General features: G+C 38.2%; 1 long non-coding RNA gene across 1 annotated transcript; it reads left to right on the top strand.

Annotated features, from left to right (window-relative positions):
• The first annotated feature begins 39,938 nt into the window (after positions 1 to 39,938).
• On the top strand, positions 39,939 to 70,088 carry LOC142837379 (uncharacterized). Its single transcript, XR_012908259.1, has 6 exons — positions 39,939 to 40,125; positions 44,938 to 45,024; positions 50,955 to 51,068; positions 57,174 to 57,306; positions 68,609 to 68,816; positions 68,916 to 70,088. It is a non-coding gene; the product is annotated as an uncharacterized LOC142837379 (long non-coding RNA).
• The last annotated feature ends 2,001 nt before the right edge of the window (positions 70,089 to 72,089 follow it).

Genomic DNA, 72,089 nt, shown 5'->3' with positions numbered 1-72,089 from the left:
AATTGCTTCCAGCTGTCATGGGGAGACGTTCTTCCTAGGGGTTCCTGTGAAAGTAAATGATGGTTAAATTACAAGATCAATATTTGTTCTGGTAAAATTGCAAATAGTCTCTGAGTGTTTTGTAGAGATTTGGCCAGAATGTTGTAAAAGATGTGCACTATTTTCACTACCCAAGTTGGAACTGTCTTGTGCAGCTAGTACCAAAAAACAGGTCTTATAGTAGTGCTATCAGCATCATGAAGTCATTTTAACCAGGTGGAACCGATGTTGTGTGGCCCCATCTTCTTCCTGGAAACTTCAAAAATTCCTGCAGGAAAATTTATTGTTTCTTATGGGAAACTTAAGTATCATCTATATAGACATATACAGACATATATATTCAATGAAAGGTATTATAAATGCAGAAACAGATACGAGGAAAGGCAAAGAAAGTTTACAAATTATTATTATTATTATTATTATTTTGTCCCATATCATGGCTATTGACATGAGACAGAAACCCTGGGATTTCTCTTACAAACGGGCTTGGAATTGGAGAGGGACTGAGCCAGAGTTCAACTTCAAAACCAGCTCTATATATTTATAAATAAATGTACATCAAAACATATTTAAAATATGTTTAGAATAATTCCACTTATGGAACTATTTAGTTTTCCTGATGATCCTTATTGGGTTGTAAATAGTTTACCTCCATCAGTATTTAAACATCCAGGGTCCCTTGAATTTTTTTTTAAAAATGAGTGTATATATGCATATACATTTGTACCTCACACATATACATGTTTGTGTGTTCCAGAAATGAGATTCTTGTCTTGTGAGAAAAAACAAAGGACTTTCAAGCCCTGCTCTGAATATCTCCAATTTTCAAGCTGTATATAACAATGTCATGAGAATTAAAAAATAATGTGAGGTATTAATTTTAGAAAGAAATATTCAATTCTCTATATATATATATAAACTCAACAATTGCCTATTTGCTTTTAAGATTTTCTTTGTGGCTCCACACATGTCTGCATGCATTTGGCATTAACTGTGGTTTCAAAGAGCCAATTTATACTCATATTCTCTTCATTATTAACGTGTGAAAAATACATATTAAACTATTGACTACATTTCTTTCACAACAATCACAAAAATTCCCCTCCAATCAATACTCTATCCTTAGTATATGTGTTTACTCTCTACTTTATGACGTGTGTTCATGTAAATAATCTGTGTACATGGCTATGGAATTTAATACCAGCACCTTGACAGACTCTCAGGGCTATGTGGAAATCTGTCCTTTCCCTTTCATCATCTGATAAAATAACATAAACCACCCTTTTAAGGTTTAGCCTTTAAGAATCGTACACAGGATATTAGAATGTTATATCTAATACTGATGGAATTATGCACCCAAAATTATTGATGATAATTAGTTGATGATAAGTGTAAAAGTTTTCTGATATATGTATCATCGTCACCTAGTTGCATGCAGTGGTATATTAGCAATGTCAGAATGGCACAGTGTTTCTCAATGGTATTGAATTTGCCAATCAAAACAAGCAATCTCATACTTTGTAAGAACTCAAATTTCTTGATTCAATGATTCTTAGCCTGAGATAAAATGGTAATGATTGGTTTCCTGATTTTTAATACATGAATTCCAATTACAGGCAACAGTGGTTACTATTTCCTCTCTCGCAGTTTGATGATACAGCCATACAAGACACTGTGTAGACTGTAAACCATAAAGCAATAATAACAGGAGATATTAAGCAGAGAACCACAGATATTCCTTTTATGCCGCTAAATATTCTACTACTTTCCTATTTCTGAGTCTATCCTTTGTATTTCCCCAATCCCAGCCTTCTTGCTACAGAAGTCTAAATTCATAGATGTAATTCCCTACATTTGAGAATATTGTTTTTTTGTTTCAAGTTATTTTTTGTACTTTAAAAATAATACCAATAAAAATTCCCACACTTCCTCCCCTCCTCTTACTTCCCTCCCATTCACCCCAACACCCTCCCTCCAACCCACCTCTAGTCCTAAGAGAGGGCAAGGCACCCTGCCCTGTAGTAAGTCCAAGGTCCTCCCCACTTCATTCAGGGCAAGCAAAGTATTCATCCAAAGTGAATAGTATCCCAAAAATCTAGTACATGCAGTAATAACAAATTCCAGTTCCATTGTCAATGGCCCCTCAACCTGCCCCAACTGTAAACCACATTCAGAGGGAACAGTTTGATTCAATGCTCCTTCATTCCCAGTCCAGTTGGAGTTGGTAAGCTCCCATTAGCTCAGGCACACTGTCTCAGAGGGTGAACCCCTAATGGTTCTGACTTCTTTGCTCATATTCTCCCTTTCCAGCTCTTCAACTGGACCTTGGGAGCTCAGTCCAGCGCTCCAATGTGGGTCTCTGTCTCTATCTCTTCTGTTGCTGGATGAAGGTTCTCAGGTGATATTCAAGTTAGTCATCAGTCTGACTATGGGACAAGGCCAGTTCAGGCACCCTCTGCTCTACTGTCCAGGGTCCTAGCTGGGGTCATCCCCGTGGACTCCTGGGAATGCGTCTAGAGCCAAGCCTCTTGCCAACCTCAAAATGACTCCCTCATTAAGGTATCTCCTTCCCTGCATCCATATCTGTCCTTCCTACATCTCAACCATCCCACTCCCCCAACCTCTCACAAACCCTCCCCTTCTCCCATCTCCCTCCTCCTCTCCTTTTTCCTCTACTCCCAACCCCCATGCGCTCAACTTTGGCCAGGCTATCTTGTCTGCTTCCAATTTTCATGTGGATCTATACGTTTTTCTTTGGGTTCACCTTATTACTTAGCTTCTCTAGGATCATGAACTATAGGTTCAATGTCCTTTTTTATAACTAAAATACACTAATGAGTGAGTACATACCATATTCGTATATTTGGGTCTGGGTTACCTCACTCAGTATAGTGTTTTCTATTTCCATCCATTTCCATGCAAAATTCGATAAGTCATTGTTTTTTACCGCAGCGTAGTACTCTAATGTGTATATATTCCACACTTTCTTCATCCATTCTTCCATTGAAGGGCATCTAGGTTGTTTTCGGCTTCTGGCTATTACAAATAAGGCTGCTATGAACATAGCTGAACAAATGCTTTTGTAGTATGGATGGGCATCTTGTGGGTATATTCCCAAAAGTGGGATTGCTGGATCCTGAGGTAGGTTGACTCCCAGTTTTCTGAGAAACTGCCACACTAATTTCCAAAGTGGTTGCACAAGTTTGATTTCCAACCAGCATCGGATGAGTGTTCTGAGTGTGTTTCAAAATCTTCATAACTTGTAAGATACAAATATCAAATGAAAGCAAAGTGTACAGGAACTATTTCTATTATTTATTTTACCTAATTTTTGGATATGTTCGAAAGTATGTAATGCATTAAATGGAGTAGGAATGTCACCTTGAGCTATTCCACTTCTATCCCCTAGAGCTCATTAGTGAAACCCTCCTTCATGATCCCACACTGATAACATTGACTGATCCCACTGCACTCCGGTTATGCACACAACACTTTTGCCTTTGGAAATTTCTCCTTCATGTGCTTCCAGTCAGGTTGATATAGTTTGGCTATTCAAACGTGATAAGTCTTTGATATCCTAGTGCAGGGTGGCCGTGTAAAGGCCTACATGTTGTGTCATAAATCTGTCTATCAACATAGTCAATAACCTGCTGCTACTTTCTGTAACCATTTCGTGCAATCTCCTGCTAGAAATGCCTTAAAGCCTCTCCACTTTAAAGATCCCACCTGTTTTCCCTGCCGGTTTCTCTTCTTCAAAACTTGATCTCATGTTTAAGTCGTATAATTTGATAAGGAATGTGAGTATTATTTGGCAGTTCATCTTGAAAAATTGCTAGCACAGTGAGCAAATAGCATTGAATAAATTACCACATTAGTGATAGACATGTTTTTAACTTCAGTTATTTATCATAGATGTCTTCTACAAACTTCTTGACAGGCTTTTTATCCTCATTGTAAGCCATGAGCACAGATTCTACTTTTGGAGGAAATCAGACTCAGCACAGAATTTCCCTTCTGGCACCTTAGGTGCTCTATTTCTTTTTGTGGTGCATCCTGTTATCTTCCATAAAATACTCATATATTACCGTTATGAGGAAAAATTATCAATTAGGGTTTTATATAAAAAATACGAGGGGGATATTTGGTACTCAGGCAAGGGTATTGAGTCTGCTTGCTCTTCTATGTGGGTATGGACAGACTTCAAGAATAGCTGAGAGGAGCTTTCATTTGTTGGCCCAGCTAAACTCTCCAAGATGTGAGTTGTAGGGCAGAGATGGTAGTCCTGTATAGGTCACCTGCTCAAATCTGTGGGGAACAATTCAAATATCAGACAAACTAAGAGTAAGGTTTGCCACTCCCACACAGGTTTGCATTTGGTGATTGTTTCATTTCTGTTGCACCTGGTAGGAGGACTTCCTGGGAAAAAGTGACCTGTTAATTGTGTTACTTGCCATGGTGTGTAAGATCAGCCAACAGAATACAGTTGCATACAACTCACAGGTGTTGTAAAATATTACCTTAAGTTGTGTTACATTAATTTATGATATTGAATATTTAAAGACACAAAGATGTGTTGCATTCTTTATGTGGCATTTGTTGAATGTTATAAAGCAGTGTTACCTCAACAGCCAAAAATAACACGATTTCTCTAAAACAAGAGCTAAACAGACAAAGCCTAGGTTGGTAAGGAAAATTGGCAGGGTTGTCAGACAGAGATAATAAATAAGAATAGAAATCTAGGGAAGAGGAGAGAAGCCACTTATTCTCATGTAAAAATCACTATACATGTCTTTATTTGAGAGCTGTGTCATAGGAACCCAAAGCACGAAAAAAAAAAACCACTACACACTGGAATTTGAAACATAGTCATCAAGTTAAAATGATTTTTTGGTGTGCATTCATGATTCTAATGTAGGTGGAATGTTCAGCTTGTCTATGTCACAGGATATAGAACAGGAAGTGAAAGTGTCTATCCCCAGTGTGTATTGTGGCAGATAAACAAAGCTTTCAGCATGAAGAAAAAGAATAAGACATCTCCTTATGAGTTTAAAATTTGAGGTGGTCAGGTTTGTTACACAAAAGCATAAGCCCTAAGCAATAGTGATGTCCTAAAATTTTCAAACCCCTAAAAAAGCAGACAAAATATCTAATGTGATAATTTTGTATAATAAGACAGTCGGAAACATAAAAAGAGTGTTTGAGAATCTCCAGTGGCCATGTGAATACTATCACTTCAGACCTATTTATCACAGTGGAGCAAAGGAAAAACCCATAGCTGGTTGCCATAGGAAAATTATTCCCACAGTATATAGTCTTCCTAGCAGAAGATGCAGGACTCTGAGACTGAGACAGGGAAGATAAACCTTAGAGAAGAAATGGTTTAAGAGGCAGGAATATATTCCGTACACAGTAAACAGGAGCAGGTGGCTCAGAGCAGAAGTAGGATGTTTCTCAGCACTTTCCTGTCTGTGCTAAGTCTCCACTAGCTCTGCCTCCCGCGGGTGTCAGCAGCAGGCTTCCATCTCTGGAGCAGTTTACTGTCAGGCTATGGCTAGAGCAGCTCCCAGCTGAGCTGGACTCTAGCCAGGAGCCTGACTGCTAAAATGCCCAGCTGAGGAAATTTTTATTCGCTGTGTTTGCCTCTGATTGGAGGAGTGTGTGCCTTCTAAGTGAGAATTAATTAATTTAGAACCAATCAGAGGAAACGTCAGCATAGAAAACAGAAAAAAAAAGCCTGCAGTAACCTAGGTGATTTCCACCAGAGCTACTGTCCCTCCCTCCTCACTGTCTGATTGAACAGGAACAGGGAAAGTGAATGGGAAAGATAGGAAAATGATGTATTTATACCCTGAGCTCTAGCTACAATTAACAATGGTATGAGGAAGAAGACTAATGTAAGGAAAACTCCAATGGGTTTTGAAGGATGGCACCACTTGAGACAGACCCCAGGCAGTCCCTGCTGTGCTTGCTGATGCCCCTGGACAGCTTGCCCCTTTCTGAGCAAATACAAAAGAGGGGTGGATGGAGAGTGGAAAGGAGGTGGGATAAGGTCCTGGGAGGAGAGGAGGGAGGGAAGGCTACAGTCACCATGTAAAATAAATAAGTACATATTAATAAGAGAACAATAGTCTAATTCAGCCGGTAGTGTCAAGGACTAATCATATGTCTTGATGTTTGGGAACAGATATTCTCTATCCAGAGGAAACCCCTGATTTCTGTCAACATTTTCTGATTGTGACACCTTGCTGCCAAGTGCAACTTGTACTTCTGCTCTCTTTCACCCTCTTGCTGAGGACATTCTTGCTTATGTCATCAAAAGTGAATAAATTGGTCTTGTCCTAAAAGAAACTTTACACTTATTGACAACTGTGCATGATACTGCACATTTCTGAGGGAGAAGTAACTCTTGAACATCACTAGCAACATATGTTAGTGTCCTATCTTCTAGATACCCTGGTGCAATACAGAATTTTGAAACATAGTCATCAATTTAAAAGGGAACCCTGGCGAGGCGGTGTTGGCGCACGTCTTTAATCCCAGCACTCGGGAGGCAGAGGCAGGCAGATCTCTGTGAATTCGAGACCAGCCTGGTTTACAAGAGCTAGTTCCAGGACAGGCTCCAAAACTACAGAGAAAACCTGTCTCGAAAAACCAAAAAAAAAAAAAAAAGGGAACCCTGACTGCTCTTTGCTCTTTGGACTGGAGAGGGAGGGGGAAAGGAGTGGAGGGAGGGGGAGAAGGGTGGGAGGAGGGGGAGGGAAATGGGAGGTTGGGAGGAGGCAGAAACTTTTTTTTTCTCTTTTTCTCAACAATTTTTTTTTTTAAAAAGGATGTTTGGTGTGCATTAAAGACACTGCTCTTTACCCACAACAATCAAAATTTCAAAATGAATTGCCTATTAATATCTACATCATTCATGACATTTAATACAAACCAATAGTTAAAGTGTATAAGCGATTCTTAAGGAGCACCTGGAAAGAAAGCAAAGAGAGTGTGAAAGTTCACATAGAGAAGCCAAATGCTGTAGTGTGAGAGGGTATCGAAGTTTGTTAAAGGAGATGCTAGTCTAAACATTCACATGGTACCAGGTATCTATTGAATGAGATGTGAGCATCTGCAAGGACAATATATATCATTTTGATTTTCTGCCTTCCAGGTACATCAACAAGCACAGCAGGGCTGCCAGGCATCTGTCTCAAGTGGTGCCATCCTTAAAACTCATTAGTATTTTTCCTGATCCCATGGTGAATTGTAGCTAGAGCTCAGGGTATAAATTCATCTTTTTCCTATCTTTCCCTTTCACTTTCTTTGTTCTGTTGCATCAGACAGTGAGGAGGGAGGGACAGATGATTCAATAGCTTTGGTGGAAATCACCTAGGTTACTGCAGGCTTTTTTTTTTCCTGCTTTCTAGCTGAGGTTTGAGATCTCTCTGATTGGTTCTAAATTAATTAATTCTCACTTAGAATCAGCACTCTCCTCCAATCAGAGGCAAACACAGCAAATAAAGATTTCCTCAGCTGGGCATTTTAGCACTCAGGCTTCTGGCTAGAGTCCAGCTATCAGCTGGTAGCTGCTCTAGCCACAGCCTGACAGTAAACTGCTCCAGAGAAGGAAGCCTGCTGCTGACAATCTTGGGAGGCAGAGCCAGTGGAGACTTAGCACAGGCAGAAAAGTGCTCAGATACCTGCTACTTCTGCTCTGAGGCAACTGCTTCTGTTTACTGTGCACGGAATATATTCCTGCCTCTTGAGCAATTTCTCCTCTAAGGTTTATCTTCCCTGTCTCAGTCTGAGAGTCCTGAATCTTCTGCTGGGAGGACTGGGATACACTGTGGAAATAATTATCGAACAGCGAACAATATGGGCTGTTCCTTCACTCCACAGTGAAAAACTGCTCTGCAGTGACAGTATTCACATGACCTCTGAGGAGGGTATATGGTACAGAGGATGCAGAGTCTCTTAATTTGAATTATGTGGTAGGTGACAAATTCTAGCCTGCAATTTTCCACACTATGTCTGTGTCACTTCTCCACTGCTGGATCCTTCCATCCCCATTATGTGTGCAAAAACACTGCTGCCCACACCACAGACAGTAGTGTCTACATTTTCTATGAGGATGTGGGCAGAAGGGGAAAATGGTTATAAATATAACAAGAAATGTCAGTACAAAGGTAAAATACAGTTATTGTGTTCAAAGGTGACTTATAAGGTTCCACATTTAAAAGCTCATATACTTGAAGCAGCTCGGGGGCAGGTGCCTAATAATCTATGGGTAGTAACATATAGAATACATATGAATCACTCTGCCTGTGTTTCAAATTTTTAGGAGATCACTGTATCTTAGGGCTTATGCTTTCTGTATAACAAAACTGATCACCACAATTTTTAAACTCATAAAGGCATGTGCTATTTTTTTTTTTTTTTGATGATGACAGCTTTGTTTTTCTGCCACTTCACACACTGGGAATATACACTTTTGCTATAAGTTTTATATCCTGTGACATAATCAAACTCAACGTTCCATGAATAGTAGAATCTAGGTACATGTGAAAATTTGTTGACTCCTCACTTATTTGCTTATTTTCAGATGATGAATTTGAGAAAAATAATTTCAAAAGAATACTTATTCCTGAAACTTTTTTCTGTCACACAGAGACGTAAATTTGACGTTTTTGAAAGACACAAGAAATGAGTAAACGGACAAGTTTTTAGAGCATTCTTCACTAGCAACTAGTAGATAAATTTGGTCTGGATACAACTACTCAGTCACACAGGGACATAGGAACAAGGAAATTTTCAATCACTTCGGATATGAAATCACATTGCTTTGTTCTTAGAACCTGTACAGATTTTCCTTGTAGATTATTACTTGCCATAGTTAATAGGTATGCATAAGTTTGCATTCCCACCAGCAATGGATGAGTGTGCCCCTTACTCCACATCCTCTCCAGCAAAGGCTATCATTGGTGTTTTTGATTTTAGCCATTCTGACAGGTGTAAGATGGTATCTCAAAGTTGTTTTAATTTGCATTTCCCTGATCACCAAAGAGGATGAGCATGACCTTAAGTGTCTTTTGGCAATTTGAATTTCTTCTGTTGAGAATTCTCTGTTCAGTTCAGTGCCACATTTTTTTAATTGTGTTAATTAGCATTTAAAGTCTAGTTTCTTGAGTTCTCTATATATTTTGGAGATCAGACCTTTGTCTGTTGCAGGGTTGGTGAAGATCTTCTCCCAGTAAGTGGGCTGCCTTTTTGTCTTGGTGACAGTGTCCTTTGCTTTACAGAAACTTCTCAATTTCAGGAGGTCCCATTTTTTCAATGTTGTCCTTAATGTCTGTGCTGCTGGGGATATGCGTAGGAAGTGGTCTCCTGTGCCCATCTTTTGTAGAGTACTACCCACTTCTCTACTATCAGGTTCAGTGTGTTCAGCCTGATGTTGAGGTCTTTAATCCATTTGGACTTGATTTTTGTGCATGACTGTAGATATGAATCTATATTCATTCTTCTACAGGTTGACAACCAGTTCTGCCAGCACCATTTGTTGAAGATGCTATCTTTCTTCTATTGAATAGTTTTAGCTCCTTTATCAAATATCAGGTGTTCATAGGTTTGTGGGATAAAATCTGGGTCTTCTACTCTATTCCATTGATCGACTTCTTTGTTTTTATGCCAATACCAAGCTGTTTTCAATACTGAAGCTCTGTAATAGAGTTTGAAGTCAGGGATGGTAATGCCTCCAGAAATTCCTTTATTGTATAGGATTGTTTTGGCTATCCTGGGTTTTTTGTTTTTCCATATAAAGTTGATTATTGTCCTCTCAAGGTCTGTGAAGAATTTTGATGGGATTTTGATGGGGATTGCATTGAATCTATAAATTGCCCTTGGTAGAATTGCCATTTTTACTATGTTGATCCTCCCAATCCAAGAGCAAGGGGGATCGTTCCATTTTCTGGTATCCTCCTCAATTTCTTTCTTCAAGCACTTAAAGTTTTGTCAAATAGATACTCCACATCCTTGGTTAGAGTTACCCCAAGATATTTTATGCTACTTGTGGATATCGTGAAAGGTGATGCTTCTCTGATTTCCCTTTCTGCTTCCTTATCCTTTGTGTCTAAGAGGTCAACTGAGTTTTTGGAATTTATCTTGTATCCTGCCATGCTACTAAAGGTGTTTTTCAGCCATAGGAGTTCTTTGCTGAAGTTTTTGGGGTCGCTCATGTACACTATCATATCATCTGCAAATAATGAAAGCTTAACTTCTTCCTTTCCAATTTGAATCCCTTTGATCCCCTTATGTTGTCTTATTGCTATTGCTAGAATTTCAAGCACTATATTGAAAAGATATGGAGAGAGTGGACAGCCTTGTCGTGTTCCTGATTTTAGTGGGATGGCTTTGAGTTTCTCTCCATTTAATTTGATGTTAGCTATCGGCTTTCTATAAATAGCTTTTATTATAGTTAGGTATGACCCTTGTATCCCTAATCTCTCTAAGACTTTTATTATAAAGGGAATGCAAACTTGTGCAACCACTTTGGAAATCAGTGTGATGATTTCTCACGAAATTCGGGATCAACCTTCCCCAATTCCAGTAATATCACTCTTGGGAATATACCCAAGAGATGCCCTGTCATATGACAAAAGCATTTATTCAACTATGTTCATAGCAGTATTATTTGTAATAGCCAAAACCTGGAAATAACCTAGATGCCCTTCAATGGAAGAATGGATGAAGAAAGTGTGGAATATATACATATTAGGGTACTCCTCAGTGGCAAAAAAACAATGACTTCGCGAATTTTGCAGACAAATGGATGGAAATAGAAAACACTATTCAGAGTGAGGTATCCCAGACCCAAAAAGATGAACATGGGATGTACTCACTCATAATTGGTTTCTAGCCATAAATAAAGGACATTGAGCATATAATTTGTGATCCTAGAGAAGCTAAATAAGAAGGTGAACCCAAAGAAAACATATAGTCGTCCGCCTGGATATGGGAAGTAGACAAGATTGCAGAGCAAAACCTGGGAACTTGGGGGTGAGGTGGCATGGGGCTAAGGGGAAATGGGGTGAGAAACATGAGAAGGGGAGAATGGGGGGAGCTTGGGTGAATGGGATGGTTGGAATAAAGGAAGGGTGGACACAGGAGCAGAGAAATATATATATCCTAATTAAGGGAGCCATCTTAGGGTTGGCAAAAGACTTGACTCTAGAGGGGCTCACAGGTGTCCAGGGAGATGTCCCCAGCTAGTACCTTGAGCAACTGAGGAGAGGGAACATGAAATGACCCTATCCTATAGCCATACTGATGAATATCTTGCATATCACCTTAGAACTTTCATCTGGCGATGGATCGAGACAGAGACAGAAACCCAAATTGGAGTACCGGACTGAGCTCTTAAGATCCAAAGGAGGAGCAGAAGGAGGGAGAATATGAGCAAGGAAGTCAGGACCACGAAGGGTGCACCCACCCACTGTGACAGTGGAACTGATCTATTGGGAGCTCACCAAGGCCAGCGCGACTGGGACTGAATAAGCATGGGATGAAACCGGACTTTCTGAATGTGGCGGACAATGAAGGCTGATGAGAAGCCAAGGACAATGGCACTAGGTTTCAATCCTAATACATGAACTGGCTTTGTGGGAGCCTAGCCTGTTTGGATGCTCACCTTCCTGGTCTTGGTTAGAAGTGGGAGGACCTTGGACTTCCAGCAGGGCAGGGAATCTGGACTGCTCTTCATTCTCGAGAGGGATGGAGAATGGAGTGAGGGGAGGGAGAGAGGGGTAGGGGAGTAGGGGGAGGAGGCGATGTGTGCGAGGAGGGGGAGGGAAATGGGAAATAGGGAGGAGGCAGAATTTTTTTGCAACAACTAAAAAAATAAAATAAACAAAAAAATAGTTATGCATAATATCAATTTTTACTGTGTTTCTGTTTCTCCTAATATATTACCAACCTAGATTCCATGCTTTGGCTTAACTTTTGTTCTTTATCTGTAGTAATAGTTATTTTAACAACATTAATAAATCACTACTTTTAAAATGATGAATAATGTTTTTGTAGATACTCACATGTCTCTCAATGAATCCCTGATACCATGTGATTATTAAGACTAGCACTGCTTTTAACAAATTTTGATACCGTTTCCTGGTATAGCATTAGAATTCTCAATGTGAACCTTCACACACTTTTTGTCTGCTTTCTTTACAGGTGCTCCTTAAGGATAGCTTGAACACTCGAACCAATGGTTTTGTATTCAATATCATGAATGATGTAGCTCTTAAGAGGTAATTCATTTTGAAAGTCCAATTGTCGTGGACAAATAGCAGTGTCTTTTATGCATACCAAAAGTACTTTTAAACTGATGACTATGTTTCAAATTTCCATTTTCTAGTTTGATTTTATTCCTTTGGTTTCCTACCACCCAGCTCTCAAATAAAAACATGGAGACTGATCCTTACTGTGAATATATGTCTCCCCTCCTCTTCCCTTAGATTTCTCCTTCTCTGTATAATCTCTGTCCCCCAACCCTGTCAATTTTTCACAACAGTCTAGCTGTTGAATGTTCAGCTCTTTTTTTAAGACCAATCATTTATTTATTTTTTTTGGTTGGGGAAGTAACACTGATTTACAACATTAAACAAACTGAACATAAAAGAATGTAATACATATTTAAGTTATTCAATACTTCACAGCATAAATTAATGTAACACACCTTACTTAATATTCCACAACAATAGTGAGGTGTATGTAACTAGGTTCTGTTGACTGATCCCATACTTGGCACCGAGTAACACAAGTAACTGGTCTAAGTGTGAAGAGTTAGTAATAATCTCCATGGAAGATCTCCAAGCTGTTACAATGGGAATATGACAATAACTAAAGGTAAACCTGTATGACAGGGGAAAACTTTGCTCTCAGTTTGTCTGATAATTTGAATTTTCCCCACAGATATGAGCAGGTGACTTACACAAGACTATCATCTCAGCCGTACAACTCACATCTTGGAGAGTTTAGCTGGGCCAACTAATGACAGGTCCTCTCACCTATTCTTGAAGTCTGTCCATCCCCACTTAGAAGAGAAAGCAGGGTCACAATACTCTTGCCTGAGTACCAAACTTCTTCCTCCTCTTAATGGTATACAACTCTACTTTTATAAATTGTCCTCCCTGTGGTGATATATAAGTATTTCAGGGAAGGTAGAAGGGACCACAAGAGCAAGAATTGCACCTCAAGTGCTAGAAGGACAAGGTGACACAATCGTTGCTGAGTCTGATTTCCTCCAGAAGAAAGAGAATCTGTGCTCATGGCTTATGATGAGGCTAAAAGGCCTGGAAAGAAGTTTATAGAAGACATTTATGATAAATGACTGCAGTCCAAAACATGTCTATTAATAATGTGGTAATTTATCCAATGCTATTTTCCTCACTATACTTCTAATTTTTCATGATGAACTGCCAAATAATATCCACATTTCTTATCAAATTATATGACTTAAACATGAGATCAAGTTTTGAAGAAGAGAAATATTCAGAGAAAGCAGATGGTGTCTTCGAAGAGGAGAGGTTTTAAGAAATTTTTAGTGGGAGATTTCATGAAATTATGAAGGTGGCAGGAATTTCATCTACTATGGAGATAGACAGATCCTTATACAATGTATATGCATTTACAAGGTCACCCTGACCTAGGATAACAATGACTTATCACCTTTAGTAGCCAAACTTTATGAACCAGACTGGAAGTACCTGAAGGAGATGTTGCCAAGGGCACAAGTGGTAGGTGCATAACAGGAGTGCAGAGGGAGCATGATCAATCAATTTTCTCAGTGTGGGATCATGAAGGAGAGTTTCACTAACAAGCTCTAGGGGATAGAAATAGAATGGCTCAAGATTCCATTCCTAATCAATTCAATTCTTTACATGCATTCTAACATATCAAAAATGATAAGAATGTAAAATAAATAATAAAAATGTTTCTTGTATATTTTGCTTCGACTTGGAGTTAGCATCTTACTAGTTATGAAGTTCTGAAACATGTTAAGAACACAGAACAATAGGCTTTCAAAATGCTTCACCACATTTATTTTCTCTGCAATTCTACCTCAAATATTAATGTTGTGTAAGGAATTTTAACTATTGTTCTGCCAATCATCTAAATTTTTAAATACGTGTACTGTAATACTAAGCCTCCAGAACTATAGTTAATTATATACCAAAGACAGAGTTATTTTAAAAATTTCTGTGCACACACAGCTGATTTTCCTGAAAACATATGTCACAGAAAAGAGAGTAAGTAAATGTATAAAGGATGGACTAGTGATTGGAGAGAAATTCTAGTGATAGGAATGTAGTGAATTGATTCAATATTTTAATAATAACATATTACCACTAACAGAAGTTTTTACAGGTATGAATTGGCTCTGTGACACCAAAATTACCAAATGCATAATTTTCCAAAGGCATACAGACAAGTGTAGAAACACAGTATATCAGAGAAATGTGCAGTTACTCAGAATATGCATGTATCGAGAATATTTCTTTCTGAAAATAAGACCTCAGTTTTTTGCTTAACAAACATGACACTTGTTTATCAAATAGGGATGAGCAGTGCAGAGCCTGTAAGTAACATTTAAATAGAGCACATGCAACTCTTCTCAGGCAACTGAGTATGTACACACACATGCATACAAATATATATACATGCATGCAGAAAATATACATGTGCATACATACATACATAAAATATAAATAAATCCATACATTCATGCAAGCATACCTAAGTACATGCATACACACAAATATATATATATATATATGTTTACATTCATGGAAATATGTTTATATACATACAAACAATGCATGTATGCATACATATATACATACTTTAAAAAATAAATACAGCAGAAAATCTCGATTTCAGAATTTAATATTTATGCTTGGGTAATATGATAAAGCATTACAGCAACTAGAAGCATTGATGACTAGAACCAAAACCACCACACTCCTAGAAGAGACGAAGGCTTTTATGTAGATTTTTAGGTTGTTATTCTAGACAGAAAGTTAGAGGACTACCTCCATTTGCCAGAGGATGGTTTTTCTTTTTGATAAATGAAGCCAGAGCCCTGGGCAAACTACATTTTCCCTCACTCCCACTCTACATTAGACAGTTTCGGTTAGAAAATACATTCATGTGATACAAGAATGAATCAGCTGCTCTGATGGAGAGTTCCAAGAGCACAGCAGGATTTGTCTCCATGACTAAGATCGAGATCCTTATTGGTTCTTATTTCATGCTCAATGTGAGTGCCCACAATCTTTCAATCAGAGGCCAGGAGTGCTAATAAAGTGTCAGCAGGGTAGATTCTTACTAATCAGGCTCTGGTTATTGTCCAATTCTCTGTTGGACCTGGGTATAATCAAAGCCCCACTGTACTTTGATCCAGAAAAGGCACCCTGCTTCTGACCTGTGCAGCGGTCAGAAGTTGGAAAATTTCACAGGGGCAGCAATTATTATATTCCCCGGATTAGAGCAGCAAGCCACCAGCTCCTGACTCCTGTGCAGCAAGTAGCTTCCTGTTTCTGAAGTTAAACTATGTCTTTAAGATGTGCAATCCCTGTTTCAGGGTTGAAGAGCTGTATCTTTTGTAAAGAACATTATCCTTTTCAGATGTTCATGTCTTACAAACACTAGGGAGATCCACTGTACGATTGCTATGGCATGGTCAATATTCATTGTCAACTCCTAGGGTCTATAAAAATATCATGGGAATATTTTGCAGATGCCATTCTACATTTCCCCAGGCAAGAGTGACCAGAAATTATTTTACAGGAATGTACTTGTTACAAACCTTCTGTTGTTAGGGACACAGTTCAACTCTGCAATATTTGTTTGCTTTTCCCATGCAGTTTAGAATATAAATAAATCTACTACTTTGTTCCTCCTTCCTTGTAGGCACATTTCTTACCATATCATCAGCCAGTAATGAGCTTTATTGGAAATCAATTTCTTTTGGTTAGTGACAGACTAGTGTTACATTTTTCCCATTAAAGAAATTACACAGCAGATTTCTCTGTTAGTGCTTCTGGTGCTTTTGTACATTTTGATCCTGTGCATGACCTGTGTCTGCTACCTCAGCCTCGGAGGACCAATGATGTAGACTAAAGTTGAGGCAGGAAGACACTGGTGAGATGGATTCATCCACCTCCTCTAAATAAGACAGAATTTTTCTGTCTTCAATATACATCTGTGAGGATTTTAAAGACAGGTAATATAGCAACTCTGCCCAACAAAGTTTCTCATCCATGTTAAAAGAGCCTGCCTGCCCAACATTGTTTTATTTCCCATCCAGCATATAAAGAAAATACATTTTGGAGACAACTTTACACTGATCTATGGTTATATCACAAAGCCTTTGTTTATTTGTATTCCTCAATCTGAATGATAGACATAGTTTTCATTTAGACCTGTGACCATTGTAGTCTCAGACTCTTGGACACTTGATCAGTGTGTGGCATTTCTTCCATCTAAAGGAGTTAATCATATTATTCAAGTGTAGAAGATTATTCCTATTAATTCAGGCTTTACTGGCAACAAGGCTGAAAGTGGGGAATGCAAAAAATAACCTCTGAAATAGAAGAGTGGTAAATATTTCGGTGCATAAAAAAATACCTGTGGTTCTCTGCTAAATACCTCCTGTTATTTTTGCTTTATAATTTAGAGTCTGCACAGTGTCTTACAAGGCTATATTAGCAACAAGCTCTGCAGGAAATAATAACCACTGTTGTATGTTATTGGAATTCATGTATTAAATGTCAGGAAAACAATCATTACAATTTTATCTCAGGCTAGGAAGCATAGAAAAAAGAACTCTGAGTTCTTACAAAGTATAAGATTGCCAGTTTTAATTGGCTAATTCCATACCATTAGAAACTCATAAAAGGCATAACACAAAATGACCGCAGAAAGAAGCAACTGAGCAAAGATTCATAATCACCCACCTACAGACAGAAATTTCAGCTTTCAAGTATATAGTGTGGATGGAGAGAAAAATAGTTAAATAAAGGATCAGACCATACTGGCCACAGGTGTTTCGTTTCGATTTGTTGATATTTGAGTCCGAACCCAGGGGAATCAGAGTTTTTGTCTCACATCCAATTTCAATTTCTCAGCTTCAGCTTCAAAATAATTTCCGGTCAGGACAAGAATCAGCATCTCTGAAGGAGATGTCCATGATTACCTCAGTATTTGCCTTCTTTGCTGGAACTGAGATCACTCTCCTCATTGGTCCTTAATTCATGCATAATTTGAATGCCCAAATTCCTTCAATCAGAGCCCAGGAGTGCTTATAAAAGTGTCAGCAGAGCAGCTTCTTTCCAGTGGGGCTCTGGCTATAGTCCAGGTCTCAGTAGGACCTGGGTATAACCAGAGCCCCACTGATCAAGCACCCAGACTGGGCAGAATGCCCCTCACATATTCAGGAGTCGTAGCAGGTGAAATGCAGCAAGGCAGGAATTGCTTGTTCCCAGCTTTATATCCATATCACCTGATCCTGAGTCCTATGCAGAAGTAGGATCCTGCTTCTGAAGGTACGGCTTCTTTTATAACATGTGATTGTTTTCTAAATTTCACTATTCTCACATTAATATTAAACAGAAAATTTTTCTAGTATGGAATGACTAGGTAAAATTGAAATTAATACCAAATGCCTGCAGACATTTGTGGAACCACACATAAAGTCATATGTAGTAATATTTAATTTCTGAAAGTATACAAGTATTCTGAACACTTATTTCTAATAATGAGTGATTGAAATTATTGCATAATCAGTGGATACTGCTGGATACAGTATATAATAGAAGATGTTGAGAAGGGATGAGTGTAACATTTTGACTTACAAGAAAAACAAGTCATTTCAGGCTCACACATATATTCAATAATGGATGAAGTTTAAGTATTTAAATGTTGTATATGTGGAATCTGAAATGACACATCAGAAAATGACAGCAAAAGAAACGATTTGCAGTAAAGATTCATAATAACCCAACTTCTGGAAGAAATAGAGGCTTTCATGTAGATAGACAGACATGGGCCTTGTTAGATGGATATAGGATCATGCCCTGTTTGGGACTTTTATTTTTAAAATTAAAGTCAGTACCCAGGTAAAATTACATTTTCGCCTCACATCCATATGCACTTTTGCCCCTTCTGCTTCAGTACACCTTCACATGGGAGACCGGAATGAATCAGCATTTGTGAATGATATCTCTAGGTTACCGCAGAATTTGTATTCATTGCTGGAATTGAGATAACTCTCCTTATTGATTCTTTTTTCCTGGTCAATTTGAATCCACACACTCTTTAATGAGAGCTCAGAAGCACTAATAAAAGTGTCAGCAGTGTGGTTTTTTGCCTTACAGGCTCTGGCTATAGTCCAGATCTCAGATGGTCCTGGATATAACCAAAGCCCGACTGTACAATCGCCCAGACTAGGCAAACTGCTCATCACTTGCTCAGCAGGCAGGGATTTTATGATTCCCAGAATTATAGTTCAGTGTCATCTGCTCCTATCTCCACTGTAAGAGTTAGCAAGCTGCTTTCTTAAGCTACTGTTCCTCTCTTAAGATTTGAAACCCCCGTTTCAGTCTTAAAGTCTTGTATCACCTGTAAGAAAGAAATTCGAATTCAGATGTTAGTATCTGAATTACACTAGGAGAGCCAGGCTCCTTTCTGCCCCTGTGTGATGTATCGTGTGAATTTCTCTTGCATTGTCAGTGTTCAGCAGTAACCCTTAGATTCTATGAAAATATCAAGCAGTAACCTTGGCAGCTGCTGCTGTTCCTGTCACCGAAGTCATGGGTATACATAGAAATACATTACAAGAGAAATTTATTTGTTATGGTCCTGTTTTCACGTAAGGTCACAGGTTCTTCCTTATTTGCTGAGTGTTTTAATCATGAAACGGTTGTGGATTTTAAAATATATTCCATTGCTCTCGTTAGGTAATGATGCATTGTTTTCCTGTGTGTGTAGCATAACCAAACTCTTTATTTTAATCTTAGAAGAGAGTGTCTTATATGCCCATTGATTTCTTGCTTAGTTTTTCTTCTCTTTTGATTCTGTGTTTCAGTAGTATATTTAGATAAAGTTTCATTTTCTATTACTTTATAAATAATTGTTTGAATTTTATGTATGTGAGTGTTTTGATTTTAGGAATGTCTTTTAATACCTGCTGCTTTTTGTAACTAACTGGTCACAAAATGTTGTCAGATCTTGTCATTATTGTGAAGAACATCTAGTGCATTTTCGAATATGTCTTTTCTCACACATTAATTCTGGAGAGAATATATTCATCTTTTTGTTATTTCTGAAAGTTTCATTTTATTTATAAATTCTAATTCCTGACCCACCAGTCCTCCAACTAACACTACCCGCATCCCATTTCACACTATCCAATCATCTGAGAGGGTGAGACCGGCCATGGGAGAAAACAAAATTGTCACATTGCTTGAGGCAGGACCAGTAACTTCCCACTTAATCAAGGCTGAACAAGGTATTCCTCCATATGGAACTTGCTCTAAAGAGGCAGTTTGACCACTAAGGATAAATATTGTTTCCTCAGCTAGAGGCCTCACAAACTGCCCGAGTTTGTTCTTATTCAGGTTCCCAAACTTTCACACTGGATTCAGTGAGCTCAAACTTACTCAGGATTAACTAACCCCTCAATGCCAGTCATAGAAATAGGAGCAATATTATGAGCAAATAGTTAAAATCGTGTTGAGGAAAACCCACAGACATCAACAGAAACAGCAGCGTTTCCTTTTTAATACCAAAAGGTTTTGAAGGGAACTCTAATATATTAAATACCTTACGAAGTATTATAATTCAAGCATATAGTAATATCTTTGGGGTAAGCTGATAAAGGAAATTATCATAGAGTCAGCAAAAAGTTGCACTTCACAGCTAAGAGTCACAATCAGAAAAGGTTGACAGAAATCAAGGGTTTCCTCTAGATAGCGAGTCTCTACTCCCAAACATCAAGACACATGAATAGTCGCCGACTCTACTGGCTGAATTAGACTATTTTTTTAAATATGCACTTATTTATTTTACATGGTGATTGCAGCCTTCCCTCCCTCCTCTCCTCCCAGGACCTTATCCCACCTCCTCTCCACTCTCCATCCACCCTTCCTTTGTATTTGCTCAGAAAGGGGCAAGCTGTTCACTGGAACGCACAAGCACAGCAGGGACTGCCTGGGGTCTGGCTAAAGTGGTGCCACCCTTGTAGACTAATTGGTGTTTTCCTTACATTAGTCTTCTTCCTGCTTCCATTGTTCATTTTAGCTCAAGCTCAGGGGAAATAGGATTTTTTTTCCTATCTTTCCCTCTTACCGTCTTTGTTCCTAATGCATCAGACAGTGAGGAGGGAGGGACAGATGATTCAGTAGCTCTGGTGGAAATCACCTAGGTTACTGCAGTTTTTTTTTTCTTTCTTCCTCCAATCAGAGGCAAACACAGCAAATAAAAATTTCCTCGGCTGGGCATTTTAGCAGTCAGGCTCCTGGCTAGAGTCCAGCTATCAGCTGGGAGCTGCTCTAGCCATAGCCTGACAGTAAACTGCTCCAGAGAAGGAAGCCTGCTGCTGACATCTGTGGGAGGCAGAGCCGGTGGAGACTTAGCACAGACAGGAAAGTGCTGTGATACCTCCTACCTTTGCTCTCAGCCACCTGCCCCTGTTTACTGTGCACAGAATATTATTATTAGTATTAGATTCCATAACCATGCACACAAACTTATTTACCCGAACACAGCTGTCACAAAATACAGAGTAAGAATATATACTAAGGATAGAGTATTGATTTTAGAGAAATTCTTAAAATTCTTGTGAAGAAAATGTAGTGAATTGTTTAAGATGTCCTTTTTCACACATTAATACTGAATACAGGACAATTATGAGAAGAATGAGTATAAACTGACTGAGACCACAATTAACGCCAAATGCATGCAGACATGTGTGAAGCCACAAAGAAAACCTTAAAAGCAAATATCCAGTTGTTCAGTTTATATATGCATTATCAATATTTCTTTCTAAATTAATACCTCATATTTTTTTTAATTTTCATGACATTCTTGCATACAGTTTGGAAATTGAAAAATGTTCAGAGCACGGCTTGACAGTTCTTTGTTTTCACTCACAATACAAGCATCTCATTTAGGACACACAATCATATTTATGTGTGTGAGGTACAAATATATATACATATATAAATATACATATGCATATCAATAAAAATGTATATAGTTGTATAGACAGAGAGAGAATTTAAAAGTATATGAAGAGAGCTAACAGTCAAGCATATAATCATTTAAGTTGGGGAGGATTACTTGGCAAATCAGAAAATAAGAGCAACAAGTGTAATTGTCAGCCATGAAACACAAAAGAAGGCTCCAGTCTGTCAGGTAGGTGGCCAGGTACTGTGCCCCAGCAGCCAAATACAGGATGAAGCGCTATTTGCCAGAAGTTGTTCTTTTTCAATATATCAATTGGAGTCACAGCCCAGGGTAAGTGGCAATTTCTCCTCTCATTCATTTTCAATTTCACTTCTTCTGCTGCGGCACACACTTAGCTGAGAGTAAAAAAAAAAATTAATAAGCATCTTAGACAGAGATCTCCAAGGATACCGCAGCATTTGCCTTCATTTCTGAAACTGATATTGCTCTGTTCATTGGTCCTAATTTCCTGCTCATTTTGAATGCACATACTCCAACAATCAGAGCCCATGAGTGCTAATAGAAGTGTCAGCATTGTGGGTTCTTTCCCATCGAGCACTGGATGTAGTCCAGGTCTCATAGTAGGACCTGGTATAACCAAAGCCTGGCTGTACAATTGTCCAGACTAGACAGACAGCTCCTCAGTTTTGCAGGAGTCACAGCTGTGGAAAGAAGCAAAGGCAGGATTGTTTGAATCTCAGCATTAGAGCTCCAAATCACCTGATTCTGTGTCCTGTGCAGCAAGTAGGATTCTGGTTTGGAAGGTACTGCTTCTTTTTCAAGATGTGAATTTTTTCTTAATTTCTATAGTCTCACTTTATTATGAAACTTATTTATGAGCATGATGTGGCTATATAAAATCAAATTGTATATTGTGGAAAAACAAAACATATTTTATGGACAAACAAGAAATTTCTGAGAGTTTGGAAGTACTATGACTATTTTCTTTTAAAAGTAATGCATCAGATTATTGCTTAATCATCAGGACACTTTGCATCGAGTATGCAAACTGGGAACTTTCAGAGAATGGGAAAAATAACAGTTTTCTAATTACAAACAATCATGTCATTTCAGGCACTCTTATATCCTGGATGACTGGTAAAACGTAAGCATTTGATCATACGTGGGGACTCAGTAAAAGCATAACACAAAATGACCGCACAAAGAAGCAATTGGCAGCAAAGATTCATAATCACTCACCTACAGTCAGAAATTGCAGCTTTCAAGTACATAGCCTGGATGGAGACAATGGTAGTCAGATAAAGGATCAGACTTTACTGGCCACAGGTGTTTTGTTTTGTTTTCTTGATATTTGAGTCCAAACCCAGGGGAATCAGAGTTTTTTGCTTCACATCCAATTTCAAACTCTCAGCTTCAGCTGCAAAATAACTTCTGTTCAGGACAGGAATAAATCAGCAGCTCTGACAGAGATGGCCATGGTTACCACAGTATTTGCCTTCTTTGCTGGAACTGAGATCACTCTCCTCATTGGTCCTTAATTCATGCTCAATTTGAATGCACAAATTCCTTCAATCAGAGCCCAGCAGTGCTAATAAAAGTGTCAGCAGTGCAGCTTCTTCCCAGTGGGGCTCTGGCTATAGTCCAGGTCTCAGTAGGACCTGGGTATAACCAGAGCCCCACTGATCAAGCACCCAGACTGGGCAGAATGCTCCTCACATATTCAGAAGTCTTAGCATGTACCATGAAGCAAAGGCAGGGATTGCCTGATTCCTAGCAATATAGCTCCTTATCACCTGATCCTGAGTCCTATGCAGCAAGTAGGATCCTGCTTCCAAAGGTACTGCTTTTCTTTGTAGATGGGATATTTTTCTAAATTTCAATATTCTAACATTAACATTAAACAGAATATTTTAGTAGTTTGGTGTGGCTAGGTAAAACTGAAATGAATGCCAAATGCCTGAAGACATTTGTGCAATAACACATTAAATCATAAGAACTAATGTGTAATTTCTGAATGTATACAAGTATTAAGAATCTTTCTTCCTAAAATGAATGTGTCAAGTTATGCTTAATCAGTAGACACTGTTGGATACAATATACAAATTGGCGGTTTTCAAAGAAAGGATAAATGTAACTTTTTCACTTAAATCACAAATCATTTCAGGTTCTCACATATATTAGATAATTAATGAAGTTTAAGCATTTAAACATTGTGTGTGTGGAATCTGACATGACACATCAGAAAATGACAGCAGAAAGAAACAATGTTCATTAAAGATTCACTCTCCCTCACATAGATATTCATTTTTGCCCCTTCTGCTGCAGCACACATTCATGTGGGAGACAGGAATGAATGAGCATCTGTGAATGATATCTCTAGGTTACCACAGAATTTGTGTCTGTTGCTGGAATAGAGATCACTTTCCTTATTGGTTCCTTTTTCATGGTCAATGTTGAATGCATACACTCCTTCAATCAGAGCCCAGGAGCACTAATAAAAGCATCAGCAGTGCGTGTTCTTGCCAGTTAGGCTCTGGTTATATCCAGGTCCAACTGAGACCTGGACTATAGCCAAAGTCTGACTGTAAAATTGCCCAAGCTGGGCAGACTGCTCTTCACTTGCTCGGCTGGCAGAGTCTGTGAAAATCAGCAAATACAGGGATTTTATAATTCTCAGCATTATAGTTCAGAGTCATCTGCTCCTGTATCAGCTGTGGGAATTAGAAAGGGGCTTCTTAAACTACTGGTCCTCTATTAAAGTTTGAAATCCCTGTCTCAGTCTTGAGTGTTGAATCACCTGTAAGAAAGAAATTCGAATTCAGATGTTAGTATCTGATATACACTAGGAAAGCCAGACTTCTATATGTGCCCTGTGAGATATATTGTATGAATTGCTCCTGCATTGTTAGTGTTCATCAGCAACCCGTAGATTCTATGAAGATATTAAGCAGTAAGCTTTGCAGATGCTGCTTGTCCTATCACCGAAGTCATGGGTATACATTAAAATGCATTAGAGAAAATTTATATCTAATTGTCCTGTTTCCACTTAGGGTCACAGGTTCAAATCTACAATGTCAAATTTCATTTATTGTGTACCTTGCCTGTATGTATCTATCACAAATGTACAGCAGATATAATAGTTTCACGCCAAGGTATTCATCCAGGTCTCAGACAACAAATGATGAAAGTGGGGAATGCAAAGGATAGCATCAGAAAGAGAGGAACGTTGCAGAATGCTTAGTTATATAAAACCAACACCTCTGGGCTCTCTGTACAGTAATATCATCAGCATTTCTCTTTCCTTTCTGATTATCCTATGGGCATGTGTGAGAGACTTTTCTTGGTTGATAATTGATGTTTGAGGGCCATTCCAATATGGTAAGTGAATGATTTGTAGAGATGGTTAGGAGATGCATATGAATCCAAAGTATAGAGTATTACCATGCTCTCTTTTTGTCCCTGCCTCCAGATATATGCAGTATGCACTAAAAATGAATTTTCATAATAGTGGACTCTATCTTGTCATAAAGAATTCAATCTAAATTGATTCTCCTGCTACAAATAGTTGTAGGGCAGTGTTTCATCAAAAAAGCAGAAAATATACATCATATAGTGAAAGAAAAATATGTGTGCAAGAGTCATGTGCCAAAGACTTTGCTGAGATTGCTGTGTCTTTCTTTTGAAAATAGGATTAAATGAATTTGGAAGGTGTCTGTAAATTCAAGTGAAACTAGATGATAATGGAAAATGTGCATTTCTTTTTGATGAGGTGTGTTAAAAAAAATAACTCAATGTTCTGTTTCATCTTTCCATAGAAACTAACAAAACGGTCACGGTGGAGTAACCTAAATTGCTTCCTATGCACCTTCAAGAAGGTTGTAGGAACCAGTGACGTAGAAGCTGCTCAGGTTGAATGTTAATTTCTTTTTTGTAACTATGAAGTCATCATTAAATGGATGCTCAGTCAACATAAAAACAGCAAGAACTCATCCTATCATTAACATAGTTATAATGATTTTCTGATATGTGCTTTAATTCACTAACCACTAGATGGGGATCAAATCAATTTTTGCTTTAACAAAATATTTTTTGAAATATTTTATTTGTATACAAAATTAATATATCTGTCATTTTCTCTTCCATGTATTATAAGGTCCTTATAATTTGTCACCTGTCCATAGTAAAAACAGGATCCCTCGTGTAATTTCATCATCTAATACAGGTGGCATTAGCTTTATAACAAATGTGGAGTAGAAATGCGGAGAAAATTCATGTTTAATTGTTTATTATTTGCTGTATTTTGTTTTTATATCTGGAATAATAAAACTTTACAGGTAAAAATGTGCCTAAGAATTATTTTTTCTGATTACATTTTGCTTTAAATATATACTTCTTCTGAGTGTTTTTATCATGAAAGGGTTGTGGATTTTTAAAATATATTCTGTCCCTCTCTTTAGGTAATGACATATAGTTTTATGTGTGTGTAGCATAACCAAACTCTTTATTTTCATCTTAGGAGAAAGTATCTTATATGCCCATTGATTTCTTATTTAATTTTTCTCCTGTTTTTTACACTATATTTAGATAAAATTTCATTTTGTATTACTTTATAAATAATTGTTTGAATTTTATATATGCAAGTTCTTTGTTTTTAGGAATGTCTTTTAATACCTGCTGGTTTGTTTCACTTAATGGTCACAAAGTGTTGAGGGATCTTGTTATTATTGTGAAGAACATCCAGTGCATTTTGAAATATATCTTTTCTCACACATTAATACTTGAAAGAATATATTATGGGTAAAAATTGGCTCTGTGAAAGAAAAATTAATACCTAATGTACACAGATACGGTAGAGCCAGAAATGAAACCATACAAACAAGTATGTATTTGTTATATATATTTTTTAAATTTTTCTATAAAATTTGGGAATTTATTTATTTTTATTAAAAATTTCTTCTTACTCCCCACCTCTCTTTTCCCTACCACTCCCCCCACTATCCACGCCCCACTCACCTCCCCCTCCCTTTCCAGTCCAAAGAGCAGTCCAAGGTCCTCCCCCCTCCTTCCATGTCTAGGAAGGTGAGCATCCAAACCTGCTAGGCACACACAAAGCCAGTGCATGCAGTAGGGTCAAAAGTCAGTGCCATTGTCCTTGGCTTCTCAGCAGCCCTCATTGTCCACCATGTTTTGAAAGTCTGGTTTAATCCCATGCTAATTCAGTACCAGTCCAGCTGGCCTTGGTTGTCTCCTAATAGATCAGCCCCACCGTCTCAGTGGGTGGGTGCACCCCTCGCGGTCTTGACTTCCTTGCTCATGTTCTCCCTCCTTATGCTCCTCATTTGGACCTTGGGAGTTCAGTCCAGTGCTCCAATGTGGGTGTCTGTCTCTATCTCCATCCATCGCCAGATGAAGGTTCTATGGTGATATGCAAGATATTTATTAGTATGGATATAGGATCTGGCCATTTAGGCTCTCTCTCCTCATCTGCCCAAGGCCTTAATTGGGTACATCTCTCTGGACCCCTGGGAACTCCTCTAGAGTCAAGGCTCTTGGGAAACCTAAAATGGCTCCCTTAATTAAGATATATACTTCCCTGCTCCCATATCCATCCTTCCATTATCCCAACCATCCCATTCCCCCAAGTTCTCCCTATCCTCCCCTTCTCACTTTTCTCTCCCCATCTCCCCTTTCTCCCATCCCATCCCACCTTCCAGTTCTGAGATTTTTGCCCAGCAAACTTGTCTAATTCCAATATCCAAGGGGATAACTGTATGATTTTTCATTGGGTCCACCTTCTTATTTAGCTTCTGTAGGATCGCGAATTATAAGCTCAATGTCCTATATTTATGGCTAAAAACCAATTATGAGTGAGTACATCCCATGTTCATCTTTTTGGGTCTGGGTTACCTCACTCAGGATAGTGTTTTCTATTTCCATCCATTTGCATGCAAAATTCAAGAAGTCATTGTTTTTTACCGCTGAGTAGTACTCTTCTGTAAAATTAATGACACACCTTATGTTTTAATTTTCGTGACATAGGGAGATACAGTATGAAAATTAGTGATGGTCTGTGTGGAGCCTAATTTTAATTTTTCCACTTATAAAGAAACAGCTCATGTTAAGTACACACAAACAATCACACACATATTTGTGTGGATCCATATTTATATATGTATATGTACATACTTATACATTTCTATATTAATGTGTATACCTGTATAGACATAGAGAATATATATGTGTATGAGGAGATCTAACTGTCAAGAATTTATTCATTGCAGTTGGAAATGTTAACATGGTAAATCAGAAAATGAGAGCAACAAGCAGTAATTGGCAGCCCAGAATAACCAAAAGGCAGCTTTACCCTTTCAGGTAGATGGACAGGTCCTGTGCCCCACCAAACAAATACAGGTTTAATTTCTATTGCTAGAATTTTTTTTGTCTTTATCAATTTGAGTCCGAGCCCTGGAAAAATGACATTTTTTTCTCTCCTCTCTTTCAGTTTTACTTAATCTGCTGCAACACACCTAGGCGGAAGTAAAAAAAATGTCAATAAGCATCTAAGGCAGAGATCTCTGAGATTACCCCAGGATTTGGTTTTATTGCCCGAACAGAAACCACGGTCCTCATCAGTCCTTATTTTTTGCTCAATCTGAATGCACACAGTCTTTCAAACAGAGGCCAAGAGTGAAATAAATGTGTCAGCAGTGGGGCTTCTTACCAGTCAGGCTCTGGTTATAATCCAGGTCTCACAGTAGGACCATTATATACACAAGTCCAGACTATACAATAGCCAGACTCTCGAGGAGTCATGCTATACAGGAAAAAATCCCAGTATGATTAGAGAAGGTACTCATGTATCCTAAGCCTTATAAGACTGTCCCTTTTTATTTAATGAGATGATGGACTAAATGCATCAGATTTCTAAGGGCTGAATTATGAGAGAGGCTACCTATGTTACAGAAAATTGCCTGAATGCTCTGACATCAAAAATGACTTAATTGATCTCAATTATTAAAGAGAGAGAGAGCAGTGGGGAACTTCAGGTAGAATAAGGATTGTGGTGATGGAAAAGGAAATCTAATGTAGGGAGTGGAGTGGATTTTTATATGTACAAAATGTATGTATATTAATGTAAGCTAATTTAGATACATAAATAACTACTAATATCATGTAACAGACATTCACAGAGAATTTTTTAATCAATGCATATATTTTTAAGAATGTTTCCTCTGAAATAATCACCCCTCTAAAATTATTTTACGTTACTATGACACTGTGTGACATTTTGTGGCAATACTGTATTACAAATAAGGTATTTAGAACAAAGTTCTCTCATATTTATTCCTTTATTTTTTATCTATTTATCTGTTTGTTATTTTACTTATTAATTCTAATTCCTGACCCACCAGTCTTCCAACTCACCATTTGTGCTCCCCATCTCACACTATCGAATCATCTGAGAGGGTCAGGCCTCGCAAGGAAGACAACAAAGTTCTCACATTACAGGAGGCAGATCCAGTACCTTCGCACTATATCAAGGCTGAACAAACTATACCTCCATATGGAACTTGCTCCATAGACGCAGTTCATGCACTATGGATAAATATTGGTTCCTCAGCTAGTGGCCCCACAAACTGCCCAAGTCAGACAACTGTCACAAACATTCAGAAAGACTAGATTGTTCTTATTCAGGTTCCCAAACTTTCACTCTGTATTCAGTGAGCTCACAGTTACTCAGGTCTAACTAACTCCTCAAGGACAGTCATAGAGATAGCAGCGATATTATGAGCAAATAGTCAAAACCATGATGGGGAAAAACCACAGACATCCTCAGAAACAGCAGCGCTTCCTTTTTAATACCAAAAGGATTTGAAGGGCACTCCTATATATTAAATACCTTAAGGAGTATTATAATTCAAGCATATAATCATATCTTTGGGGTAAACTGATACAGGAAATTATCCTAGAGTCAGCAACAAGTTGCACTTGGCAGCCAAAAGTCACAATCAGAAAACGTTGACATAAATCAAGGGTTTTTTTTCTAGATAGCAAGTATCTATTCTCAAACATGAAGACACATGAATAGTTCTTGACAGTAAAGCATGAATTTGACTATTGTACTTTTTTGAATATGTACTTATTTATTTTACATGGTGACTTTAGCATCCTTTCCTTCCTCTGCTTCCAAGACCGTATCCCACCTGCTCTCTATTCTCCATCCACCACTCCTTTGTATTTGCTCACAAAGGTGCAAGCCTTCCATGGGCTTCAACTAGTACCAGGGCCTCCAGGTGCCTGTCTCAAGTGAAGCCATTCTTGTAAATTCATTGGAGTTTTCCTACATTCGTCTTCTTCCTGATCGCATTGTCAGTTTTACTGGTGCAGGAAGTAAATACGTCCTTTTCCTGTCTTTCCCTCTCACCCTCCCTTTTCCTGTTGCATCAGACAGTGAGGAGGGAGGGACAATGATTCAGTAACTCAGGAGGAAATCACCTAGGTTACTGCAGGCTTTTTTTTTCTTTCTTTGCAGACTTTTGAGAGTCTCTCCTCTGATTGGTTCTAATTATTTCTCAATTAGAGTGCATAAACTCCTCCAATCAGAGGCAAACACAGCGAATAAAAATTTCCTCAGCTGGGCATTTTAGCAGTCAGGCTCCTGGCTAGATTCCGGCTATCAGCTGGTAGCTGATCTAGCCACAGCCTGACAGTAAACTGCTCCAGAGATGGAAACCTGCTGCTGACACTAATGGGAGGCAGATCCAGTGGGGACATAGCACAGACAGGAAAGTGCTGAGATACCTACTACTTCTGCTCTGAGCCACCTGCTCCTGTTTCCTATGCACAGATTATATTCCTGTCTCTTAAGCCATTCACCCTCTAAGCTTTATCTTCCCTGTATCAGTCTCAGAGTCCTGCATCACCTGCTGGGAGGACTAAAATATACTGTGGATATAATTATCGAACAGCTAACAATATGGGCTGTTCCTTCACTCCACAGTGAAAAACTGCTCTGCAGTGACAGTATTCACATGGGCCCTGGAGATTCTCAGACACTATTTTCCCTGTTTCCCACTATATTTTTGCACAGAATTATCAGATTAAATATTTAACTGATGCCCATCCTTCTGCCTTTATGTGTTTCATTAATTCAACTTTATGAAGGCTAGAATCACAGTCACACTGATCCTGGCATGAACTGAAGCTTTCATTTCGCTCACCAGGATATTGGCACAGACAACTGTATATAGGACCACTACCTACTTGCCAGAGGATGATTGTTTTCTATTGATAATTGGAACCAGAGCCCAGGGTAAATTACACTTTTCCCTCACCTGCCCATTAAATTTTGCAATTTTAGCCAAAAATTACATATAGATGGAGACAAGAATCAGTCAGCATCTCTGTAAGAGATCTCTAAGAGTATGAAAGCATTTCCCCTTATCGGTGGAATTGAGATCACTCTCCTCATGGGACCTTATTTCCTGCTCAGTTTGAGTACACACACTCCTTCAATCAGAGCTCATGAACGCCAATAATAGCATCAGAAGTGTGGGTTCTTTCCAGTCAGGATCTGGCTATAGTCCAGGTCTCAGTTGGACCTGTGTATAACCAAAACCCGATTGTTAAATTGCCCAGACTAGGCAGACTGCTCCTCAATTTTTTAGGAAGCACAGCCAGTGGAAAGGGGAAAAGTCAGAGTTGTTTGATTCCCAGCATTATAGCTCCCAGTGACATGATCCGTTGTTTTATGCAGCAAGTAGGATCCTGTTCCTAAAGGTGATGCTTCTCTTTTAAGATGTGATTTTTTTAAAATTTAAATATTCTCACATTAATATTGAGCAGACTATGTTAAGAGTATGATGTGGCTCTGTAAAATCAAAATTAATGGCAAATGCTTGCGTACATTTGTGGACCCACAAATAATATCATATGAACAAATGTTCAATTGCTGAAAGTATACAAGTATTATTAATATTTTTTTCTCAAAGTAATGCCTCAGGATATTGCTTAATATCCAGACACTGTTGCATAGAGTATGCAAATTGGGAACATACAGAGAAGGGGCAAAAATAATATTTCCATTTACAAACAAGCATGCCATTTCAGGCACTCATATATATTGGAGAACTGATGAAATTTACACACTCAAACATTGTACATTGGGGCTCTGACACAACATATCACAATGACAGAAGAAAGAGGCAATTGGCTGCCCAGATTCAGAATCACCTACCTACTGGCAGAAATTGCAGTTTTCAAGTATTTAGCCACATTGAAGAACTTGTTAGTCAGATATATAGGATCGTCCCCTCCATGAAACAGGTGTTTTTTTGTGGACCAAACCAAGTGATGAATGGAGAAATGAAAGAAATCCCACAGTAGCTCAGAAATCAGAAATACATAGTTATTTATTTAGGCGTAAATTCACAAATCAGAATCCTCTGCTTGATCGTTTGAATCCTGCAATCCAAACGAGCAGCTGGCAGAAAGGTGGAAGGAAAAAAAAAGAGACAGACTCGGGTTCTTAGTCCACCTATATAGTATAAGAGGCCACGCCCCAGTAGGCTGGTAATCACAAGCTGCAGGTTTTCCATCAGAGTTTTGTTTTATTTTATTTGTAGTCAGAACCCAGGAAAATCACATTTTCCCCTCACATCCACTTTCAAATTTGTAGCTTCGCTGCAAAATATATTCCAGTCAGGACCAGAGTAAATCAGCAGCTCTGATGGAGATCTCCAAGAGATCTCAGATTACAGCAGGATTTGCCTCCATTGGTGAAATTGAGAACACTCCCCTTAATGGTTCTTAAATCATGCTTAATTTGAATATAAACACTTGTAAATTCAGAGCCCAGGACTGCAAATAAAATCGTGAGCAGTGTAAGTTCTTACCAGTAGGATCTGGCTATAGTCCAGGTCTTAGTTGGACCTGCCTATAACCAGCCTGACTGTAAGTTGTCAGAGACAAGTCAGACTGTTCCTGATAGATATAGGTGTCAGAGCCTGTGGAAACAACAAACTCTGATATTGTTTAATTCCCAGCATTATGGGTCCAAGCACCTGTTTCTTCCACATGTGCTAGAAGTAGGATCCTGCTTCAAGCTACTGCTACAATGGATATGCATATTTGATAAATATATGCTTGTATATACGTATTTTATATAGTAGAGAATTTCATATATGAGTAGTGCATTATACTTTTTTCCCACATTTGTCTGCTTTCTCTGGAATACCATGTATTCTGTACCATATCCAAATAACTGCAACTTCTTCCTGTCATAATTTTATCTACATTTAAATATATATAAATAACAATCACAGAATGTGAACATAGTGTTTTGAATATATACAACGTTTTAACATTGATATTTTAGACAATTAGACCGATTTTTGTCTGCGGTTTTCTTGTGCCCAGATTATGACCACCAGAGAGGACCAGACTCTGATAAGCAAGGTTTAAATAGCATAATACAAACATGTTTGGAACTCATCTTCATCCCTGATACAACAAGGTAGAGAGGAGTTCTATCTCCTCCTTGGGGTAAGCTTTTAAAGGCATAACTACAAAGAGAGATTTGAAGTTACTTTGGCACAGGTGCAAGGACTTTTGCTCCCTCCCATTCTTTTCCTTGTTTTTTTTATTTTCTTAAGATTTATTTATTTATTATGCATACCATGTTCTGTTAACATATATACACCAGAAGTGGCACCAGATCTCATTATAGATGGTTGTGAGCACCATGTGGTTGCTGGGAATTGAACTCAGGACCTCTAAAAGAGCAGTCAGTGCTCTAAAGCTCTGAACCACATTTCCATTTACTAGCTTTTCATATAGGACACTCACACACACACATGCACACATACTTATGTCTGTATAAATATGTGAGGACAATTGACATTTAAGAACTTAAGCATTTTACTTGGGGAATCTGATATGAAATATCAGAAAATCTCATCTGCATGCCACAATTTTCAGTCTAGAATCAGAAAAAGCCGAATCATGGCATAAATGGAGACTGTTAGGTAGATAGCCACATGCACTGTCTAGGTCGTCTGAAAGAAGATCAACCCATACTGTCCAGAAGTTGATATTTTCTTTTTTATTGGAATCAGAGCCCAGGATAAATTACAATTTTTTCCCTTCCACTTTCAATTTCACTGCTTCTGCTGCAGCATACATTTACGGGGCAGGAGACAAGGATGAATCAGCGGTTCTCAAGGAGATATCTAAAAGTATAGCAGGATTTGCCTCTATTGGTGGAACTGAGATCACTCCCCTTATTGGTTATTAATTCGTGTGCAATTTGAATGCAGACACTGGTTCAATCTGAGCCCAGGAGTGCAAATAAAAGCAGCAGCAGTGAGTGTTCCTACCAGTCGGACCAGGCTTTAGGCCAGGTCATACTTGGACCTGCCTATAACGAGCCCGACTGTAAACTGTCAGCTACAAGGCAGACTGCTTCTGACATATACAGGTGTCAGAGCTGTGGAAATCGGCACAGTCAGGGATTGTTTGATTGTCAGCATTACGGTGTTGAGCACTCATTTCTTTAACGTGTGCCGGAAGTATGATCCGGCTTCTGTAGCTACTGCTTCTCTTTCCAGACTTGATTTGTTCATAATTTCAATATTCCAGAAGGAATGCTTAACGGAATATTTTGAGATGATGTATTGTCAATGTGAAAAGAATATTAATGCCAAATTCATGCAGACATTTGAGTAACCACACATCAAGTCATATGAAAAAATGAGCAATTGTTGAGAGTAAAGGAGTTTTATGAATCTTTCATTCAAAAATGAATGCCTTAGATTATTACCTAATCATCATGAGACTGCTTGATACAGTATCCAAATTGGGGATGTTCAGAGTAGCCCTGAAAATTAATATTTCCACTAACATGCATTTCATATCAGGCACTAATTCACACATGAAAATATACATACCCACACATACAAACATACACAAACAAACACACACAGAGAGACGTTTATATAAACATGTTAGAACAACTGGAATTTAAGTATTTAATCATTGCAGATTGGGAATCTGATATAATATATCAGAAAATATCAGCCACAAGCAGCATTTTGCAGCCCAGAGTCACAAAAAGCCAGCTCGAGGTAGTAATGCAGACTGCAATATAGATAGTCAGATGAACTGTTCAGGCAGCCTGATATAGGATCTCACTATGCATTACAGAGTTTGATTTTTTTTCTAATTGGAGTCAGAGCCCAAGGTAAATTACAGTTTCTCCTCCGTTCTTTTTTCGATATCGCTGCTTCTGCTGCAGCACACATTTATGGAGACAACAAAGTTTCAGCAGCTCTGAAGGAAGTATCACCCTGCTCCTGAAACTGCTGATTCTAAGATGTGAAATCTCTGTCTCAGACTTTAAGTATTTTATTACCTGTAAGGAAGAAAATCCATTTCATACATTCATATCTGTCAGACACTAGGAGATACAGGATCCTGTTTAACCCTGAGGAGATCCACTGTAGGGATTGCTGTGCCATTGTCAGTGTTCCCTAGCAAACCTTAGATTCTATGAAAATGTCAAGGTAGTATCTTTTGAAGGTGCTCCTACTCCCATCACTGAAGGCATGGTGTACAATGAAATGCAGTGGGAATATTTCTTGTTATCATCCTGTTGCTATTTAGGATCATAGGTTCAGTTCTCCGATCTTGGTTTGCAATTGCTGTACAATTTGGCATATACAAGTTCTACTACATTCTTCTTCCTCCCTTGTCAGCCCATTCCTCTCTTAGTCATCAGGACAGGTATGAACTTATTTTGGAAATAATTTTATTCTCTTAGTGAGAGATTTGTATTACTTGGGCTGTATGATTTGCCCCTGTCCAGATCTTATGAATTCTACCTGATACTCTGAATTCCTGTGACTGATAATAAAATTAGGATGGAAAAAATTGCGAGTGGTAAGGTAACCTTAGACAAATGCTTAAGGGAGGGGCTTTTACAGGTTCTAACTAAGATTCATTTGGTTGATTCAATATATTACAAGTTAAGGCAGAGTAAGGATGTTTCCTTTTCTGGCTGTTCAGAATATTTACATAGCAAGATGATCAAGCAAACATCTCTGGGAAATACGTTGAATCCCTTAGGATCATGAGACATGGTGATGGAGTTAAAACAAGTGGTAGATGTACATTTAGCATTTGACAAACTCCCACACTTATTTCCAGAGTAGCTTGACAAATTTTCAATATGATAAGTGGGAACATATTTTCCATTTTCCTTATTTACCTAAATCAGTTGCCAAAATTTTGTTCATCTCATTCATTCTTATTTGTGGCAGCTAAAATATCAAATAGTTTTGATTTTCATTTCTAGGTAACAGTATTTTAATAACAAACTAACAGAGTAAGAAAATCTGAATTTGTAAATCTGTCAGAGAATACGTGAGAACACAAAGGATGCATGTCAAGGAACCAATTAAAGATGAATATTGACTCAGATATTTTACCAGGTGAACCAATGGATATATGTACTGCTCACTAGTGTGTTGGAATCTACCACCAACTTGCATACACATAAGTATAAAAACACAATTAAAATGTTTATATTACATGTACACTCACAAATACAAATCAAACACTGAAGAATTTGTGAAAACATGCATGTGTTTTATACATTTATTTCCCTTGAATGACGAACATAAAATGTTTATTTATCATTATGAAACTGGAAGTAACTCCGTGTTGATTGGATATATGGCTAGAACCTACTATTTAATTATGTAAACTAAGTAACATGTGTATTAAATTCTACTAGCTTAAATATCTGATATCGTGTGATGATTCATTCCAACAAGCATAGCACTTGTACAAATGGACACTGGCAAATCACACAGAAACACATGCACTACTCAGCCCAAAGTCACTATTTGAAATGCCCAGATAGAAATGGAGGCCTTATTCTGGATAGCTAGTAGGAAAAACCAAGGAGAGAGATATGGCCTCAATCACCAGGCATGAATTCTTGATTTTGCCTGCTGTTTTCTGAAGTCAGAGCTCAGGGTAAAGTTTTCCTATCTTTCTCTTTACACTTTTCTATTTCTATGGTCATATAAAGATAGCTGGTTAAGTGATATACAAAAAAGGACCTGATATAGATTTCCTTACTTACAACATGCTTTGATTTAATTTGTAGTTTTGAGATCTCTGTCATATATCCATTCTTTATTTTCATGGGCATTCTCCATTTGGATGCAAATTTCAAGATGTAATTGTTTTTACTGCTAAATAGTACTCCAATGTGTAAATATGACATATTTCTTTTTTCATTATTCTGTTGACAGGCATCTAGGTTGTTTCCAATTTCTGGCTATGACAAAGAATGCTTTTATGATCACAGGTGAAAAAAATTTCCTTGTACAATTGGTTTCAACCCATATTTTTATCACATCATCAATATTTATCAGATATTCCATATCCCACTTCCAAAAATCTTTCATGTATGCAAGATCCCTCTCTCCAACTTTCTGTTTGTCTCTCAATTCAAAACAATATTTAAAAAGGAACAGAAATAAAAAAAAAAAGAAAAGACTTCAAACGACCAACTGAAGCATCAGCAATCACTACCGCAACTGTATCAGTTTTATATTTTAGTGCTTTATTATTTTATTTTGACGACTCCTTCTTCTAGCTGCTGCCCATTTAATGTTTTCTAATTCATTACCAAAATTATTTTTACTTCTTGCTAATTGCTATTGTTTCTTACGATACAAAATAATGTACATAGCTACTCCATGCTCCATAAATTATTGATTATATGTAAATCTGTATAGCTGATTCTTTGGTATTGGATAGTCTACCATGGGACATGTCTCTGGTGAAGAATGATTCTCTGTCACTTACCATCCATCACTTGCTGGAAGATTTTGAGCTGAATGTGGGATCTATAAAGATTATACCGTCAATATTGGCATAACAACTTTTTGTGTTTGGTGGTAATCATTTTACATGCACATGTTTTCTATTTTTGTGTTGTTAGCTTTTTGATTACATAGAAAATATTTTTTTTTCACAACAGCTATCCTTTTTTTAAAAAATGTTATCACTGGTTTGTATATTTTCTGCAATGTTTTCTCTGGTTTGGAATAATGGTGAGTGTTTGGCAATGATCAGTTAAGCTTTGACATAACACTGGCAATTGTTGTTTGTAGTTTGAGCTTTTTGGATTCTGTAAGAATCTCGATCTCCTGGAAAATGAAGGTATTGCTAAGCTAAAGTAGTGTTGTGGAATTTCAAACCTTTATGCTAGTGGCTTTTAGGAATCATGAACCCTAGGGCATTTTCTTTTTTGTGATTGTGATAACATGAAATATGAAGGGATGTCTCTCTATCTCAGTTGTTCTTGCACTCTCTGGAGTGATCACAGTGTTTTAGGTAGCATTGCAGTTGGTGTTCTTCACCCCAGTGCAGATGATCTGCATAGATGAAGCTGGATCAGTGGTGGCTTCTAACTTGTTCTGCACCAGTGAGTTGACTCCCTATTTTGTACCTAAGTAAATTTTTGAGAACCTTTTCTAGACTGTTGTGGAATCACGCTATACAAGGGGAGAATCTCAGTATGATTAGAGACAGTACTCATATATTCTAAGTCTTATCAGAGTGTTTATTATTATTTAATGACCTGATGGAGAAAATGCTTCAGATTTTCTAAGGCAGGCTTAAAGAATGAAGCTACTTATTTTCCACGAGATTGTCTGGACTCAGTGAACTCACAAGTTCACTGAGAACTCAGAGATATAATACTAGTAAAATATTTAGCTGCATAAAAGGAATATCTGTGGTTCTCTGCTTAATATCCCCTGTTAGGTTTTGCTTTACGATTTAAAGCCTAGGCTGGGCAGTGGTGGTGCACGCCTTTAATCCCAGCACTTGGGAGGCAGAGGAAGGCGGATCTCTATGAGTTCGAGGCCAGCCTGGTCTACAAGAGCTAGTTCCAGGACAGGAACCAAAAATCTACGGAGAAACCCTGTCTCAAAAAAAAAAATGATTTAGAGCCCACACAGTGTCATGCACTGCTACATCAGCAAGCTGCTTGGTAGGAAATAATAACCACAGTAGCTTGTTATTGTAATTCATGTATTATAATCAGGAAAACAATCACTACCATTTTATCTCAGGCTAAGAAACATAGACATAAGAACTCTGAGTTCTTACAAAGTATAAGATTAAATGCTTTGATTGAATAATTTTGTACTGTTGAGAAACACTATGTCATTCTGACATTGCTTATATACCATTGCATGCAACCAGCTTGTGATGCATATTTCAGGAAAATTTCACACTTACCACCCACAAATAGTTATCCAAACATTTTGCATATATACTTCTATCAGTATAAAACCAATGGAACATTATAATACCCTTTGTAAATCCTAAGTATTATCAGGGTGGTTTGAGTTATTAAATCAGATGATGAAACATAAAAGACAGATTTCCTCACAGCCCTGAGAGACTAAGAGTGCCCTGATATTAGATTCCATATCCATGCACACAGATTATTTACCCCAACACAAATGTCACAAAATACAGAGAAAGCACATGTTCTAGGGATAGAGTTTTGATTTTAGAGGAATTCTTGTGAGTCTTGTGAGGGAAATGTAGTGAACATTTTAATATGTCCATTTTCACACATTAATACTGAAAAAAATAAGTTAGGAGTACAAATTGGCTCTTTGAAACCACAATTGATGCCAAATGAATGCAGATACGTATGTAGCCAAAAAAAAAAAAAACCTTAAAAGCAAATTATCAGTTGTTAAGTTTATACATGCATTAGGAATATTAATTTTGAAAATTAATAGCTCAAATCATTTTTAATGTTCAAGACACAGAAGTTTGAAAATTGGAGGTGTTCAGAGCAAGGCTTGAAAGTTCATTGTTTCTTCTCAAAATACAAGAATCGCATTCAGAAACACACAAATATATTCATGTGTGTGAGTTACAAATGTATATACATATATAAATATACATACGTATACATATCTATAAAATGGTATATACTTATATAAACAGAGAGAACGTTTATATATATGTATATATACTCTCCCTGGGTATGTGTGTGTGTATATATATATATATATATATATATATATATATATATATATATAAAGAGAGCTAGCAGTCAAGCATTTAATCATTGAATTTGGGGAAGTTTACTTGGCAAATCAGAAAAAGAGAACAAAAAGCAGTAATAGGCAACCCAGAATCACAAAAGGAGGCTTCATTCTATCAGATATGTAACCAGGTACTGTGCCCTAGAGTCAAATACAGGATGAAGCACTATTTGCCAGAGGTTGTTTCTTTTCAATTTATCAACTGGAGTCACAGTCCATTATAAGTGACAATTTCTCTTGTCGTTCACTTTCAGTTTCTCTTCTTCTGCTGCAGCACACACATAGGTGAGAGTTAAAAAAATCAATAAGCATCTAAAAGAGAGATCTCCAAGGTTACCCCATGATTTGCCTTAATTGCTGAAATTGAGATTGCTCTATTCTTTGGTCCTTATTTCCTGCTCACGTTGAATGCACACACTCCTTCAATCAGAGCCCAGGAGTGATAATAAACGCGTCCACAGTGCGGGCTCTTTCCAGTCGGGCTCTGGCTATAGTCCAGGTTTCACAGTAGGACCTGGTATATCCAAAGTCCGGGTGTACAGTTGCCCAGACTAGGCAGAATGCTCCTCAGTTTTGCCGGAGTCAAAGCGGTAGAAAACAGCAAAGGCAGGGATTGTTTGATTCCCAGCATTTTATTTCCGAGTCACCTGATCCTGTGTCCTATGCAGCATATCGGATCCTGGTTTTGAAGGTCCTGCTTCTCTTTCAACATGTGAGTTTTTTTCTAATTATCTATATTCTCATGTTAGTATAATAAGCATATTTTAAGAGGATGATGTGGCACTATAAAATCAAATTAATATCAAATGCATGTGGGCATTGTAAAACCACAAATAATATTTTATGAACAAACGTGCAATTTCTGACAATACAAATATGATGACTATTTTTGTTTAAAAGTCATGCCACAGATTATTGCTTAATCAATAGGACACTGTTGCATAGAGTATGCAAATTGGGGACGTTCAGAGATTCGGTGAAAATAACATTTCCATTTATAAACAAGCATGTCATTTCAGGCACTGTTATATATAAGGTAACTGATAAAACGTAAGCATTTAAACATACATGGGAACTCAGAAAAGGCATAACACAAAATGACTGCAGAAAGAAGCAAATAGGCAGCAAAGATTTTTAATCACCAACCTACAGTCAGAAAAGTATGCTTTCAAAAACAAAGCTTGGATGGAGACAATGGTATCAGATAAAGGATCAAAACATACTGGCCACAGGTGTTTCTTTTGGTTTTGTTGATTTTTGAGTCCGAACCCAGGGAATCAGCATATTTGTCTCACATCCAATTTCAATTTCTCAGCTTCAGCTGCAAAATAACTTCCGGTCAGGATAAGAATGAATCAGCAGCTCTCATGGAGCTCTCCATGATTACCACAGTATTTGCCTTCTTTGCCAGAACTGAGATCGCTCTCCTCATTGGTCCTTAATTCATGCTTAATTTGAATGCACAAATTCCTTCAATCAGAGCCCAGGAGTGCTTATAAAAGCATCACAAGTGCAGCTTCTTCCCAGTGGGGCTCTGGCTATAGTCCAGGGCTCAGTAGGACCTGGGTATAACCAGAGCCCCACTGATCAAGCACCCAGACTGGGCAGAATGCCCCTCACATATTCAGGAGTCATAGCAGGTGAAATGAAGCAAAGGCAGGGATTGCTTGTTTCCCAGCATTATAGCTCCATATCACCTGATCCTGATTCCTATGAAGTAAGTAGGATCCTGCTTCTGAAGGTACTGCTTCATTTATAAGATGTGATTGTTTTATAAATTTCAATATTCTCATATTAATAGTAAACAGAATATTTTACTAGTATGGTATGACGATGTAAAATAGAAATTTATGCCAAATGCCTGCAGACATTTGTGAAACTACATATAAATTCTTATGTACTAATGAATAATTTCTGAAAGAATACAAGTGTTACGAATCTTTATTTCTAAAATGAATGCCTCAAGTTATTGCTTAATCAGTGGACACTGCTGAATACAGTATACAATTAAAATTATTCAGAGTAGGGATGAATGAAACCTTTTGATTTATAACACAAACATGTTTAAGCATTTAAACATTGTATGTGTGAACTCACTAATGACTTAAATGATCTCAATTATTAAAGAGAGAGAAAGAGGGAGAGTATAAGGGGACTCATGTAGCTACAATCAGGGTATAAATTCGTCTTTTTCCTATGTTTCTCTTTCACTTCCCCTGTTCAGATTGCATCAGACAGTGAGGAGGGAGGGATAGATGATTCAGTAGCTCTGGTGGAAATCACCTAGGTTACTGCAGGCTTTTTTTTCTGCTTTCTATGCTGACGTTTGAGGTCTCTCCTCTGATTGGTTCTAATCTAATTAATTCTCACTTAGAAGACACACACTCCTCCAATGAGAGGCAAACAGAGCGAATAAAAATTTCCTCGGCTGGGCATTTTAGCAGTCAGGCTCTGGCTAGAGTCCAGCTATCATCTGGTAGCTGATCTAGCCACTGCCTGACAGTAAACTGGTCAAGAGAAGGAAGCCTGCTGCTGACCTCCGCAGGAGGCAGAGCCATTGGAGACTTAGCACAGACAGGAAAGTGCTGTGATACCTGCTGCTTCTGCTCTGATTCACCTGCTCCTGGTTACTGTGCAAAAATGACAAAATATGAGAGCAGAAAGAAGCAATTGACAGCAAAGATTCATAATCACCCACCTACTGTCAGAAATTACAGCTTTTAAGTATATAGCCTGTATGGAGACAATGGTAGTCAGATAAAGGATCGGACCATACTGGCCACAGGTGTTTCGGTTTTTTTTTTTTTTTTACTTTTATTTTTTTTTTGATTTTTGAGTCCGAACCCAGGGGAATCAGATTTTTGCCTCACATCCAATTTCAATTTCTCAGCTTCAGCTTCAAAATAACTTCCAGTTAGGACAGGAATGAATCAGCAGCTCCGACGGAGATCTCCATCATTACCACAGTATTTGCCTTATTTGCCAGAACTGAGATCACTCTCCTCATTGGTCCTTAATTCATGCCTAATTTGAATGCCCAAACTCGGTCAATCAGAGCCCAGGAGTGCTTATAAAAGCATCACAAGTGCAGCTTCTTCCCAGTGGGGCTCTGGCTATAGTCCATGTCTCAGTAGGACCTGGGTATAACCAGAGCCCCACTGATCAAGCACCCAGACTGGGCAGAATGCTCCTCACATATTCAGGAGTCATAGCAGGTGAAATGAAGCAAAGGCAGGGATTGCTTGTTCCCAGCTTTATAGTTCCATATCACCTGATCCTGATTCCTATGCAGTAAGTAGGATCCTGCTTCTGAAGGTACTGCTTCATTTATAAGATGTGATTGTTTTATAAATTTCAATATTCTCATTTTAATATTAAGCAGAATATTTTACTAGTATGGTATGACTATGTAAAATAGAAATTTATGCCAAATGCCTGCAGACATTTGTGGAACCACATATAAATTCTTATGTACTAATGAATAATTTCTGAAAGAATACAAGTGTTACGAATCTTTATTTCTAAAATGAATGCCTCAAGTTATTGCTTAATCAGTGGACACTGCTGAATACAGTATACAATTAAAGATATTCAGAGTAGGGATGAATGTAACCTTTTGATTTATAACACAAACAAGTCCTTTCAGGCTCTCCCGTTTATTGAATAATGGGTGAAGTTTAAGCCTTTAAACATTGTGTGTGTGGAATCTGACATAGCACATCAGCAAATGACAGCAGAAAGAAGCAATTTGCAGTAAATTCATAATAACCCAACTTCTTGCAGAAATGGAAGTTTTCATATATAAAGCCAGGATATAGGACCTGGTAGACGGATATAGGATTATCTCTTACATGCAACGTATTTTTTATGATAATTGAAGTCAGTACCTAGGGAAAATTACATCCCTATTCAGTTTTGTCCCTTCTGCTGCAACACAATTAACATGGAAGACAGGAATGAATCGGCCTTTGTGAATATCTCTAGGTTACGTCATAATATCCGTCCATTTCTGAAAGTGAGATCACTCCACTTATTGGCTCTTTTTTTAATGATCAGTTTGAATGCATACTCTTTTCAATCAGAGCCCAGGAGCACTAATAAAAGCATCAGCAGTGTGGGTTCTTGCCAGTCGGTCTATGGCTATAGCCCAGATCTCAGGTGGATCTGATTATAACCAAAGCCTGACTGTACAGTTGCCCAGATAAGGCAGACTGCTCCTCCCTTGTTCATGAGCCAGAGTCTGTGAACATCAGCAAATACAGGTATTTTTATGATTCCCAGCCTCATAGCTCAGAGTGATCTGCTCCTGTCTCATCTGTAAGAATTAGCAAGCTACTTCTAAAGCTACTGCTTTTCTATTTAGATTTAAATCCCCTGTCTCAGTCTTGAAGTATTTAATCAACTGTAAGAAAGAAATACTAATTCAGATGTAGCATCAGGCATACAGTAGGAGAGTCAGGCTCCTTTTCTGCCCACCGGGAGGTCCATAATGTGAATTGCTCTAACACTGTCAACGTTCATCAGCAACCCTTAGAACCTATGAAAATATGAAGCAGTAACATTTGCAGATGCTATGTTTTCTAAAACCAAAGGATGGGGAGAACTTGGTGGAAAGGGATAGTTGGGATAAAGGAAGGGTGGATATGGGAGCAGGGAAGTATATATCTTAATTAAGGGAGCCATTTTAGGGTTGGCAAGAGTCTTGACTCTAGAGGGGTTCCCAGGGGTCCAGAGATATGTCCCCAGCTAGGTCCTTGGGCAGCTGAGAAGAGCCTGAAATGGCCTGATCCTATAGCCATACTAATGATTATCTTGCATATCACCATAGAACCTTCATCTGGTGATGGATGGAGATAGAGAGAGAAACCCACCTTGGAGCACTGGACTGAGCTCCCAAGGTCCAAATGAGGAGCAGAAGGAGGGAAAACATGAGCAAGGAAGTCAGAATCGCAAGGGGTGAACCCCCCACTGAGAAGGTGGGGCTGATCTAATGGGAACTCACCAAAGCCAGCTGGACTGAGACTGAAACAGCATGGGATAAAACTGGACTCTCTGGACATGGCAGACAATGAAGACTGATGAGAAGACCAGGACAATGGCACTGGGTTTTGATCCTACTGCACGGACTGGCTTTTCAGGAGCCTAGCCTGTTCAGATGCTTACCTTTCTAGACCTGAATGGAGGGGGGGAGGACCTTGGACTTCACACAGGGAAGGGAACCCTGACTGCTCTTTGGACTGCAGAGGGAGAAGTAGGGGAATGCGGGGTAGGGAGTTGGTAAGGGGGAGGGAAAAGGGGGACAAAGAGGAGGCAGAAATTTAAAAAAAAACATATTGGAAAAAAAAAACAAAGTTTCATTTTCTACGGGCAGATATGAGAGAGATTTCTTGCTTGATAATTAATGTTTGACGGCCACTCCAATATGGTAAGTGAAAGCATTAGAGAGATGATCAGGAGATTCATATAAAGTCAAACTATAATGTGGGAGTATTACCATGCTCTCTGTTTTTGTCCCTGCCTCCAGATACATGCATTGTGCACCAAGATCGAAATTCCATGATGGTGGACTGTATATTGTCAAGAGAACTGATTCTACTACTCACCAATAATGGTAAGTTAGTATTTTTTTAATTTTTTTTTAATTGAGAAAAGGAAAAAAAAAGTTTCTGCCTCCTCCCAGCATCCCATTTCCCTCCCCCTCCTCCCACTCTTCTTCCCCTCCACCCACTCCTCTCCCCCTCCCTCTCCAGTCTAAAGACCAGTCAGGGTTCCCTGCCCTGTGGAAAGTCCAAGGTCCTCCCCCCTCCGTCCATGTCTAGGAAGGTGAACATCCAAATTGGCTAGGCTCCCACAAAGCCAGAACATGAAGTAGGATCAAAACCCCGTGACATTGTCCTTGGCTTCCCATCAGCCCTCATTGTTCGCCATGTTCAGAGAGTCCTGTTTTATCCCATGCTTTTTCAGTCACAGTCCTGCTGGACGTGGTGAGCTTCAAATAGATCAGCCCCAATGTCTCAGTGGGTGGATGCACCCCTCGTGGTCCTGACTTCCTTGCTCATGTTCTCCATCCTTCTGCTCCTCATTTGGATCTTGGGAGCTCAGTCCAGTGCTCCAGTGTGGGTCTCTGACTCTATCTCCACCCATCACCAGATGAAGGTTCTATGGTGATATGCAAGATATTCGTCAGTATTGCTATAGGATAGGGTCATTTCAGGTTCCCTATCCTCAGCTGCCCAAGGAACTAACAGGGGACATCGCCTTGGGCACCTGGGAGCCACTCTAGGTTCAAGTCTCTTGACAACCCTAAGGTGGCTCCCTTAAATAAGAATTGTGTGTCCGTGCCCCCCATCCAACCTTTCTTAATCCCAATCATCCTGTTTCCCCAAGTTCCCCCCATCCTCCCCTTCTCATTTTTCTCTCCCCATCTTCCCTTACCCCCATCCCACCCCACCCCCAAGATCCCAATTTCCTCCCCAGCAATTTTGTCTAATTCCCATAGCCAAGAGGATAACTATATGTTTTCCCTTGGGTTCACCTTCTTACTTAGCTTTTTTAGGTCCACCAAATTGTAGACTCCGTGACCCTTATTTATGGCTAGAAACCAATTATGAGTGAGTACATCCCCTGTTCATCTTTTTGGATCTGAGTTACCTCACTCAGTATAGTGTTTTCTATTTCCATCCATTTGCATACAAAATACGAGAATTCCTTGTTTTTTACCGCAGCGTAGTACTCTAATGTGTATATATTCCACAATTTCTTCATCCATTCTTCCATTGAAGGGCATCTAGGTTGTTTCCAGATTCTGGCTATTACAAATAATACTGCTGTGAACATAGTTGAACAAATGCTCTTGTCATATGATAGGGTATCTCTTGGGTATATTCCCAAGAGTGGTATTGCTGGGTCCAGGGATAGGTTGATCCAGAATTTCCTGAGAAACCGAAACACTGATTTCCAAAGTTGTTGCACAAGATTGCATTCCCACCAGCAATGGATGAGGGTACCCCTTCCTCCATAGCCTCTCCAGCAACAGCTATCATTAGTGTTTTTGATTTTAGCCATTCTGATAGTTGTAAGATGATATCTCAAAGTTGTTTTGATTTGCATTTCCCTGATTGCTTAGGAGGTTGAGCATTACCTTAAGTGTCTTTTGGCCATTTGAAGTTCTTCTTTTGGGAATTCTCTGTTCAGTTCAGTGCCCCATTTTTTAATTGGGTTAATTAGCATTTTAAAGTCTGGTTTCCTGAGTTCTCTCTATATTTTGGAGATAAGACCTTTGTCTGTTGCGGGGTTGGTGAAGATCTTCTCCCAGTCAGTAGGTTGCCTTTTTGTCTTAGTGACAGTGTCCTTTGCTTTACAGAAGCTTCTCAGTTTTAGTAGGTCCCATTTATTCAATATTGCCCTTAATGTCTGTGCTGCTGGGGTTGTACATATGAAGCGATCTCCTGTGCGCATCTGTTGTAGGGTACTTCCCACTTCCTCTTCTATCAGATTCAGTGTGTTCTGACTGATATTGAGGTCTTTGATTCATTTGGACTTGAGTTTTGTGCATGGTGATAGAAATGGGTCTATTTTCATTCTTCTACAGGTTGGGACCCAGTTGTGCCAGCACCATTGGGTTGAAGATGCTTTCTTTCTTCCATTGTATACTTTTAGCTCCTTTATCGAAAATAAGGTGATCATAGGTTTGTGGGTTAAAAATCGGGTCTTCTATATGATTCCATTGGTCGACTTCTCTGTTTTTATGCCAGTACCACACTGTTTTCATTACTGTATCTCTGTAATAGAGTTTGAAGTCAGTGATGGTAATGCCTCCAGGTGATCCTTTATTGTATAGGATTGTTTTGGCTATCCTGGGTTTTTCGTTTTTCTATATTAAGTTGATTATTGTCCTCTCAAGATCTGTGAAGAATTTTGATGGGACCTTGATGGGGATTGCATTGAATCTATAAATTGATTTTGGTAGAATTGCCATTTTTACTATGTTGATCCTCCCAATCCAAGTGCAAGGGAGGTCCTTCTATTTTCTGGTATCCTCTTCAACTTCTTTCTTCAATGCCTTAAAGTTCTTGTCAAATAGATCTTTCACTTCCTTGGTTAGAGTTACCCCAAGATATTTTATGCTGTTTGTGGCTATCGTTAAAGGTGAAGCTTCTCTGATTTCCCTCTCTGTTTCCTTATCCTTTCTGTATAAGAGGGAGACTGATTTTTTTGGAGTTGATCTTGTATCTTGCCACAGTGCTAAAGGTGTTTATCAGCTGTAAAAGTTCTTTGATGGAGCTTTGGGGTTTGCTTAAGTACACTATCATATCATCTGCAAATAACAAAAGTTTACCTTCTTCCTTTCCAATTCGAATCCCCTTGATCCCATTATGTTGTCTTACTGCTATTGCTAGAACTTCAAGCACTATATTGAAGAGGTATGGAGAGAGTGGACATCCTTGTCGTGTTCCTGAGTTTAGTGGGATGGCTTTGAGTTTCTCTCCATTTAATTTGATGTTAGCTGTCAGCTTGCTGTATATAGCTTTTATTATATTTAGGTATGACCCTTGTATCCCTAATCTCTCCAAGACTTTTATCATAAAGGGATGTTGAATTTTGTCAAATGTTTTTCAGCATCTAAAGAAATGATCATATGTTTTTTTTCTTTCAGTTTATTTATATAATGGATTACAGCATTCTGTTCTGTTTACTCCTCCCACCTATGTTTTAACCTATCAGGGCCAAGCAGTTTCTTTATTGCTTAACCAATGAAATTAACAGATTGATATATGACACTCCCACATCACTTCCCCTTTTTCTGTTTAAACAAAAAAAAGGAAGGCTTTAACTTTAACATAGCAAAATTACATATAACAAAACAGTTATCAAGCAAGAATTACAGTTACAATATTTATATCTTTTATCATAACAATGGAAAAGTAGAACTATAACTATCTATCTGTTCTGCAACTCCATCAAAGACTCCAGAAGAATACAAAATTACCTAAGCAAACAAAAAGTAAGCAATTTTCAAAACTCTAGAAATGACAGAGACATCTCGCTGCCTGTACAGTCACCCAAAGTTCCTCTGTACCGTTGGGGCATCCATCTTCAGCCTTCAGGCCCATGGTATCCAGCAGATATTTCCATGAAGCAGGAAATTTCAAAGTCAGTTGAGTCACTATCTGTTGTGTCCTGAAGAATGTCTTGCAGACTCCTTCATGAATCAGGAACCCCGAAATATCATCTCACCTTCAGGCAAGTTCAGTAGTCCTCTCTCTGCGGGTTCTCTGTGTCCAGTTTATGCAGTAGTCCATGCAAGAGCAGTTTCTTGCCCAAATGGCTATCAAACTCCATAAGGATTCTCTTTGATGCCCATATTCCTCTTGAAATAGATTGGCGCTGCCAGGAGCAGAGTGTCTCATTGTCATGAAAAACTGTAAGTTATTCAAACATTTAAAATGCCATATTCTATAATCTTTGAAAAATATGAAGAATGCCTATCTAAAATATATCTATGTGTGATGAAAAAATCAACTCTATGTTCTATTTCTTCTTACCCTAGAAAGCTAATGAATAGGTTGTGGCTGAATAACCTGAATTGTATCATAGGCATCTTCAAGAAAGTTGCAGGAATCAGTGACCTAGAAGCAGTCCAGGTTGAATGTTCTATTCTTCCCTTATAACTGTTAACTCATCATTAAATGGACTATTACTCGTCATTAAATGGTTATTCAGACAACATAAAAGCAGCAAGAACTCATCATAGCTTTGACATAGTTATAGAGATTTTATGATATTTGCTTTCCTTTACCAACCACTAGATGGGGATCAAATCATTGTTTTCATTTTAATGAAATATTTTTTTTAAATGTTTTATTTTGAGTTCTCAGAACTCAAGAAAAATGGCAATGGGTTTTTGATCCTACTGCACGTACTGGCTTTGTGGGAGCCTAGGCAGTTTGGATGCTCACCTTACTAAACCTGGATGGAGGTGGGCGGTCCTTGGACTTCCCACATGTCAGGGAACCCTGATTCCTCTTCAAGCTGATGAGGGAGAGGGACTCGATTGGGGGAGGGGGAGGGAAATGGGAGGCGGTGGTGGGGAGGAGGCAGAAATCCTTAATAAATAAATAAATTTAAAAAAAATTATTTTTCTACAAAATTTATATATTTGGTCCTCCCTGGTTATACATATAAAATCTGTCAGAAAACTTCTATTAAAATTTTTTAAAAATGCTCTTTTTCTACTTATGTAACTATACTTTTAGAAAAAGACAATGTATTAGGTAGAACATAGTCACAATGTAAATATGCTTACATATTGCAATACACAGTTTCTTAAAATCCTTCTCTTAGTCTTTACAAAAGCAACATCTATATTATAAACTTACAGTGACACTTTCATAACTTAGAAATAAAATTTCACAAGGACATTATGTGACTTTTTTAATATTGGTCTTGTCATTGCCTAAAAGCCCTTTGTTAATGTCTCACCAGAATAATGCACACAGTAATAACTTAGCCTAAAACTGGTTCTGGCTCAGTTGAAGAATCTCCCCTTACCAGTGGATTATGCAATATATAATTCACTAAATATTCTTTATATCAAGATCTATCAATTCTCACTGGTGTTTTTTGGTGTTGCCCAGTTAGGTCTCCAACCTTTAAATTCATGTGATTCTTCAGCTCCATGCTCTAGTGAGCAGTGACTTCAGGAAAATAACCAAGGGTGACATATAATCCTTTAATATATTTATTTTGTGAGTTAGCATTTAGGATATCATTTGTTTAGAAATGCAACTGGACTTAATTTGATAATATGAGTTGTAGAAGTGAGAATTCTTTATATTTTAGCATGACTTCTTTTAATTCCTTAGGATCTTTATGGCCACCATGTTATATCTTATTCTTCAAAGTGTATTATAATGTCCTTAGTATTTATCAAAGATCCACAGTAAATACGGGATCCCTTATGTTATTTCCTAATCTAATAAAGATGTCTATAGCTTTAAAACCAATGTTGATTAAAAATGTAGAAAAAGTGCATGCTTGATTTTTTTGTTTGCTCTATTGTGCTTTTTTAAAATTTGGAATATTAAAACTTTACAGATAATATTGTGCCTATGAATTTTTTTCTGTTTACATTTTGGTTTAAATATATATTTTCTCTTCCTTATTTGCTGAGATTTTTTTTATCATGAAAGGGTTGTGGATTTGTAAAATGTATCCTGTCTTTCTCTTTAGGTAATGACACATAGTTTATTTATGTGTTTATCATAACCAAACTTTTTATTTAATCTTAGAAGAAAGAGTCTTATATGGTCAATGATTTCTTTCTTAATTTTTCCCTTTTTTGTTTCTGTGTTCCATCAGTATATTTAGATAAAATTTCATTTTGTATTACTTTATAAATAATTGTTTTAATTTTATATATGTGAGTGCATTGTTTTTAGGAATGTATTTTAATACCTGCTGCTTTGTGTCACTTAATGTTCACAAAGTGTTTTTGGATCCAATGCTCAAAAGTTACAGAACTTCTTAAGCTTCTTGTAGGTGCTGGGAATCAAATTCGACTTCTCTGTAACATTAGCAATTGTTAATAACTGTTGAGCCATCTATCCAAAGCTTACCAATATTCTAATCCATATTTGACTTCTACGTTTTTCTGTAAGTCTTCTGTAAATTTTACATAGCTCGTTTTAAACCATTTAATTTATGTTTTGTTCATTCTATTAACAAAGAAATTGTAAAGGATAATAACTAAAAAAATTAAACACCTCTCTCATTCATGAAATTAATCTACAAAAAACTACATGGCCTTATTAGAGACAAGATCAGATGAGTCTCAGAAAAGATATCAACCATGAATCTCCATCTACATTGTGAAGAAGAGGTTTCCTGATGGCATCCCACTTCAGGACCTAGTGCTGAAAAGTTGTTCACACTTTATACATTGGCTCATTGAGAATCCCCATGTTGTTTAAAATTTAACCCAAGAAGACGCATCCCTAATGAGGATTGACCATTGAACTGACTCATGAGGTTATAGCATTATAGTAGGCATAATTTTTAATTCCCAAAGCAGTATAGTCAGAGTGGGATTTTCTGATAATCATAATCTATGTAAACTTGGATTCTGGGCACATTAGCAATAACAGGTATGGGTTCTACCTAATGGAATAGCACTTTAAATAAATAGAAAGTACTTGGTTAGTTCCATATTTACCCAATATTGAACGAGAGTATTGAGAAGTTAGGACACTAACATATATTGCCAGTGATGTTCAAGAGTTACTTCTCCCTCAAAAATATGCAGTGAACCTTCCAGGTCATGAACAGTTGTCAGCATATGAGGTATTTTTTCAGGACAGGACCAATTTTTCATTTTGGAGGCATAAGCAAGCATGTCCTAAGCAATATTCTGACAAAGTGCAGGACTCGGAGAAATCACAGCACAGAAAAGTAGTATAACTTGATATTATGTTTTATTATTTCCTATGATACATGGTAATGCAGAAGGAGTATCAGTATAGGGGCTAACACCATGGCAGTGTGAGTTTAGATACAAAGTGATAAATATTTTCTTGTCTTTATACCCTTGCATGATTGAGTTGTTGTACCCAAACCCAATTTATCTTCCTGTTCCTTGGGTGGGATGTTCTAAAAATACCTCCTTTACTCATTTCTCATAAATTTAAATAATGTCAAACCATTACATTTCTATGTTACAGACTAAAACTTCAGGAGTAAGTATTAAGTTCTTAAAGCCTAAACATTAATAAGGTAGTTTGAGTTATTTAATCAGAGGAAGAAAGGGAAAAGACAGATTTCCTCACTTATCACAGGCCTCAGACTGACAATTTGCTTATATTACTTCCCAAACCCATTATTTCCTCAGCTGGGCATTTTAGCAGTCAGGCTCCTGGCTAGAGTCCAGCTATCAGCTCGTAGCTTGATCAAGCCACAGCCTGACAGTAAACTGCTCCAGAGAAGGAAGCCTGCTGCTGACACCCGCGGGAGGCAGAGCCAATGGAGACTTAGCACAGACAGGAAAATGCTTAGATCCCTGCTACTTCTGCTCTGAGGAAACTGATCCTGTTTACTGTGCACGGAATATATTCCTGCCTCTTGAGCCATTTCTCCTCTAATCTTTATCTTCCCTGTCTCATCCTCAGAGTCCTGTATCATCTGCTGGGAGGACTAGGATAGACTGGAAATAATTATCGAACAGCGAACAATATGTGCTGTACCTTCACTCCATAGAGAAAAATCGCTCTGCAGTGGTAGTATTTACATGGCCGCTGGAGAATATCAGAAACTATTTTCCCTGTTTCACTGTCTTAGTACAAAATAGTAAGAATAGATATCTTACTATCCCAGAAGATGGGATATCCCAGAAGATGGGAACATCCTTCTGATTTTATGGGTTTCATAAATTCAACATTGCAATCTGGGTTCTATAGTAAAATTTAAACTCCTTTGAATTCGGTCATCCACTATATGGAATTTATTGATAAGTGGTGTAATCGGGTTAGACAGCATGGTACTGTCGCTATTTAAGAAATATTTACAGGGGTGGTGGAACTGACAATATTTAATTTTTCCAGAAATATCATGGCTCATGGAAAGTTGTTCTTTCCTTTATTGACATCTTATGATGAAAGATTATCTCTGATGCATATGTGGGGTCTTTTGCCTTACTTTTTTGTGATGTACGACCTCTGAGGAGGGAATGTGGTACAGGGATGCAGACTCTGTTAATTTGAGTAATGTGGTTGATGACAGCTTTTAGCTGCAAGTTTCCACACTATGTCTGTGTCCCTTCTCCACTGCTGGATCCTTCCATCTTCATTATGTGTGCAAAAACACTGCTGTCTACACCACAGACACTAGTGTCTACATTTCCTATGAGGATGTGAGCCGAAAGGAAAAATGGTTATAAATATAATAAGAAATGTCAGTACAAGGGGAAAATATATTTATTGTGTTCAAACAGGACTGATAAGATTTCACAATTAAAAGCTCATTTGTTTTTTACCAGCTCAGAGGCAAGTACCTGATAATCTATGAGTAGTAACATATAAAACACATATAAGTCAGTCTACTTGTGTGGGAGTTTCAAAATTTTAGGACATCACTGTATCTTAGGACTTATGCATTCTTTATAACAAACCTGATCACCACAATTTTTAAACTCTTAAGGAGATGTGCTATTCTTTTTCTTGATGATGACAGCTTTGTTTTTCTGCCACCTTACACGATGGGAATATTCATTTTTGCTTTAAGTTTTGTACCCTGTGACATAATTTAACTGAACAATCCATGAATAGTAGAATCTAGGTACAAATGGAAAATTATTGACTCATTATGTATTTTCTTATTTTTGAATAATGAATAATTTCGAAATAATACTTATTACTGAAACTTTTTTCTGTAACAGAGATGTATATTTGATATTTCTGAAAGAAACAAGAATTGAGTAAAGGAGGCCTGTCTAAAACAGCCCTCACAAGCAAAAGTGAGATGAGTTAGGTCTGGGTACTACTATTCAGTCACGCAGGGACATAAGAACAAGAAATCTTTCAGCATTTTGCATCTGAAATTGCATTGTTCTGTTCTTAGACCTTGTACAGATTCTCCTTCTAGATTATCACCTGCCATAGGTAATAGTTATGTATTATGACGACTACCCCTATTTTCTGTTTCTCCTAATATAATACCAACATCGAATCCATTTCTTAGCTTGGCTTTAGTTTTTTGTTTCTATTGAAAGTTCTTTTAAATAATAAATTTGGTTCCTATACACTTTGCTTTCACTTGGTATTATCATCTTACTAGTTATATTCTGAAACAGGCTAAGAATACACGACAATAGACTCTCAAGGTGTTTCACCACATTTATTTTCTTTGCAATCCTACCACAAATACTAATACTGGTTCAGAAATTTTAGCTATTGTTCTGCCAATCATCTAAATTTTTAAATGTATGTACTGTAATACTAAGCCTCCAGACTTTTAAAAAATTTTATAACAAAAACAGTTATGTTAAAAATTTCCATGCACATACAGTGGATCTACCTGAAAACATATTTCACAGAAAAGAGAGTAAGTCAATGTATTAAGGATGGTCTGGTGATTGGAGAGAAATTCTAGTGATTGGAATGAAGTAAATTGGTTCAAAATTCCAATTATAACATACTACCACTGTAGAGAACTATCTACAAGTATAAATTGGCTCTGTGAAACCAAAATTATCAAATGCATAATTTGCCAAAGGCATGAAGACAAGTATAGAAACAGGCTCTTTCATAGAAATGTGCAATTATTCCGAATATTCATGTATCCTGAATATTTTTTAAAGGAAGACCTCAGATTATTGCTTTATAAACATGACACTTGTTTAGCCAATAAGGATGAGCAGTGCAGGGCCTGTAAGTAACATTTCCACTAGAGAACACTCATCTCTTTTCAGGCAGATGAGTACATGCACATACATACATACAAATATACCTACATACATGCATAAAATATACATGCATGCATGCATATGTGCATACATGCATACAAAAATATAAATCCCTACATTCATACAAAGATACATATATATATATATATATACAAATAGAAATAAATGTTTTCATTCATAGAAGTATGCTTACATATGTACAAACAATAATGCATGCATGAAAAAATACAAACATACTTACTTTAAAAATACATACTGCAGAAAAGCTTAATTTCAGAATATAATATACAGGCTTGGGTAATATGACAAAGCATTACATCTGCTTCAGCAACTGATAAAAAAAAGAACCAAAACCACCCTGCTCCTGGAAGAGACCAAGGTTTTCATGTAAATATTCACGTTGTTAGTATAAACAGCCAGTTTGAGTACTACCTCCATTTGCCAGAATATGATTTTTCTTTTTGATAATTGAAGCCAGAGCCCTGGACAAATTACATTTTCCCTCACTCCCACTCTACATTAGACAGTTTCAGTTACAAAATACGTTCATGTGATACAAGAATGAATCAGGTGCTCTGATGGAGAGTTCCAAGAGCACAGCAGGATTTGTCTCCATGACTAGGATTGAGATCCTTATTGGTTCTTATTTCATGCTCAATGTGAGTGCCCACACACATTCAATCAGAGAAAGGAGTGCTTCTTACTAGTCAGGATCTAGCTATCAACCAATTCTCAGTTGGACCTGGGTATAATGAAAGCCCCATTGTACATTGATCCAGACAAGGCACCCTGCTTCTGACTTGTGCAGGAGGAGTCAGAACCTGGAGAATTTCACAAGGGCAGCAATGATTATATTCCCAGCATTAGCGCACCAAGCCACCCGCTCCCGCCCCCTGTGCAGCAAGTAGCTTCCTGTTTCTGCAATTACACCTTCCCTTTAAGATGTGCAATCCCTTCCTCAGCTCTGAAGAGGTATATCTTTTGTAAGGAAGATAAACCTTTGCAGATGTACATGTATTACAAACACTAGGGAGATCCACTGTGGGATTGCTATGGCATGGGTTCATTGTCAAGTCCTAGAGTCTATGAAAATATCACGAAAACATTTTGAAGATGTCATCCTACCTTTCCCCAGGCAAGGGAGACCAGAAATTATTAAACAGGACATATACTTTTTGGAATATACGAATTCTCGTACTTTGTTCTTCCTTCCTTGTCATTCCATTCCTCTCCATATCACTAGCCATTCATGAGGTTTATTGGAAATCAATTCGTTTCTGTTAGTGACAGACTATTGCTACATTCTCGACATGAAAGAAATGAACACACCAGGTTTCTCTGTTAATGCTTCTGGTGCTTTTGTGCATTTTGATCCCGTGCATGACCTGTGTCTGTTATCTCAGCCTCGGAGGACCACTGATGGATAGTAAAGTTGAGGCAAGAAGACACTGGTGCGATGGATTCATCCACATAGTTTTTTTCTGTCTTCTTTTCAATATAGATCAGTGGGGTTTTTAATGACAAGTAACATTGCAACATGGTCCCACAAAGTCTCTAGTTGATTTTAAACAGAGCCTGCCTGCCCATCGTTGTTTTGTTTTCCTTTCAGTATATACAGAAAATACATTTTGGAGACAATTATGCACTGATCTATGGGTATATCATTAAGCCTCTCTTTCTTTGCATTGCTCTCTCTGAATGATAGACATAGGTTTTATATAGGCCTCTGACCATTGTAGTCTCAGATTCTTGGACACTTGTTCATTATGCAGTATTTCTTCCATCTACTGGAGTTAATCATATTATTCAAATGTAGGGGATTACTGTCATTAATTTAGATGTTACTGACAACTAGGCCGAAAGTTGGGAAATGCAAAATATAACCTCAAAGACAGAAGAGGTGTAAAATATTTAGCGGCATATAAGGAATATCTGTTGTTCTCTGCTTAATATCTCCTGTTAGTCTTGCTTTATGATTTAGAATCTACACAGTGTATGCATAGCTGTATTAGCAGGATGCTCTGTGGAAATACAAAAAAATAACCTCTGTTGATGGTTATTGGAATTCATGTATTGATATCATGAAAAAAAATTACCATATTTTCTCAGGCTACGAAGCACAGAAATAAAAACTCTGAGTTCGTACAATTATGAGATTGCATACTTTGATGGGCTGCTACTGTACAGTGGGGAAACACTATGTCATTCTGACATTGCAAATATACCATTGCATGCTGTCATTATTTTTTATTTCTGAGTAGTACTTAATATCCATACCTGCCATACTTTCTTTATCTATTCTTCAGGTGAGGGGCAACTTGGTTGTTTCTAGTCCTGGCTATTACAATTAATGCAACTATGAATATAGTTGAATACTCTCAGAGTATGATCGAGCATCTTTTGGATATATTCCCAAGAGTAGAATTGCTGAATCCTGAGGTAGGTTGATTCCCAGTTTTATGATTAACCGCCATGCAGATGTCCAAAGTGGCTGCACAAGTTTCTATTTCCACCAACAATAGATGAGTGTTCCCTTTACTCCAGAATCTCTCCAGCATAAGTTATTATTAGTGTTTTGATCTTAGCCATTCTCACAGGTGTAAGATGGTATCCAAGGTTGTTTGAATTTGCATTTCCCTGATAGCTAAGGAAGAAGAACATTTCGTTTGCATGCAAATGAATAGAATTAGAAAACATCCTCCTGAGTGAGGTAACCCAGACCCCAAAAAAATGAATTTGGTATGTACTCACTCATAAGTGGATACTAGTCATAAAGGGCAGTGAGCCTATAGCTCGGGATCCTAGAGAAACTAATTAATAAGGTCAACCCCCCCAAACATAAATAGACCCACCTGAAAATTGGAATCAGATAAATATGTGAGAGAGGAGAGAAATGCATAGAAAGGGGGTAGAAGATGGATAGAGGAGGACTTTAGGGAATGGGATGGTTGTGATGTAGGAAGCACAGGTATGAGAGCAAGGAAAGAGATATCTTAATAAAGGGAGATATTATAGAGTTAGCAAGAAACCTGGTTCTAGAAAAATAACCAAGAACCCCCATAGATGAACCAAGCTGAGACCCAAAGCAATAGAGGAGAGGGTGTCTGAACTGATTTTACCCAGTAGTCAGACTGATATCTTCAATATTGCCATAGAACCTTTGTCCAACAACAGATGGGGAACCGAGGCAATGACCCACATCGAAGCACTGGATTGAACTCGCAATATCCAGTTGAAGAGTGTAGGTAGTGAGAGTATGAGCAAGGATTTCAAGATCTTTAAAGGGCCATCCACTGAGAAAGTTTGCAGAGCTAATGGTAGCACACCAACTCCAACTAGACTGGTAGTGAAAGAGCGTGAGAACAACCAAGCTCACCTGAAGCAGTTTTTAGGGTTGGTGCAGACTTACCAGAGATTGATAGAACACTGGGATGTGTGTCTACTGCATATACTGGCTTCATGGGATCCTATTCTCTATGAAAGTAAACCTTTTTGTGGAAGATAACATGGCAAATTAGAAAATAGCGCATCAAGCAGTAATTGGCAGTCCAGAATCACAAAAGGAGGCTTCAATCAAGCAAATACATAGCCAGATACTCAGCCCCAGAAGCAAATAAAGTATGACTCCCTACTTGCCAGGAGTTGTTTTTCAATTTATCAGTTAGAGTCACAGTCCAGGGTAAATGATATTTATTCCTCTCATTCACTTTTAATTTGACTTCTTCTTCTGCAGCACATACTTAGGGGAGTGTAAAAAAAATCGATAAGCATCTGGGACAGAAATCTCCAAGGTTACCCCACGATTTCCCTTAATTGCTGAATTTGATATTGCTCTGTTCATTGGTCCTTATTTCCTGCTTTATTTAAATACACACACTCCTTCAATCAGAGCCCAGGAGTGCTAATTAAAGCATCTGCAGTGTGGGTTCTTTCCAGTCGAGCTCTGGCTATTGTCCAGGACTCACAATAGGGACTGGTATAACCAAAGCCCGGTTGTACAATTGCCCAGACTAGGCAGACTGCTCCTCAGTTATGCATGTGTCAGAGCGGTGGGAAGCAGCAAAGGAAGAGATGGTTTGATTCCCAGCATTATAGCTCCGAGCCACTTGATCCTGTTTCCTATGCAGCAAGTAGGATCCTGGATTTGAAGGTACTGTTTCTTTTTCAAGATGTGAGATTTTTCTAAATTTCAATAGTCTCACATTAGTCTTAAACAGAATATTTTATGAGCATGATGTGGCTATGTAAAATCAAAATGGGTTTCAAATGCATCCATACATTGTGGAACCACAAATAATATTTTATGAACAAATGTGCAATTTCTGAGAGTATACAAGTATTATGACTATTTTCTTTTAAAAGTAATGCATCTGTTTATTGCTTAATCATCGGGACACTGTTGTATACAGTATTCAAACTGGGGACTTTCAGAGAATGGGAAAAATAACCTTTGCACTTACAAACAAGCATTTCATTTCAGGCACTAATATACATTGCATAAATGATAAATTGTAAGCATTTAAACATATGTGGGGATTCAGAAAAGGTATAACACAAGATGACAGCAGAAAGAAGCAATTGACAGCAAAGATTCATAATCACCCACCTACAGTCAGAAATTTCAGCTTTCAAGTACATAGCCTGGATGGAGACAATGGTATCAGATAAAGGATCGGACCGTACAGGCCTCAGGTTTTTCGTTTTGTTTTGTTGATATTTGAGTCCGAACCCAGGGAAATCACATTTTTTGCCTCACATGCAATTTCAATTTCTCAGCTTTAGCTGCAAAATAACTCCCGGTCAGGATAAGAATGGATCAGAAGCTCTGACGGAGATTTCCATGATTACCACAGTATTTGCCTTCTTTGCTGGAACTGAGATCACTCTCCTCATTGGTCCTTAATTCATGCTCAATTTGAATGCCCACATTCCTTCAATCAGAGCCCAGGAGTGCTAATAAAAGCAACATAAGGGCTGATTCTTCCCAGTGGGGCTCTGGCTATAATCCAGGTGTCAGTAGGACCTGGGTATAACCAGAGCCCCACTGATCAAGCACCCAGACTAGGCAGAATGCTCCTCACATATTCAGGAGTCGTAGCAGGTGAAATGCAGCAAAGGCAGGGATTGCTTGTTCCCAGCTTTATAGCTCCATATCACCTGATCCTGAGTCCTACGCAGCAAGTAGGATCCTACTTGAAGGTACTACTCTCTTATAAAATGTAATTGTTTTCTAAATTTCAATATTTTCACATTAATATTAGACAGACTATTTTACCAGTATTGTATAACTAGGTAAAATTGAAATCAAGGCCAAATGCCTGCAGACATTTCTGGAACCACATAGAAAGTCATATGAACGAATGTGTAGTTTCTGAAAGTATACAAGTATTGTGAATCCTTATTTCTAAAATGAATGCCTCAAGTTATTGCTTAATCAGTGGATACTGCTGGATACAGTATACAATTGAAGATGTTGAGAAGGGATGAATGTAACCTTTTCAATTACTACAAAAACAACTCATTTCAGGTTCTCACATGTATTGAATAATGGATGATGTTTAAGCATTTAAATATTGTATTGTGGAATCTGACATGGCACTTCAGAAAATGACAAACAGGAGGATCGGGATAAAGGAAGGTTGGATAGGGGAGCACGGAACCACAATTCTTAGTTAAGGGACCCACTTTAGGGTGGGCAGGAGAATTGACATTAGAGGGGCTCCCAGGTGCCCAAGCTGAGGTTCCCAGTTAGTTCCTTGGGCAGCTGAGGATAGGGAACCTGAAATGACCCTATCCTAGAGCAATACTGATGAATATCTTGCATATCATCCTAGAACTTTCATCTGGCGACGGATGGAGATAGAGACAGAGACCCACACTGGAGCACTGGACTGAGCTCCCAAGGTCCCAATGAGGAGCAGAAGGAGGGAGAACATGAGCAAAGAAGTCGGGACCACTAGGGGTGCACCCACCCACTGAGACAGTGGAGATGATCTACTGGGAGCTCACCAAGGCCAGCTGGACTGCTACCAAAAAAGCATGGGATAAAACTGGACTCTCTGAACATGGCGAACAATGAGGGCTGATGAGACGCCAAGGACAATGGCACGCGGTTTTGATCCTACGCAATCTGCTGGCTTGGTGGGAGCCTAGCCAGTTTGGATGTTCACCTTCCTAGATATGGACGGCGGGGGGAGGACCTAGGACTTACCACAGGACAGGGAACCCTGACTCTCTTTGGACTGGAGAGGGAGGGGGAGAGGAGGGGGGGAAGGAGAGAGGGGTGGGAGGAGGGGGAGAAGAGTGGGAGGAGGGGGAGAAGAGTGGGAGGAGGGGGAGAAGAGTGGGAGGAGGGGGAGGGAAATGGGAGGCTGGGAGGAGGTGGAAATTTGTTTTTTTTCTTTCTTTATTGTCCTTTTATCAATAAAAAAAAGAAAATGACATCAGAAAGAAGCAATTTTCAGTGAATTCATAATAATCCAAATTCTGGCAGAAATGGAAGCTTTTATGTAGATAGCCAGGATATAGGCTCTGGTAGAGGAATATAGGATCATCCCTTGTTTTGGACATGTTTTTTAAAATTAAAGTCAATACCGAGGAAAAATGACATGTTCCCCTCACATCCATATTCAGTTTGCCCCTTCAGCTATAGCACACCTTCGTATGGGAGACAGGAATGAAACAGCATCTGTGAATGAGATCTCTATGTTACCAGAGAATTTGCATCCATTGCCAGAATTGAGATCACTCTCGTTATTGGTTCTTTTTTTTCCTGGTCAATTTGAATCCACACCCACCTTTAATCAGAGCCCAAGAGCACTAATAAAAGCATCAGCAGTGCGGGTTCTTGCCTGTCAGGCTCTGGTTATAGTCCAGGTCACATTTGGACCTGGATATAACCAGAGCCTGACAGTACAATCAGCCAGATTAGGCAGACTGCTCCTCACTCGTTCAGCAGGCAGAGTCTGTGAAAATCAGCAAATGAAGGGATTTTATGAATCTCAGCATTGTAGCTAAAAGTCTTCTCCTCCTGTCTCAGCTGTAAGAATTAGCAGGCTGGTTCTTAAGCTACTGCTCTTCTATTCATATTTGAAACTGCTGTGTCAGTCTTGAGTGTTGTATCTCCTGTAAGAAAGAAATTCAAATTCAGACATTAGTATCTGACATACACTAGGAGAACTAAGCTCTTTCTGTGCCCTGTGAGATATATTCTGTGAATTGCTCCTGATTGTCAGTGTTTATCAGCAACCCTTTGATTCAATGAAAATATCAAGCAATAACCTTCACAGATGCTGCTGTTCCTATGTTCAAAATCATGGGTATACATAAAATACAACAATTTTATTTGTTATGGTCCTGCTCCCACTTAGGGTCACAGGTTAAAATCTCCAATGTCAATTTTTATTTCTTGTGTACTTCGCCTGTATGTACCTATTACAAAAGTACAGCAGATATAATAGTTTGATGCCAAGGTATACATTCAGGTCTCCGACAACAAATGTTGGAAGTGGGGAATGCAAAGGACAGGATCAGAAAGAGTAACATTGCAGAATGCTTAGTTATATAAAACCAACATCTCTGGGGTCTCTGTAGAGCAATAACATCAGCATTTATTTTGCCTTTCTGATTATCCTATGGGCATGTCTGAGAGACATTTCTTGGTTGATATTTGATCTTTGAGGACCATTCAAATGTGGTAACTGAAAACTGGTAGGGTTGACTCTCTATCTCAGTTTTTCCTGCACTTTCTGGGGTGATCACAGTGTGATAAGCAGCATTGCTGTTGGTGTCCTTCAACCCTGGGCAGAAGGTCTGCATGGATGTAGCTGAATCAGAGGCGGCATGTAAACTATTCTATATCAGTGAGTGTACTCCCTATTTTATACCTAAATAAATTCTTTAGAAACTTTTTCCAGACTCTTATGGTGTCACAATATACAGGAAAAAAATCCCAGTGTGACTAGAGATGGTATTCATGTATCCTAACCCTTATCAGAGTTTCTATTGTTATTTAATGAGCTGATGGAGAAAATGAGTCTGATTTTCTAGGGGATGCTTGATGAGAGAGGCTAACTATTTTTCATGACGTGATCTGGACTCTGTTACCTCACAAATTACTTGAATGATTTCAATTATTAAAGAGAGGGAAAGCATAGGGGAACTTCAGCTAGAATAAAGAGAGTGGTGATGGAAAAGGAAATCTAATGTAGGGAAGGAGTGGACTTTTCAAAATGCAAAAGTTTATGCACACTAACTGAAGCTAAGAGAGAAAAATGAGACAACACAAATTTAGACACAGTTGTAATTACTAATAAAAAGTAACAGGCATACACAGAGATTTTTTGAATCTATACATATATTTTAAGAATATCTCTTCTAAAATAACTACCACTCTAAAATTATTTTTCATTGTATAACACTGTGTGACATTCTGCGGTAAATGGGTATGTCAGAAAAGATTTTGAGAACAACAATTCTCTCATATTTATTAATTTATTCATTTATTTATGTGTTTGTCTGTTTGTTATTTCTAAAAGTCTCATTTTACTTTTGAATTCTGAGTCCTTGCCCTCCAGTCCTCTGACTCACGCTATCTGCTCCCTATCACATACTATCCAATCATCTTAGAAGGTGATGCCTCTCAAGGGTGCCAACAAAATTTTCACATCACTTGAGGCAGGACCAGTACCTTCCCACTTTATCAAGTTTGAACAAGGTATTCCTCCTTATGGAACTGGCCCCAAACAGGCAGTTCATGCACTAAAGATAAACATTGCATCCTCTACTAGGGGTCCCACAAACTGCCCATGTCAGACAACTGCCACCTACATTCAGAAAGACTACGGTATTCTATTCTGTTCAGGCTCCCCAATTTAGGTCTAGAGTGAATGAGCTCACATTTACTCAGGTGTACCTAACCCCTCAAGGCCAGTCATAGAGATAGGAATGATATTATGAGCAAAGGAAACAAAGACATGATGGAGAAAACCTACAGACTTCCACAGAAACAGCAACGTTTCCTTTATAATTTCAAAAAAGATTTGAAAGGCAATCTAGTAAATTAAATACATTAAAAAGTTATAAAATTCAAGTATATAGTTATTTATTTTGTGTAAACTGACACAGGAAATTATGATTCATCAACAAGTTGTACTGGTCTGCCGAGAGTCATAATCAGAAAATGTTGACAGAAATCGTTTTTGCTAGATAATGAGCATCAAGACACATGAATATTCATTGACACTACTGGCTGAATTTGACTATTGTTCTTTTTTTAATATGTACTTATTTATTTTATATGATGACTGTAACCTTCCTTCCATCCTCTCCTCCGAGGACCTTATCCCACCTCCATTCCATTCCCCATCCACAACTCCTTTGTATTTGCTCAGAAAGGGACAAGACTTCCAGGGGCATCAGCAAGCATAGCAGGGCTGCAAAAGGTCTGTCTCAAGTGCCACTTTCCTTAAAACTCATTGGAGTTTTCCTTACATTAGTGTTCTTCCTGATCCCGTTGTTAATTGTAGCTAGAACACAGGGTATACTTTTATCTTTCCCTTTCACTTTCCCTGTTCCTGTTGTATAAGACAGTGAGGAGGGGAGGGGGAGAATAGATGATTCAGTAGCTCTGGTGGAAATCACCTAGGTTACTGCAGGCTTTTTTTTTCTTCTGCGTTCTATGCTGACGGTTGAGGTCTCTCCTCTGATTGGTTCTAAATTAATTAATTCTCACTTAGAAGGCAATACTCCTCCAATCAGAGGCAAACACAGCGAATAAACATTTCCTCAGTTGGGGATTTTAGCAGTCAGGCTCCTGGCTAGAGTCCAGCTATCAGCTGGTAGCTGATCTAGCCATAGCCTGACAGTAAACTGCTCCAGGGAAGGAAGCCTGCTGCTGACACCCGCGGGAGGCAGAGCCAGTGGAGACTTAGCACAGACGGGAAAATGCTTAGATACCTGCTATCGCTGCTCTGAGGAAACTGATCCTGTTTACTCTGCTCAGAATATATTCCTGCCTCTTAAGCCATTTCTTCTCTAAGGTTTATCTTCCCTGTCTTAGTCTCAGAGTCCTGCATCATCTGCTAGGAGGACAATATACTGCTGGAACAATTTTCAAACAGTGGCCAATGTGGGCTGTTGTTTTACTCCACCGTGAAAAACTGCCCTGCAGTGAGAGTATTCATATGGCCGCTGGAGATTCTCAGACACTATTTTCCCTGTTTCCCACTGTCCTTTAGTATAAAATTATCACATTAGATATCTTACTTATTCCTATCCTGCTGCCTTCAGAGGTTTCATAAAAAAACACAATACAGCAAATAAAAAAAATCAAACATGGATTTTTCTCCACATTGCTACTCAACATTTGTTATAAGTCTAATACCAACTGTATTAGATGATGTAATAACATAAGGGATCTCGTATTTACTATGGACATTTGATGAATTATAAGGACAATATAATACACTGAGGAGAAAATGGCGTAACTTGGTGGATTAAAAGATCCTAAGGAATTCAAAGAACTCATTTTAAAATATAAAGAATTCTTACTTCTCCAACTAATATTATCAAATTAAGTCAGTTGAATTTCTAAACAAAGATATCGTAACACTAATTCATAAAAGAAATATACTAAGGGATTGTATATCACACTTGGTTATTTTCCTGCAGTCACAGCTCACTAGAGCATGGAGCAGAAGAATCACATGAATTTAAAGGTAGAATAATCCCCTGGGCAACATAGAGAAATTACTAGTGAGAATTGATTGATTCTTGATATAAGCAATACTTAATGCATTTAATAGTGCATAATCCACTGGTAAAAAGACATTCTTCAACTGAGCTTGAACAAGTTTTTAGCTGTTTTATTATTGTGTGCATTTCTCTGCAGAGACCTTAAGAAAGGGCTTTTATGGAATTATAAGACAGATATTAAAAAGTCATGTAAAGTCCTTGAGGAATTTCATTTCTAAGTTATCAAAGTGTCACTGTAATTTATTATATGGTTGATGTATTTGAAAAGACTAAGAGAAAGATCTTAAAAAAATATGTATTGCAATATCTAAGCATATTTACATTGTGACTACATTCTACCTAATTCATTACCTTTTTTTAAAAAGTATAGTGACATAAGTAGAAAAAACACATTTCTTTAAAGTTTTAATAGAAGTAATCTGTCAAATTTTATGTGTATAACCAGGAAGGATATATATATATGAATTTTGTATAAAAATAAAATATTTCAAAATATATTTCATTTAAGCCAAAAAAAATTTGATCCCCATCTAGTGGATGGTGAATTATAGCAAATATCAGACAATTACTATAACTCTGTTAATGATATGATGATTTCTTGCTGCTTTTATGTTGACTGAGCATCCACTTAATGATGACTTCATAGTTATGAAGAAAGAAATGAACATTCAACCTGAGCAGCTTCTAAGTCACTGATTCCTGCAACCTTCTTGAAGGTGCATATAAAGCAATTTAAGTTACTCCACCGTGACATTTTTACTAGCTTTCTAGGGAAAGATGAAATAGAACATCAAGTTATTATTTTAATCACACCTCTTCAAAATGAAATGTACATTTTGCGTTGTCATGCAGTTACACTTTGACATATGGGAACCTTCTAAATTCATTTAAATCCATTTTCCAAAGAAAGACACAGCAATCTCAGCAAAGTCTTTGGCACGCGACTCTTGCACACATATTTTTCTTTCATTATATGATGTATATTTTCTGCTGCTTTGATGAAGCACTGCCCTACAACTATTTATAGCAGGAGAATTAATTATATTGAATTCTTTTGACAATATAGAGTCCACTATTATGAAAATTCATTTTTAGTGCCTAATGCATGTGTCTGGAGGCAGGGACAAAAACAGAGAGCATGGTAATTCTTCCACCCTACACTTTGAATTCATATGCGTCTCCTAACCATCTCTACAAATCATTCACTTACCACATAGGAATGGCCCTCAAACATCAATTATCAACCAAGAAAAGTTTCTCAGATATGCAGATAGGATAATCATAAAGGCAAAAGGAATGCTTATGATATTGCTGTACAGAGTCCCAGAGATGTTTGTTTTATATAACTGAGCATTGTGCAACGTTTCTCTTTTTCTGATGTTGTCTTTGCATTCCCCGTTTCAACATTTGTTGTCTTAGACCTATATCAATACCTTGGCGTCAAACTAATATATCTCCTGTGCTTTTCTAATAGACACACGTAGGCAAATTACACAAGAAATGAAATTTGACATTTTAGATTTAAACCTGTTACCCTATGTTGCAACAGGACCATAACAAAAATAATTTCCTGTAATGTATTTCTATGTACACCCATGACTTCGGTGATAGTACCAGCAGCATCAGCCAAGGTTACTGCTTGATATTTTCATAAAATCTAAAGCTTACTGAAGAACACTGACAATCAGAAGCAATGCACACCATATATATCTCACAGGGGGCCGAAAGGGGTCTAGCTCTCCTAGTGTATGTCAGACACTAACCTCTGAATTCAAATTTCTTTCTTACAGGTGATGCAACACTTCAAGACTGAGACAGGGGTTTCAAATCTTAATAGAGGAACAGTAGCTTAAGAAGCAGCTTGCTAATTCTTACAGCAGAGACAGGAGCAGAAGACTCTTATCTATAATGCTGGGAATCATAAAATCTCTGCATTTGCTGATTTTCACAGACTGCCTGCTGAGAATGTGAGGAGCAGTCTGTCTAATCTGGCTGCTTGTACAGTCAGGCTCTGGTTATATGCATGTCCAAATGAGACCTGGGATATAGCCAAAGCCTGACAGGCAAGAACCCACACTGCTGACGCTCTTATTAGCGCTCCTGGGCTCTGATTGAAGGAATGTGGGCATTCAAATTAAGCATGAATTAAGGACCAATGAGGAGAGTGATCTCAGTTGCAGCAAAGAAGGCAAATACTGTGGTAATCATGGAGATCTCCGTCAGAGCTGCTGATCCATTCTTATCCACTGGAAGTTATTTTGCAGCTAAAGCTGAGAAATTGAAATGGGATGTGAGGCAAAAATGTGATTCCCCTGTGTTTGGACTCAAAAATCAACAAAACAAAACACCTGTGGCCAGTATGGTCCAATCCTTTATCTGACTACCATTGTCTCCATCCAGGCTATGTACTTAAAAGCTGCAATTTCTGACTGTAGGAGGGTGATTATGAATCTTTGCTGCCAATTGCTTCTATGTGCTGTCATTTTCTGTTCCCCACGTGTCTTTAAATGCTTACAGTTTATCAATTATCTAATATGTATATTAGTGTCTGAAATGACATGCTTGTTTGCAAGTGGAAATGTTATTTTCCCATTCTCTGAAAGTCCGCAGTTTTCATTCTGTATGCAACAGTGTCCTGATGATAAAGAATAATCTGATGCATTACTTTTAAAAGGAAATATTCATAATACTTGTATATACTTAGAAATTGCACATTTGTTCATAAAATATTATTTGTGGTCCCACAATGTATGGATGCATTTGACTTTAATTTGCTTTTACATAGCCATATCATACTCATAAAATATTCTGTTTCTGTTTCATACTAATGTGACACTATGGAAATTTAGAAAAAAAACTCATATCTTGAAAGAGAAGCAGTACCTTCAAAATGAGAATCCTACTTGCATCACAGGACACAGATTCAGGTGATTCCGAGGTATAAGGCTGAGAATCAAACAATGCCTGCCTTTGCTTCTTTCCACAGTTGTGACTCCTGCAAAACTGAGGAGCAGTCTGCCTATTCTGGGCAATTGTACATCCGGGCTTTGGTTATACCAGGTCCTACTATGAGACCTGGACTATAGCCAGAGCCTGACTGGAAAGAACCCACACTGCTGTTGCTTTTATTATCACTCCTGGGCTCTGATGGAAGGAGTGTGTGCATTCAAAGTGAGCAGGAAATAAGGACCAATGTAAGGAACAACTCAATTTCAGCAATTAAGAGAAATCTTGAGGTAACCTTGGAGATCGCTGTCTTAGATGCTTATTGATTTTTTTGTTTTTAGTCTCAGCTAAGTGTGTGCTGCAGCAGAAGAAGTGAAATTGAAAGTGAATGAGGAGAAATTGTCACTTACCCTGGTCTGTGACTCTAATTGATAAACTGAAAAAGAAGAACTTGTGACAAATAGCGCTTCATCCTGTATTTGGCTGCTGGGGCACAGTACCTGGCCACCTACCTGACAGACTGGAGCCTTCTTTTATATTTCCTGGCTGACAATTACACTTGTTGGTCTAATTTTCTGATTTGCCAAGTAAAACTTCCCCAACTTAAATGATTATATGCTTGACTGTTAGCTCTCTTCATATACATTTAAATTCTTTATCTGTCTAGACAACTATACACATTTTTATAGATATGTATATATATTTATATATGTATAAACATTTGTACCTCGCAGACATAAATATGATTGTGTGTCCTGAATGAGATGCTTGTATTGTGAGTGGAAACAAAGAACTGTCAGGCCCTGCTCTGAACATTTTTCAGTTGTCAAACTGTAGGCAACGTCATGAAAATTAAAAAATAATATGAGGTATTAATTTAGAAAGAAATATTCATATTGCATGCATAAACTCAACAACTGTTTATTTGCTTTTAAGGTTTCTTTGTGGCTTCACACATATCTGTATGCATTTGGCATTAATTGTGGTTTCAAAGAGCCAGTTTATACTCATAACATTATTTCAGTATTAATATGTGAAAAAGGACATTATTAAAAATTCACTACCTTTTCTTCACAAGAATTACAATAATTTCTCTAAAATCAATACTCTCTCCTTAGTATATACGCTTACTCTGTATTTTGTGACATCTGTGTTCGGGTAAATGGTTTGTGTGCATGATTATGGAATCTATTACTAGCACACTATCAGGCCCTGAGGGCCTGTGAGGAAATCTGTCTTTCCCCTTGCATCATCTGATTAACTAACATAAATTACCCTGATAATGTATACTTTATAAGACTCTTACAGAGGATATAGGAATGTTCCATTGTTTTCATACTGATAGAATTATGCATGCAAAATTTGTTGGCGATAATTTGTTGATGTTAAGTGTGAAAGTTTCCTGAAATATGCATCACAAGCTAGATGCATGCAATGGTATATTAGCAATGTCAGAATGACATAGTGTTTCTAAGGGTATGGAAATAGCCAATCAAAATAGGCAATCTCATAATTACTAAGAAATCAGAGTTCTTATTTCTATGCTCCTTAGCCTGAGAAAAAATTGTAATGATTGTTTGATTCTTTTTATTAAATGAATTCCAATAACAGACAACAGTGGTTATTATTTCCTACCATGCACGTTGCTGATATAGCCATGCAAGACACTGTGTCGACTCTAAATTACCAAGCAAAAATAACAGGAGATATTAAGCAGAGAACCACAGATATTCCTTTTATGCAGCTTAATATTTTCCTACTTTTCTATTTCTGAGGTTATTTTTTGCAGTTTTCCATTTTCAGCCATGCTGACAGTATAGTCTAAATTAGTGGGAGTAATCTCCTGCATTTGAATAATAGGATCAACTCCATTAGATGGAAGAAATACCACACACACAGTACAAATGTCCAAGAATTAGAGACTACAATGGTCAAAGGCCTAAACAAAAACTATGTCTATCATTCTGATAGAGGAAAACAGAGGCTGAATAATAAAATGTCCTGCGGAGATGGGGAGAGAACACAAAACACAAACAAACCCACGTGTATAAGTTTATTAAGAAGATCTGTGCAGAGCAGGTCGGGGAATGATGAACAGATGGGGTGGAAGAGGCCGTGGGAATGGTGCTTTTAGCTTTTAAAGGTTTCCTAGCACGTGCGCATGAGGGGAAAGATGTTGATGATGGGCAATGCTACGCCCTGCGCCTGCGCACAGGGGCTCTACGTCAGACGCTGGTGAGGCAGTTGGCTGGCGACTCAGGCATGAAGACGTGCCCACTTCTCATGCTGATGATGGGCGATGCTTCTCCCTGTGCCTGCTTATGGGGGCCTCTACGTCAGATGCTGGTGACGCAGATGGCGGGCGACACACGCATGTGGACAGGGGGTACAGGCGCCAGCTTCAGAACCTGGAAGTGCAGCCTTACATATTACTAAAGGAATTACATTTCACTCTTCCGTTTATTATAAAAATTTCGGGGGGGATTAAGTTTCTTAATGCGTAGGGAATGGGGCGCAGCCAGGTCCCTCATAATTGCTTCCTGCTGACTTTGTGGGCATCGAGTGGTTTGGGGTGTCCGATGCATCCTGTCTGGTCACATTCTGTCCACTGGCGTCCTTGAGTGGTTGATTAAGACTGCATTTCTTCGGGCTTTGAGGAACTGGAGTCATCTGATGGCTTGGACCCCGTAAGATGCTGGAAAGACAAAAATTATGTTTAGGAGAAGAAAAATTAGATTAATAAAGGGGAGGTTTAAGATGAGGGGGGCTTAAGGGTTTCTGAGACCAGGAATTACAGAGAAAGAATAAAATGATGGATGAGGGGGGTTTAGGGATCCCCAAGACCAGAAATAAAAGAGAAAGAATTAAATGATGGATGGGGGTTTAGGGATTCCCAAGACGACGAATGATAAAAAAATTAAATGATACTTAGTCTGCCTGAGTCTGGTCCATTCAGGTGGGTCAAACTGGCTCCCTGGAGCTTAAAAAAAATGTCTTAAAAAGAAATAAATTCTAGATATATTAACTGTCCGTGATTACTATGATGAAGTGTATTATGGCATTACCTCAACATCCAGGAGACATTGCTGCAGTCAGTGATGAACCTGTTATGTTAAGGAACCTGTTAAGGTTTTGCTTACCACCTGGGCCTTTGACAATCCTTGTACCTTTGGCTCGATGTCTGATGATGATTCCTGTAACAACAGCTGAGTGGTTATTTGGAAATTTAAGCATGGCATTGGAGGTATATGGAGAAATTGTATATAGGAAAAGGAGGAGAAGGGCAAGTCTATTGGCACAAGGGAGTTAATTTAATAAGGATGGGACCCTTATTTTCCTTGAACTGGAGTAAGGGAGGCTGAACTTGGTGTCCTCTGGAACCTGAGGGAACAGGGTTCTGTCTGAGTTACTGTGTATGAGTGGTCATCTTGAGCTGGAGGGGTAAACAATTTAAAATGTGACAGGTGAATCCAATGAGGAATTCCCTCGAGCTTGGCAGCTGTGGGAGTCAAAAGAATTAC

This window comes from Microtus pennsylvanicus, chromosome 18 (genome assembly GCF_037038515.1).
Source record: "Microtus pennsylvanicus isolate mMicPen1 chromosome 18, mMicPen1.hap1, whole genome shotgun sequence".
Classification (NCBI taxonomy): domain Eukaryota; kingdom Metazoa; phylum Chordata; class Mammalia; order Rodentia; family Cricetidae; genus Microtus; species Microtus pennsylvanicus.
Note: the sequence above shows the minus strand (reverse complement) of the source record. Positions and strands in the feature narration are given on the sequence as shown.